This window comes from Myotis nattereri, assembly GCF_964212035.1.
Source record: "Myotis nattereri genome assembly, chromosome: 2".
NCBI classification, from domain to species: Eukaryota; Metazoa; Chordata; class Mammalia; order Chiroptera; family Vespertilionidae; genus Myotis; species Myotis nattereri.
The window spans coordinates 208,630,274-208,701,238 of NC_138076.1; the positions used below are offsets into that span (position 1 = coordinate 208,630,274).

Sequence of the window (70,965 nt, forward strand, 5' to 3'; positions counted from 1 at the left end):
CGTCTTGGCCTCCCCCCTCCCAGGGCCAGGTGAGAGGATGGGCAGCGTGAGGCCTGCCTGAGTGGTCGGGGGGGGGGGAGGTGGGGAGAAGGGGTCAGCAAGGAAGACGCAGCTCAGAGACCTCGGACGAGTTGCAGGCCCTCTCCAAACCTCAGCTTCTCCCCCATCTCCCAGGGCTCCCGCAGAACCCAGGACATGCGGAGACAGGTATCCGCTTATAGAGCAGGAGGCCCAGCAAATGCTCCGCCTCAGGCTCCTGCTCACAGGGCCACACTCCCGCGGGGACATCGGAGGGTCCAGGGACCGAGTGGGGGAGGCAGTGTTCCAGCTCCCAGGAGCAGGACATGAGGCTCAGCCAGGGAAATCTCATTGGCAGCCTCTGATCAGCCCTGGCACAGGCTGGCCTGGGACAGGCTGGCCAAGGCTCCCTGAGGTGCCGCTGTCACCGTCCGTGTCACTGCCATGCCCAGGATTAGGAGGAGACAGCACTCCCAGGGCTGGCGGCCACCTCACCTCTCTGCTGGGAGCACAGCACCTGGCCAGGGTCCCAGAGATATACCACTGCCCTCGAGACAAAGCCCGCCGCCCCCGGGGCTGGACACTGGGTCTTGTCTCTGCCTCCACCTCACGAGGGTTCCTCATCAGTCCGCTCGGGGCCCTGGGTCCTCGTCTCTAAAACAGGGTAACCATGCCTTCACCACAGAAATGTTTAGATCTCAGGTGGAATGAGCCCACCTGCAGGGCAGAGAGACAAACGCATGGATGCTGGAGACAGAGGGTCCTCGGAATAAATGCTGAGCTGTGTGACATCGAGCACATGAACGCACCTCTCTGGGCTTCAGTCTCTACCCTTGTAAGACAGGCATGGCTATCCCTGACCCAATGGCTCGTTTGTGTCTGACATTTGTGTTCCTTAAATCTTCTATCGCCCTGCATGGCTGGCACTGTTAGGGAGCCTCATTTTACAGATGAGAAAGCTGAGGCTCTCTCCTTGCCCAACTTCCTCTAAATAGCTGGTCCCCCGGCAGGGTCTGGACATGCATAGGTGTCCAGTGGATTTCCCGCCCCTTGCAACAGCACTTGCCTCCCCCACCAGGAAGGCCTGCAGCGTGGACTGTGCATAAGGAGACTCCAATTTCTCCATCAAGCAGAAGTACTGATTCTAGGCCAGCTATGCTACTCAAACCCCCAGGCCCCTTCCACCTCAGGGCCTTTGCACACGCCATTTTCTCTGCCCCCCAGTATCTGAACAGCCCATCACCTCATTCAGGTCTCTGCTCAACTGCTCCCCCAAACCCACCCTTCCCTGACACCAGTAGGTCATCTCAACCATGCCTTTGGTCCATTCAGAGCACTCGGCACTGCCTAGCATCATTTAGCTCTTTATTAACACACCCTCTCCGCCCCCCGGCCCCCACCATGAAATCAAAGCAGGCCTCATCTTGTTCGCTGCTGTAACCTCCAAGCCTGGAACAGGTTCAGGCAGGTGGCAGGCGCCCAGGACATGATGTGTAGAATGGAGAGCTCAGGGCTAGGGACAGGGTGTTAAATAACAGAGGGAGGGGCCCCACTTCTTATGGGGTGCTCACATTGTGCCAGAAATGTGCTGAGCCTTCCTTTTAACCCCATGACACCCCCCCACCCCCTTATGTTTCCTATTTCACAGGTTGAGAAACCAGGCTCAGAGAGGTCCGGGGACCCACCCAAGACCACACAGCCGGGAACGTGGAACAGCCCGAGATCCTGTAACGGCCAGACTGTCCAGAATCCATGCAGAGGTGATTCCCCCCCAACTCACATGCCTCCAGTGACAGGGAGCTCAGCCCCCTCTGAGGCCACTTCCTTCCTTCCTGGAGGGATCTGATCGTTAGAAAGGTCTTCTCCGATCACAAAGCCCCGTCTGGCTCCGCACCTCTGTTCACCCGGCCCAGTGCTGTAGGGAGCCACTGAGAACACGGCCAGTAGTTGCCCTCAAAGGCCCTTCTGCTGTTTGCTAACCTGCTCTCTCGCGCCCCGGCTTATCCAAGATGCGCACCTCATGCCCTCCACTGCTCCTCCTGTGCCGTAGTGTCAAGTCCCCCACCCTGGGTCCAGCTGCCCAGGGTCACACTTGCTGTCAAGGTCCCTCCTGAAAATGGGTGGCCTGGAGCCAAGCATCAGGGCCAATGTGCTCTGAGCAGTGGTGGGCACCAGGGGCCTCTTGCTTGTCAGAGCAGTGAGAGTGTGCCAGCCTCGTGTCCTCACCTTGCTGTCCTAGATGGCAGCCAAACCCCCTTCACACACACCGCCAGGCAGCCCCGCTGCCCTCACAACGTCCTCTGTTTGGGTTTCACCCGAGGTGCCGGGTGTCCGTCCACCCCCATTCCATCAGGTCTTATTAGTCTCATGCCTTTGTGCCAGCTGCTCCACATCTCGGGGGAGCTGGGCCCTGCCCCTCGATACCGGCACCTGCTCCCGGCTCTGTGCCATCCTGCGCGGGGCGAGCAGGCCACGGCTGCATCCGCGTCTGTGTCATGAGGAACTGGGAACCAGGCCTGCAGCGCATGCCTGGGGCAGGCGGGGGCACGCTGTCCAACTAGCTACACTCTCACCCACGTTCCTTACACGTCCACAAGTGTTTTCTGCACACCTACTATGTGCCCGGCCCTGCACTGAGCTCCAACTTAGCCAGAAGAGCTCAGTAAGAAGAACCCTGCCTCAGCAGCAGCAACAGCTGGGTGTGCAAGGCCTTGCTGTGCTGGGCACTCTCTCTGAGCCCTGTCACCTTGGCCCAAGAAGAGGCCTGGGCTGGTTTGCAGTGTTGCAGGCAGTTAGGGCACATGGATGCTGGCTCACTGTGTGGCCTCGGCCGGTCAGTGCCTTACCCCCGGGCCTGTTTTCTCATCTGTTCAGGGGAGAAGAGCTGTGCGCATGGGTCCCTGGGCCCACCCCGAAGCCCTCTAGACACTGCGACTGGGTCACTCCCCATGCACTCACTGGTCCCTGGGCCTCCCCTGCTCCCAGGGCGTCACGTCTGTCCTGAGCGCCTGTGCTGTGTCTAGGCCTCGGGGGAAGCATGTAGGCAGGAGGACGGAGGGTCTTTACCAAAGGCCTGGCCTCGGGAAACCACCCGGCGGCCTGGCAGGGGAAGCCCGACACTAGCTCTGTGGCCGCTCTTCAGAGACAGATCACCCGGCCACTCCCCGGCACCCACTCCCCAGCCCCGAGCCGCCCAGCACCCACCCCACCCACCACCAGGCACTTGGTAGAGCATGTGATCCTCCTGCCCACAGCCAAGGATGACCGGTATCAAACCCATCTCCCACTCCCACCTCACGGGTCATATCTGGCTTTCCCAGAATCCTCTAGGTTATTCAGATGACTGCCTACCCACCTGACCCCTCCCTCCCCAAGCTGACTCCTATCCCCCTACCTGACCCCGGTCCCCCCACCTAGCCCCTGCCTTCCCCACCTGGCCCCTGCCTTCCCACCTGGTCCCTGCCTCCCCCACCTGGTCCCTGCCTCCCCCACCTGGTCCCTGCCTCCCCGACCTGGTCCCTGCCTCCCCCTCCTTGCCCCTGCCTCCCCCACCTGGTCCCTGCCTCCCCCACCTGGTCCCTTCTGGCCTCTTGGCTCCAGCAAACCCCAGGCCCCCACTCAGCTGCAGCCCCGGGCACTACTCACCAGGCTCCACTGGACCCGCTCTTTCACCAGTGCCTGCGCACGCGCGGCTGCCTCTGCCTGCATGGCCTCCATTCATTCATTCAATAAACATTTATGGAGCACCTACTATGTACTAGGCGCCAGCTAGGCCCGCCCTCCCGACTCTGCCTCTTCCACCTGCTCCTCCTCCGGGGCCTCAAGGGGTGAACATTTCCCTGCCTTCCAACATCCTCAGGGCTGACCCAAGGCAGAGTGGTGTATCAGGGACCCTCTGCCCCCACCCCACCCCCCGCCCCCCAGAAGTGGAGGCTCGGGTGGCAGGGAGTGTGGCCCACTCCGAGGCAGCCTGGCTGGAGAGGAATGCACGCCTGGGGCAAGATGGAAACAGAGTCCCGGGCTTACGGGGACTGGGCCTGAGCACATCTCGCACTGACTGGTTTAATCCTCAGCACAACCTTCTGACTATTCCCACTTTACAGAGGTGGAAACTGAGGGCTCACAGCTGCTACGCAGTGGCTTCGGCTCTCCATGACACCGGCTTTGAACCAAGAGATGCCGTGGATTCCTCTTTCATCTGGGCAGTCGTTTTAGATTGACTTTTTAATTAGTTGCCAAAGTTAAAAACTTGGGAGATTTTCTTTTTAAAGTCCCCATTTCTGGGGTCCACTGAAAACCCTGGGGGACGTGGCCACCCAGGGTCTGCATCCCATCAGCAGCAGAGCGAGTGTCACGGGCCCTGGGGCCCCTCCTCCCTGCCTCTCGGCTGAGGTCCCGCTGCCCCAGGCACTGGAGTGTTCAAGGCCAGCAATACAGGGAAGCCCAGAACCGACACAAATAGAATCCTGGCCTGTTTGGGGGATCCCATGAGCCTCCTGGTCTGGGGACCAAGGAACCACCATCCCTGCCTCCCTGGCTCTGCGTCTTTGGGGGCGGGGGGGCGGGGACTCTCTGATCATGCATCTGGGACTCAAGAGTTCATGTGTCTATGATTCCTTGGTCCTAAATGTCTTCTGAGTCCTGCCTCTGTGGTGACCAGTCCTACAGGACTTCAAGCTGCTCTGACCCGTTCACAACCCCCACCAGCTTGGCTCTAAGCAAGCCCACCGGGGTGGGAGCCCCAAACCAGGGGAGCACCCAGATGGCCCCCGAAACCTGCCTGTCACTCTGTGGGGCCCCTGGCTCCTCAGCAATGCTGCTTGGGTTGCTGGGTGGAGTTTCAGGCTCCTGGTGGGGTGAATGGGTTACTCACTCCCAAATACAATTCCCACCCCATCAGACACTGCCAAGCTGGCCAGGGCTGAGGTCCAGCCAAGGCTGGTGGACACCAGGAGGCCTAAGGCCTTGGCTGCTGAAGCTACACCCCGGAGCAGGGCCTGCTGCACCCGGCTCTGGGGGTTCTGGGATGGCCCCTTGCTCCCACGGCTCTCCCACAGCCTTTGGGTTCTCCTCGCTCTGCTCCCCTGGGACTCCTGCCTGAGCTTCCCACGGCTTCTCCAGGCCCCAGCACCCAGGGCCACCACCCCTCACAGCCCCAAACCAGGCTGTCACATGGGGTCGCTCTCCCAGCACTGAGGATACTTTCTTGGGAGCGGGTGGGGGGAGCCCGCAGAGGCCTGCAGCTGTGGCCTCGGAGAACAAGGAAGTTCTGTCCCTACAGAGGAGCCCCCAGAAATGCCCGGGGGAGGGCCACCCCATGACTGCTGGCTGCACAGAAACCATTGCTGGGGACACATGGCCACCAAGCCAGTGTGGCCAATCCATGGAGGCCAGCCCTCTCTACGGTTCCCCTGGAAGGGCGGGCCACATTCAGCTCACATCCAGCTCTGCCACTGAACCAGCAGCGTGGCCCCAGCAAGCTACTTCTTTCCTCTGAGTCTCAGTCGCCTCTTCTGTAAAATGGGACTAGAGGGCACTGCCTCGGGGGGGAGGGGGAGCAGTAGAGTGAAGAGCTACATGCAGGGTCTGGCACATAGTAAGTGCTCAATAAAGTTCACTGCTGCCGGTATGGTTATCATGGGTGGTCGTCACCCACTGATGCAACAATGGCAGCAGAAAAGGGATGAGGCCTGGCCCCTGACAGTGTCTTCCTTTCATTCTCGAGGGCAACACACCTCTCTTCGCCTGTGCCTGCCCCCTCTCCTAGGTCCCGCCCCACTAAGACCTGCTCCCCACACCCCCTACAGCCTGGTCCCCAGCCTCTGTCTCTCGCCCGTTGCCAAAGCACAATGGCTGTTATAATTAACGGATTATCTCAGTGCGACAGCTGTGGTCCTTTGAAAATTGGGTTGAATAACAAGATCCTGGCGTATGGTAATTTCTTTTCATCTCCTGCTCCCTCTTTCTCTCTCCCTCACTCCAGCCTTGTTATGCATGCAAATGTTTTTTCCCCCTTTTCCCTCCTTCTCCAACACCTTCCCCCTCCAGATGGCGAGGGGACAGACTGGGTTCTGCTTACCCTACCAGTCTGCTTTCCAGTGAAGAGGCAGGTGGGAACCAGCCTCCTGGGCCCTCCTGTGCACCTGGCACTGGGAGAGTGCCTGACACATGTGACTTCTGTCATCTCCCCTCCGACCTACGTCCTGACACCTTCCTCCTACCTCCCGGGCTGCCCCCCTCCAGCTCCGCTGCCTTCCTTGAGGTCCTATCCCAGCCACCTGCCCTCCTCCTCCAGCCCCCTCCCCATCTCATTCCCTCCCAAGGCTTCTTTTATCAACTTCCAAGTGCTGACCATGCCCAAACTGCTGGTCCCAGCTGCTTCCTTCCTGGCACCTGAAACTCCACTCATCCACGTCCTCTACTGGACTCACCTCCCGCACCTGCCCCCTCCCCACCGCTGCTTCTGCCCCCCATTCCCTGACCACCAAGAGGCACCCACGGCTGCCCAGCTCCCTGTACCTGGAAAGTCTATGTGCCTACCCACGACTCCTGCTCTGCTCCCACCTCCTTCCCTGCCCCAGTTAGCATCCTCACTGGTCTCTGCCCAGTCTTACCGCCCCTTCCACCCATCCACCCAGCAGAGGATGAGCAAATTCTAAAGCGTAAATCTGAGCGTGGCACTCTCCTGCTCAGAGGCCTTCGTTGGCTCCCTACTGCTCTGGGAAAGCTGGGGTCCTGTGGAGCTGGCTCCTGCTCTCCTCTCGGGCCCTCCTGCCTCCCCGCCCCCCACCCCCGCCAATTAAAATGGTCCGATTGGGGTCCTTCTGTGGGTTCCCACTGCCCCCTGGGCTTCCTCCATCATAACTGGAATCCTAACTGCTGCTTTTACACCTGGACTGAGTTCTGGATTAGAACCCAGCACCAGGCCCCAGGAGGTGCTCAATACAGATCTGTTAGTGACTGAGGAAAGAGGCCCGTTTCCCCCTTTATAGATAAGGACAGCGAGGCTCAGAGTAACGACTTGCTCAAGATCACACCGTCTGTGCAAGACAAAAGCAGGATCTGAACCGAGGTCTGTGATTCCAATGTTGGTCTTTTCCATGCCCTGGAAGAGGGGGGGGAGGTGGGGGGGGCAGTGCTGTGGGGTCAGCTTTTGCACAAATCTCCGGGGACTTGAACAGAGATAAGGATTAATAAGGAGATGGGGCTCCCTACCCAGGATGTCACTGCCACGACCTTGAACTAGCCACATGACTCCCAGGGCCTCAGTCTGCTCATCTGTAAAGTGGGAAGGAGCCGCACCTCACTGTCCATCTCAGATGGTCACTGTGGGGGCAGAAACTCAGGTCTTGGAGAAAGCCCATCCTGCTAACATCTAAGGGATCCCCCCTTCCCCTCCAAACCCAGCTGCGGTGCCCTTAGCAGACACTCCTCAGGGCTTGGGGACTTTCTAGGATGGGAGATGTCACACGCGACAGAGACACGCCCCTTACTGAGCACTAGTGGGAGAAGCATGGGGGGCGGGGGTTGGAGAGTCAGATAAAGACCTTGGAGAAGAAGCTTCCCTCTCAGCCTGGGCAGCCTCACCTGTGAAGTGGCCCATCAATGCTCGTTGGTCAGGGTTGCAATGGGGACTACGTGTAAAGGGCCTGGCACAGTGCGGGCACGGCCACGGCCACGACCACGGCCACACGCTCCTACGGGAATGTGACCCTGAAGGGTATCCCAGGGACAGGGGAGGAGAAGGGCGCAGGACAAAGCAGGACCATCTGTTCTCGACGTCCATCCTCAACAGCCCACAAAATAGACCTCTTGTCCCCCAGTATAGCCCTTGGGCCCCTCCCTCCCTCTCTAAGCTCAGACCCCATGACCTCTCACCACCTACCGAGTTGCAGGGCTGCCCATCTGTATGTCCTCTGGCCTCTGTCAAGCTGTTTCTGAGCCTGGGGTGCCATGCCCACACTTCCCCACCCTCTGCAGCCCGGAGAAACTGTCAGAGACTCCCTCTGCAGGGGGTGACAAGCCTCCCTGCTCTAACCCATCCCCTGACTCCATCCCCACGGAATCCTGGAAGGACCCTAGAGACTCTCACCCCTCCCCTTCCCCCTATTTTACAGATGGGCAAACTGAGGCACAGACAAGGGACGAAGCTCTCCAGGGATGAACTGGAACCCAGGTATCTCTGCTGCTTCCAGCCCTGCAGGCAGCGTCCCTCCTGGCTCCGAGCTGCTGTTCAGCCCTGGCCTGTCTTCTCCAAGCCCCCCAGCCCGGAGCTACCTGAGGACGGGGCCCCATCTTCCTCTCTGCTCCCCCACCCCAGTGCCTAGCCTAAGGCCTGGCGCATAGTAGGCACTCAGTAAATGTCTGTTGAATTGAATTGCGCTCAGGGCGGCCAGTCGTCTCTGCTCTGTAAGAGAAGCATAGAGTTAGTGGAGCTGTTCCCATGGCAACAGGGGTGGGAACCAAGCTGGTGGGTGAGGAGTCTGGCCTCCCAAGGACCACGAGGGCCCTGGGAAGGAGAGGGGGTCTGGGAAGCTGGAACATTCGGACTTAGATGAGTCCGAATTCTGTCCCCACAGGCAGCATGGCCCTGGCAAGTGATGGCGCCCCTGGGGCCTCGGCGGCCTCATCTCTGCAGTGGAGATGACACTCGAGTCCCCAGGGGCTCTGACACTGCTCGCGACGAGACCTAGGAGAGGCGTGGGGAGTGACTCCAGCTCCCGAGCATCGAGTGCTCAGAGGCTGGCCCACAACGTCGGGTGGGGATTACGCCCAATTCCACAGAGAGGGAAACAGGCTCGGAGAGGGGCGGCCTGCCCAAGGCCCCGCAGCCCATGCACTCGAAGCCATGCTGTGTACATGTCTCCCTGCAGAGCTGGAGGGAAGCGAGGCACGACAACAAACCGCAGACGGACGCCGAGCCCACCAAAGAGTGGCCGGGCCCGGGCCCAGGCCCAGGCAGGGGACATTCTCCAGGCAAAGGGCCCAGGATGCGCGCCAGGGCTGTGAAGGGAAAAGCGAGCTCTGATTCCACAGCCCCCAGAGGGTTCAAAGCCATCCTGTGATCCACAGGCTGCGACGGCCTGGGCCGGCCGGTGCTAATATAGATCAGGAGAGACTATAAATACGCAGCCGGCCAGCACGCCAGGGCCACGCCCGAGGAGCAGCCCGCGGGTGCTGTAACCCTAGCCCTGCCCCACAGCCCTGACCCTTGGGCCTCGGGTTCCTCGTCTGTCAACAGCAGGCCACACCATGACCATGATGGCTCAGGTTCCTCACCCAGCGACCTACAGCTCCCTGACCCAGCCAGGCCGACAGGAGAGAGGCCCTCGGGCCCCAGCCAGAGACCTGGGAGGAGAGGAGGCGGGTGCAAGCCTGGCTCAGCCTGGGTCCACTGGGACAGCCCGGGGAGGGGCTGGGCTCTGCCCCTGCTCGCTGGCCTGGAGCTGGGAAGAGTCAGGGAAAGGGGCCTAGACCCCAGCCATTCACTCATTCGCTCCCTCATTCACTCCAACAACCATCCTGTCAGCAGCTCCTGCTGGGAGCTGAGGCCTCACAGCCAAAGACACAGCCTCAGGTGGGAGCGCTAGTGGGGGAGACAGCGAGATCCACCAGCACCTCTCCCAGACCCCGCCCACGGCCAGGCAGGGCTGTCCTCTGACTCCATGGCCCACCCAGCTTGCATCAGGCGACCCTGGTTTCACACCTGCCTTCTGCCTGGACAGGGGCAGGGCGGGCGGCCTCACTCACCCCGTAAACCCAGGCCCAACGCTGCACCCGGGAGGTGCTCCATGAATGTCCATGGGCTGAAAGGACGAATAAGGCACCATGAAAGCATAAAAAAGGGCGCCCGTGCACAAGGCTGGGAGGTGTGCCCGGGCGGGGGGAGAGGTGGGGATCTCGTGTTCCACCCACTTGAAGGATGAAGAAGCTGAGGCCGAGAGAGACTAAGGGATGTGCCCAAGAACCCAAAGCTCCAGAGTGGCCCAGCACCACAGCTCCCCAGGAGCTAGTCAGGGCTGGTGCACACACACCCTCCCCCTCCCCCCCACTCCCCCCGACTGCAGGTGCCCTAAGTATCACAGGGATGACGTCTGCAGAGTCCGAGACTCCCAATGACCTGGCATAGGTGAGGGGTCAGTGTCCTATTTTCTCATCAAAGTCTCAAAGCAGGCAGGCAGACCCTCATTCGACAGGTAGAGAAACCGGGGCTCCCAGAGGTGATGCAGGACTAACCCCAGGCCCAACACGCTGAAGGCCCTTTTCCGATCAGTGCATGGAGGGACCCTCCTGCTGGCTGGTGGTTCCTCCTGCAGCCCCTCTGAGATTCACGGTGAGGGGTGTAGACGTGGGCCCAGGCCCGCCCCTGTCCCTGCTGGCTTGGTGGCCTGGGCCAGCCCTCTCTGCATGCCAGCTTCCCCAAGACCCGTCCCCTCTGCCCCAGGACAAGCAACTGCTGCCAGGAACTAAGGGAGAGTTTAATGAGACAAACACACACACACACACACCCTTACAAACTGCAAAGTGCTGTCCATATTTAAAGGAGTTTCTTCCTGTTATACTTTCCTTGGCCTTCCCCCAACCACTTCTCTGCCCTCCTTTCTAGAAAAGCTGTGACAGTTATCAGAGGCTCGGACTGCACCTGCCCTGTGCTAAGGATGGTCACACATTTCGTCCCCAAGATCCTTGGAACCAGGCACTATTTTTTATGCCCACTCTGCAGATGAGGAAACTGAGGCTCAGAGAGATTGGGTGACGTGTACAAGATCACACAGCAAGCAATGGTGGCCCTGGGTGCCCCTGGAGTCCTCTGGTTCGTGAATGCCCACCTGCTCCCCAGCTTATCCGACTTCCCAGACGTATGCAATATTCATATTTCCATCAGCAGCAGCTCACGCACTCCTTCCCAAGGCCTTCAGAAGCCCCATTAATCATTCAGACACACCTGCATATTCATTAACTTCCGAATTAATACAGAGTCCCTTATTACTTTGGGCCTGCTGCCTGCATTAAAGACATTCGACTTCATTCATTATTAAACTCCCCTGATAAATGATCGCATTCCTCCTTCACAGAGGGGGGCAGCGCCCAGGCCCCCAGGCCAGCAGGTCTGCTCCCAGCACCAGCTGCTGTGTGACCTTGAGCCAGGCCTGCACCCTCTCTGGGCCTCCTGTATGTTTTCCTGGTAAAATCAGGCAAAGGACAGTCTCTAAGCACAGCCCAGTCTCCTCAAAGTCACCCCCAGCCCATCCTTCCTCAGACTCCTGTGTCCCTTCCCTGCCCTGTCTTTCTTGGACTCACATAACCCTCCGTGGTCCACGAAACAGAAGCCCGTCTCTCTGTGGTTCGCCTGATCCTCCCCACCTGGGGCCTCCACTCACACCCGGGCCTGGCTTTGCAGCCTGTGGGCCTCGGGCCTGGCACTGGCCCATCATGTCGAGGACATCGTCTGTCCCCGAGCTAAGCTGGCGTGGCAGACCATGGCATGTCCCAAGTCAGAGAGGCCAGTGACCCCACAGCCAAGAAGGTCGGCTCCAGCTGCAATACAACAGCGACGACAGCAACCGCAATAATAGTAACACCCGCATTTCCTGAGCACGTACCGTGGCCCCGGCCTGCACCAAGTCCCAACTTCCTCATCCTGCTGGAGCAGCCTCTACGTTACAGATGGGAAACCAAGGTCAGCGACGTCCAGCATCTCCCCAGGAAGCTGGTGCCGGCTGCAAGCCGGGTCTCTCTCACAATCACACATGCCAGGTGCCGCCTCACCCTGGCTCCATCCTGCCCTGATGGCTCCTCTATGTGCCAGTCCCTGCTCAGTGGAGCGGTGGCCAACACAGAACGGATCCCCCATTCCCTGGCAGACACCCTGATCCAGCTCCATTATGCCTGGCGCTGAGCAGAGCCCGCGAATGAAGCATCAGATTGCCACGGCCAGCATCGCCCTGCCGGCTCGGACCGGCCTTCCGCCTCCACTGCGCGGAGCCCCTGTCAGACCGCTCACCAACAGGGCAGGCCACGCCACCGCCGCCTACAAATGCTGGGCCTGAGGCTTCGCTCCCAGAGCCGCTGGCTGTGTGACTGCGGGCTCTTTACCAAACCTCTCTGTGCCTGGGTCCCATCATCTGAGGCACACCTGACTCTGACCTCTGCCTTAACCCTCATCGCCCATCCATCCCCACACCTGTCCAGGCCACACACCTGTGTCCCAGCCACCGCTGGCTCTTCTCTGGGTGGCAACCACCACCTCCCAGCACCTCCAGCACCTGGGTTCCTCCCTCAGCTGCCAGACAGCCTCTCAAAATGCCACCCATCACAGATCCACAGAAAGCCATTCCAGAAGCTTCTGTAGCTCCCAGGTTAAAACCAGAAGTCTCTCTTGAAGATCAAAGCCCCACATGACCTGACCCAGCCGCCCACTTCAGACCCTGCCTCCTGCTTTCTCCCCCTCCCCCACAGTGAGTCTCCCCTTTCTTGCCCAACTGCATGATGGACACCCCACCATTGGGCCACCGGGCAAGCACAGGTGTCCCTGCTTAAGCTTCGGCCCGCAGCACAGTCGGCACAGTAAACGCCCGGGGCTGTGGTCAATGAAGACCTCGCCAAGCTTCATCTGCGTGCAGACACAGCCCCCCACGTAACAGGACGACAGGTCATCAGACCCATTTCTCAAATGAGAAAACCAAGACTCAGAAAGACAAAGTGGCCTCCAGTCACCCTGGTAAGGGCTGCGGCTGGGACGTGAGCCCTCCTATCTGCGCCTGCGCACGGAGCACTCATTAATTCCTTCGTTCACCCCGCTGCACAGCCTGTGAGGTGGGCACTATTATTATACCCATTTGAGAGATGAGGAAACTGAGGCCAGAGAGGGGAAGCCACTTGTCCAAGGGTACACAGCTAGAAGGGGAAAGAGCCTGAGACACACCCAATGTAGCCATGGAGCTGTTCGCCCCTCCACGGCACACAAGCTCCTTCCCAGGCCCTCCACTGCCGCGATGCTCAAGGTGAGAGGTGTTGCCTTCCAGCTCTGTGGCAGCAAGGACTTGAGTCAGTCCCTTCCCATTCAGGGCTCTGGCTTCCTCTGTAAGGGGGTGGGTGAGACACCCTGGGGGTCCCTTCAGCGATGGCCCATTATCCACATACCTGCGGGCCTACTACGCACCAGGTCCTGGGCTGGCAAACTGGTCTCGGGCCTGCAGGGGACCAGCAGGGGGTGGGAAACCCAGGGTGGGAAGGGGCAGGGAGCACATTCGGGATTCGGGTACAAGCCCCTGCCTGGTGTCACCAAGAGCAGCACCACGAAGCCCATAAAAGCCCAGAAGAGAGGCCACGGGTGCTGCTACTCCGCAGAGGGGTCCCCAGTGGGGCTACAGCCGGCCAACCAGACATTCCACATCTAGCAAGCACCTGCTGCGTGCCCGGCCCAGGATGCCTGGCACCACATGGAACAAAGATGAGCAAGGAACTCACGGGCCAGGAGGGGACTCGGGAAAACCTAGTGCACACCCCCTGGAGATTTCTGCTATTTAAGGAAACCCTCCTGCAAATTACTGTGTAAAATAAATAACCAGCCTCTAATATCTCTTATAAAATACCTAAAGAATCGCAGATTGGGGTTGCTTAAAGTCAGGTCCACTCCTGGCCTTCTGGGTGCTGTATCATCACATGCCCACACCGAGGGTGGGGACCATGGCCAAGTCCCCCTCTGTCCCTGCTCCACAGGTTGGGGACCGGCACGCAGCAGGTGCTCAGTAAATTCTGGCCAAGCAAACTCGATGAGCACACTCATTTCCCAGCCCCCGTGTCAAAGCTGCTGTATGTGGGACCCCCTCCGCTACCCCAGGGCACCTCGCTCTGTGCCCTGCAGACCCTCTGGGTACCTTAGGAAAGGTCAGAGCTGGCAGCTCCCTTAGCACATCCAGGCTGCAGTCACATTGACAGGTAAGGAAACTGAGACCCGAGAGGGCAAGAGCCTTGCCAAGGCCTCATGGACACCCCACCTGATTCCGGGGCGCCTGATTCCGGGGCGCCCCTTCCTGCCCTAGCCCCCTAAACCAGTGGTTCTCAACCTTCTGGCCCTTTAAATACAGTTCCTCATGTTGTGACCCAACCATAAAATTATTTTCGTTGCTACTTCATCACTGTCATGGTGCTACTGTGATGAATCGTCATATAAATATCTGATATGCAGGATGGTCTTAGGCGACCCCTGTGAAAGGGTCGTTCGACCGCCAAAGGGGTCACGACCCACAGGTTGAGAACCGCTGCCCTAAACACTGCTGCTCCTACCTCCATGTGGGTGGCCTCATGCCCCTGGTCACCCAGAGCCCAGCCTTTGCCTGCTGGACACCTCTCCACAGGTGCCCTCAGATACCCAGGCTCAGCCAGTCCAGGTCCTTATCTCGCCCAAGCCCACTCCAGCTCACAGGTCTCCTCTTGGTCAAGGTCACCAACACCCCACCTGCTTGCTCAGGCCACAGATCCCGGCTTGTTCCTCAACTCCTCCCCTTCTCACCAGAGATCATTAGACCAGACACCGAGCCTGCCACTTCTGTCCTCAGCATGGCTCCCACATTTGTCCTTTGCTCCCCACCTCACCAGGACGGGCCACCATCAGCACTCACCCAGCTGCTACTGCGGCCTCCTCCTCCTTCAGCCCCTGATACTGGGGCCAGAAGGAATGTTCTAGAGGGCCGCTCTGATGCTGCTTATCCTGCTCAAGATCTTTCCAGGGCTCCCCGCATCCCAGGGACAGAGGCCAAGATCCTTACTGGCATTTGAAAGGTCCGTGAGGTGGGCCTGCACCTTCCCAGCTCCCGCCCTGGCACACAGCTCTCCTCACGTTCCCTGCCTGCCCTGCACTGACACACACCCTTCCCTCTCCCTGCCACTAGCCACCAACCCTGTCAACCCTACCAGCTTCAGCTCAGGCATCACCTCCCCCAGGAAGCCCGCCCTGAACCCTAGGCCTGGCTTCATGGCTCCACAGCACCTTCACCTTCACCAGCAAAACAGCATCCCCCCCAACCCGGACAGCCACCATTTCCCTTCCTGAGGGCGAAGAAGGCACATGTGCCCTCTGTGCCCAGTGCCAGCAGGAGACCTGCAGCGTGGGAAATGGAGAAAGCCCCCAGGCATGCAATTCCCAGAGGGCCTCTGTCCCCACCCACCCAGCCCCTATGCCAGGCGTGGGCAAACTTTTTGACTCGAGGGCCACAATGGGTTCTTAAACTGGACCGGAGGGCCGGAACAAAAGCATGGATGGAGTGTTTGTGTGAACTAATATAAACTCAAAGTAAACATCATTACATAAAAGGGTACGGTCTTTTTTTTTTTAGTTTTATTCATTTCAAACGGGCCGGATCCGGCCCACAGGCCGTAGTTTGCCCACGGCTGCCCTATGCACTGAGTGGGCTCCTTATTAATACTGGTGACAGCAGGGCTCCCAGCTCGTTGGTGTTACCATCATCACCATCAGATCAGGGACCAGGCGGGGGCTCCTGCGCCCGCACGGCCTTGGTGGCTCGGGGCAGTGTGGTCAGGCAGGGGCAGGGAAGGCAAGCCAATGTGAACGGAACCCCTACCAGGAGCCTGGCCTGGGCCAGCGGCCCTGAACTCGCACATGGCCCCTTACAGCTGGGACAGGCTCCAAGGCCAAGCCGCTGAGCTGGGGTCCCACGGGCGGTGGGGGCTGACCTAGGGGCCAGAACTGGACTCCTGCCCACTCTCAGGGCATGTAGGCGAGCAGGCCCTGGGGAGAGAGCACCACGTCTGGGGGCCCAACAACTTGGATTCAGACCCTTGCTGGGTACCCCTCCCAGCTGTGTGGCCGCAGGCAGGCTGAACAGCTCCTCCCAGCAGGTTTCTCATCCGTCCCTGGGGCCCGCCGTCACTGCCATGGCCACACACAGCCGGTAACGACGAAGCATCTCCCAGGCCAGGCTGCGGGTGGATTATCTCATCCAACCCTCACAACAACCCCGCAACAGGCCGGTTCTAAAAGTAGCCCCATTTTACAGACAACAAAGTGAGGGCACAGGGTCAGAGGACCTACCCAGAGCCATGCCGCTGTCGGCGTGGGGCTGGGTGCACAGGGCTGGGTAGAGAATGCAGAGCCGCTGGGTCCTCACTAATGATATTCCTTCCTGGCTCAGACTTTCCCTTTAATCCTTCAAAGGCACCCTGAATAGGCTGCCCTCCCCCACTGCCTTCCAGCCACCTGCTGTGTCCTCCCCCCACAGAGCCACAGAGCCCCACGCCCTCACCTCTGCTGCCCGGATCAAACACTACCTCTTCCGCGCCTTCCCTGCGCTCGACGCCCTTCCTCCTCTCCGTGGCGTTGCCACCCCTCATTAATGCTCCCCACAGGTGCAGCAGAACCCCCCACGGCCCGGCTTGCACCCTTCCTCCGCACAGTGGCTGAGGGAACGTCCCACAGCACAAGTGGGTCACCGTCCTGTCCCGCTCAGCAGCTCCCAGTGCCTCCCTGTCCTCATCCCAACAGCCAAGACCCTCATGCTCAGGCTCGGCCCTGCCTCTGCAAATCTGCCCTCCAACACCCTCCCGTAAGGAGGGCACTAAACATACACACACATACACAAACCATGCATGCACACGTATGCACATACATGACCCCCACCCATCCGGCACTGGGGCCCCCTGCTTCCTCCCATACTTGGGCCCCTCCCTTGACCCTGTCTCTACCACCACCAGCCTCCCACCCCTCCAGCCTCACCTAAGCACAGCAGCTCCGAGAACTCCCTCCCCAGTTCCTGGGCTCTTCCCACTCTGTGCATGTCTGAAACACGCCATCCACGCCCGATTCTGAATACCCAGGGTGGCCCCTGCTGCTGGGAGCCAAACAGTCCAGATCCCTCTCCTGGCCTGGAGGGCTCTCTTGAGCTCTCCCTCCTCCCCAGAATCCCAGGTCCTAGCACTGTGACCTTCTCACCCTTCTCTGAACTCACACCTTCTGACCTTTACCCTCGAAATGCCCAGGACTGGCATGCCCTCCTGCCCCATCTCCACCTTGTGAATGCCACTCCTTAAGCAGGACTCCAAGCTGCCTCCTAGGAAGCCCTCTCGCCCAACCAGGCATCTACCCTCCCCCTTGGCTGTGGGATCCCCGACAGCAGGACTGTTCTCATTCACCCCGGCCCCGCGTCTTGCACAATGCTTGGCCCGCACCAGATGCTGTAGAACAATCTGCTGAATAAACGCACTTCTTTCCTCCCGGAGGCAGAGGGAACAAGTGCCTGAGCCAACAGCCAGCACGGATCCGGCCCTCCTCCCCTCCTCCCCTCCGCCCCAGCCTCCAGCCGCTCACCTGACCCACTACCATCCTTTCACCTTCCTCCCTGCCTCTGCCCGCGCCGGTCTGACTCCCATGGGGTCGGAATGAAATCCTCAGCCTTTCCTGACTTCATTTCTTCACCCCGCAGCTTCCGACCCTCGCTGCACCTGCTTATTGAATGCAGCCTGGTGGGCAGGACGCCCGTCTCACGCCTCCCAAGATCCCCACTACCTACCACGGAGCAGGAGCCCCAGAGTCTCCTGGAACACACGAAAGAGTGAGTGAGTGAGCGCTGGGTTCAAGTCCCACGCTTCTGCCTGGGCCTCTGTTTCCCCATCTGCGCCCCACAGTCCTGGCCTGGCCTCCTCTGCAGGGGGAGCTGAGGCAGAAACCACCACAGATGGCATCGGCCTGGGAGCGCTTTCAGCACCATGAGTCACTCCACACCTGGAAGAGACTTGCAATTCCAAAGGATGAAAGACGGAGGCTGAGGCTCTTTCACACACTCATTCATTTAATACCATTGCTCAAGCCCTGGGGCAGGGGCAGGGGCAGGCATCCGGTGATCAGGACAGCTGTGTCTGAGGAAGCTCACAGCGCCAAGGGATCTCGCAGGAGGCCCCAGAGACCAGCCACTGCAGGAGGAGCGCGGGGAGCTGCAGGGCAAGGTGGCCCAGGTCGGGGCGGGGGGGGGGGGGGGGGGGGGTACGGTCAGACCTCCTAGAGCAGGGGTTCTCAACCTTGGCTGCACATTAGAATCACCTGGGAATCTTTTTAAAATCCTGATTTCCGGGCCTCATCCTCCGGAAATTCTGTTTCTTTGTTATGGGGTGGGGCGACAACGGCGGCAGCAGGCAAGCAAGCTACCAAGGACAGGGGTGTAAGGGTGAGCACCTCCTGCCAACCCAGAACCTCTTGGGTGGGGCCACAACATTAGTAACAAAGAAACAGAATTTCCGGAGGACGAGGCCCAGAAATCAGGATTTTAAAAAGATTCCCAGGTGATTCTAATGTGCAGCCAAGGTTGAGAAGAACTGTCCTCGAGGAAGAGCATCCCTCTCTCTGGCCCATGGGAAACAATGAGTCCCCAAAGAGCCAGGTCAACTAGCAAAGGGAGCACCCGCCCCCGCGCTAATGTCATCTTAGATAAGTGGCATCATGGGGAGGACTCAACCTATGAGGTTTTGTCCCCATTTTACAGATGAATAAAGTGAGGCCCAGAGAGCTAAAGCAACTTGCCCACAGCTCTTGGGCAGCAAAGATGTTGGGCCTCCTGCTCCTTCTGAGGCCCCTGGAGAGGCTGGGAAAGAGTTTCTGGAACATTCGGCCTCTGAACTAAGGGCCCAGCTGCTCCCAGAGGCAGTAAGGAAAGCCACAGCCACAGGAAACAGGGGCCGCAGCTGGATCTGAAAATCGCCAAACACAGCCCAAGCAAACCCTCCAGAGTGGGAGCTGCCTAATGTGAGCCAGGGGGGCGGAGGGGGGGGTGGGGGGCTGCCCTGGGAGGCGCTGAGATTTCCTGTAACCACACTGGGCCCAGGCAGCCTTCCCTTTAATGCATGCAAATGAAGGGCATAAATTTCTGCTTACTTAACTTCACAAATGTTAACAAGCTCATAAAAAATAAGTTATTCTTCCTGAGCTCACAGCACCCTTCGTTTGTTTAATTTTGTTTCTCCTCCCTCCCAGCCTCCTCTGCGAGAGAGAAAGGCCAAGTGGGTCTGTCTGCCTTCCCGCTCTCCACCAACCAGCCAGAGGGAAAACCCCAGGTGAGGAACCAGGAGGCCCAGGGCGCCCTGCTCCCTCCCCCTGGCTGTGTGACCTTGGGCTCTGACTGAACCTCTCTGGTTTAATTGCCTCATCCACAGAAAAGGAATTGCACTTGCATGCTGCCAGCCTCGGGGTTAGTGCGAGGATCAAACAAGATAATCCCAGTAAAGTGCTTAGCTCCTTCCCGGCACAGTTCAAGCCCTCAATAAACTGTTGGCCCTTGTTATCATGTAAAGGAGAGTTAAATACCCCCCCCCCCCCCCCGCAATTAATCCATTTGTAGAGTTTTCCTCTGGGGCAGCTGACAGCTCCAAATACAGCCTGGGGATCAGTTCTGTTGGCCAGCTCAGTGTTGGATACCAACCCCAGTGCCATGCTGTTGGGCAGACCCTGAGCTTGGCTTTTACTACAGGCCCCACCACACCCTATTGCCTTACTGGGACCAGATGCACACCTTCAAGGGACCTGGCCTCTGTGGGGACGTGCGTCTGCAGGCCCTAGTTTAATCCCTCAAAGTTGGTCTAACTGACACATCATTAGGCCCAGCTGACAGATAAGGAAACTGAGGCTCGCAGGAGGGCAGCCCACAGTAAGAGTCCAGTCACCAGTCCTCGCCCATCTTCTCTCCTGAGCCTCTGCCCCACCATGCCAGCTAGAGAGATGCCTCCTTGGCACATGAAAAAGCAAATGGCCCATTAACCATCAGCCAAGTAGTTGGAGAGACAGCGCTTGGCCTCCAGGGGCTCAGCGTGTTCTGGGACCAGGTGGGGAGCTGGGCAGGAGCCAGGACCTGTCCTGGGCCTCGTCCCAGCCCAGTGACGGACATGCCAAGCCAGGGTGGCACTCCTGTGTGCCAAGCCCAGCAGAGCCCAGTGCAGGGGACTCCAAAAGATGGGAGACAGGGGTGAGGGCTGGCACGTTCCCCTCAGGTCCCCTCTATATCCTCCACCTTGCAGGCACCTCCAGGAATGAACCTAGCCCAGGGGTGGGCAAACTTTTTGACTCGAGGGCCACAATGGGTTCTTAAACTGGACCGGAGGGCCGGAACAAAAGCATGGATGGAGTGTTTGTGTGAACTAATATAAATTCAAAGTAAACATCATTACATAAAAGGGTACGGTCTTTTTTTTTTTTTTAGTTTTATTCATTTCAAACGGACCGGATCCGGCCCGCGGGCCGTAGTTTGCCCACGGCTGCCCTAGCCAGAAGCTGTACCTCGTTTGCAGTGGCACAAGGAGCCATGGAGTGCTTACCACAGACTAGGACTTCCATGGCTCACCGGGTGGGTGTGGGTGTGCCCATTTTCAGACAAGGAATTGGAAACACAGAGAAGCTAAGCAATTTGCCCAGGACCACACAGAAGAAACAGAGCAAGTGCAGAGACCAAGGGGCAGGAGACAGAACACACTCCTGCCTACTGGTGTCCAGGGGAGACCTCGGGGGGACGCGGGCTCAGAGGATAAGAGGAACAAGACTGGGATGGAGGAGGGGGGCCCGGGCAGCCCCATCATCGCTGTCCACTGCAGAGGCCGGTCCCTCTAAAGCTCCCATCACTGCACGCCGGCCTCTGCACGCCCCTCGCTAGCCTCCTGCTTTCTCGGGCTCAGGCCACTCCGTTCTTCCTCTCGCCAGTCTCAAATCGCGCCCCCGTACCTCTCCCCAGGCAGGTGCTGAACAAAGTCTCCCAGCGGCCCAGGGCCTTGCCCACGGGGCCGAGTTGGGGACTCAAACCTAGCTCCCGGACATCCTCATCCTCTCCTTCCAGAAACTACCAGCTGCAGCAGGGGGAAGGGGAGGGGCCAGGGCCGTGATGGGCGGGGCCACGAGAGGCAGGGGTGGAGCCTGGTTGTGGGGGCGGGCTGAGCGAAAAGGCTGGATCGCGGTCCGGTCCTGGTTGCCCTGGCAACAGGACTAATTAATTCCAACTCGGGCTCCATCTGCGCCTCGGCTGGATGGGCGGTTTGGGCTCGCGGGTGTTTGTTTTGAAGGAAGGGGAGAGAAGGGGGAGGAGCTGGGAGGCTGTGGGGGGAGGGGGTGGCGGGCTGGCGAGGGGCCGAGGTAGCATCCACACCCCCAACAGGAAGAGGCAGGCTGGGCCCCCAGAGACCATCACGGACCTCCTCGCCGGCGGAGGCGGCTCATCGAAGCCCCAAATGCGCCTGGCACAGTCAGCGGGCAGCAGTGCCCGTGGTGTGTACACACGTGCGCACACATATGCACGCACCGAGGAGAACACGGGCTCCACAGGGAGAGAGACTTGGGTCCAGATGCCAGCTCAGCTTTCTGAGTCTCAGCTTCCCCATCTGCAAAATGGGCAGCACCGCTGGCCTCAAAGGGCTCTTAGGAATATCAGAGGGAGGTCCCCAGTGCAGGGGCACCTGAGGGGTCTCCTCTGTCCTCTATTTGCTGAGGGTGATCTTGGTCAAGGACACAGAACCAGAGGGTAGCACTTTTGAGGAGCTGATGGTGGTGTGGGAGAGGGAGATGGAGACCCCAGGCTCCGCCAAGTCCCAGTGGGTCTCAGAAGCCAGTGTAAGGATTCCGGATCTTAGCCCAAGGGCGGTGGGGAGCCAGTGACATGCTGGGGAGTTCATGCCAGTGACAGCAGGGGACAGAATAAACTGGAGGGGCCAGGGCGATGGCCCAGGCCCGTGGAAGTGATTGGATGAGGTAGGCAGGCAATGGAGGATTTGCGAGCAGGGCTTATTGATCTACCAGGATGAGGACAGGAGACCCGGGGTGGAGTTCAGAAATGACTCCAGGGTCCAGGTGGGTGTCAGAGATGGTAGTGCCCACCCTGGGACAGGAGCCGCAGAGGAGGAGCAGATGGGCCCTGGGGGAGGAGGAGAGAGGGAGAGTCAGCATGGGTGGGACAAGCTGAGTTGTAGGAGCCAGAGGGACACCCAAAGGTCTTGTTTAGTGAGCAGGTGGCCACGGCAGATGCCCAACAGCCAGAGGCCGGGCGCAGCGGGAGACGGAGCCTGGCCATCCCATGCACACGGCTGCTAAGAGGAGGCGGGGGAGTGGAAGCATCGCCCCAGGGCAGGGGCTGAGGACCAGGCCGGGAGGAAGGGTCACCCCTCAGACGGGTGTGGCTGGGAGTGGCTGCCCCACATGGCAGCACTTGGAACCAGACCACCTGAGCTCAAATCCCAGCTACCCCAACTGTGAGGTCCTGAGCAAGTAACTTCCTCTCTGAACCTCACTTCCCATCTGTAAAGTGGAAGCAAAAGCAATACCTACCCCAGAGGTTTTTATGAAGAGGGCTGTCCCCCTGGAACCTCCAGGGTGTATCCTGGAGACGTAGGCTCTCCAGGGACCTGCTCTTTCAGGGCCGGGGGTCAGGCCACCTACTATGCACCAGGTATTTCACCTGTGTTATAGACCACACAGAGTGGTGATCAAGGAGGGAGGGCCTGGAGTCAGATGGCCCCAGGCTGAATCCTGGGTCCCCTACTTATTGCCTGGGACTGGGGGAGGGCCCTCGCCTCCCTCAACCTTGGTTTCTGTGCATGTGAAATGGGGATCATGCGGGCACCCACCCATGGCTCTCAGGATTGCTGTGGGCATGAAATATGAAAACATGTGAAGCATTTGAAACCTACCTAGCACACAGCAAGCACTACATAAATCATCATGTCACTACCACCGCTGTCGTCACGGCTCCTCCAATAACCCAAGCAGGTAGAGGTAGCCATTGCCGTGTGACCAATGAAAAGGACAAAGGCGCCTCCAGCCCTCGCGTCCAGGGCCTGGATTGGCTACATCACAGGCTTCCCCCCTCCCTCCAGGACAGGGCATGGGTCTGAGCCCTGCCCCGGCCACTCCAAGCTGTGTGACCTTGGGCAGGTCACCTCAGCTCTCTCCTGAGCCTTAGGTTCTTCCCCTAAAAAAAATGAGGAGTCCCCTCCCTTCACCATTGTCTGAGGGCAGAACAAGGCAATGCACAAAAGGTATCCAGCCTAGGGGCTGCCCATAGTAGGTGCTCATAATAGTTATTAGGATCAGTGATTGGATGTGAAGACCTGAAGGGACAAATGAATGCAGATAAGCTCCCACAGTGGGGTCTTGGGTGAGATGCCCTCCCTGAGCCACACAAGCACACCCCAGAGGGCTGCAGCCTGGGGTCCCTGTCCCCCTACTCACTCCCCCACACTCCTCCACCCAGGCCCCAGACTGTGCCACATCTATGCTCACCTCCCACCCTGCCAGCTCCTGCAGCAAACACACAGACACGTGTGCCCCCTCCCAACCCTGTGACCAACTGGGCAGCCCCTCCCCTTCCCCCTGCTCTGCATCTGCTCAATTAGGGAAACTAGGGAGCCAGGGAAACAAAGACTTAATTTCTGAGCTAATCAGCCTGCCTCATGCTAATTACCATCCTCCCAGGCAGTATGGCAGACTTCCTGGGGGAGGCAGAGGGGGAGGCCGGTCCCTGGGAATGATACCCCCTTCCCCCAAAGCCTGAGCCATTTGCCAACAATGAAAAAGCAGGATGAGACGGTGGGGGGACCAGGAGGCTTGGGCAGGTAGGATTTCTGGGTGGCACTGGGTGCACGTGGCCAGAAGCAGGGGACACAAAAGGAAATGTGCCTGAGGGGTGTCCCCTGCACTAGCCCCACCCTCCCAGGGTTCCCTTCCAAGACTCCTGCCCTATTGCCGGGCAGACTCAGGCTGGGGGGAGGCCCCAGAACAGGTGCCCAGTAGGTGTCCAGCCTACGGCTTTGGCAGACAGAGGGACAGATGGACATTTTTAGGCTAGAAAGTTGAGCAATGATCAGAGCGAAGCTTTTGGATCACAGCATAGCGTGTGTGTGTGTGTGTGTGTGTGTGTGTGTGTGTGTGTGTTGTGTATGAGTGCACAAACAAGAGGGCTCAGGACTGGGAGCCAGGAGGCCTGGGTTCAATTCCCTGCTCAGACCTGGGGAGGTCCCTGCCCCCCTGAAATTCAGACTGACCTCACTAAGGTCACCTCTCCTTCAACAAATGCTTGCTGAGCTCCTACTATGCACACACCAGGCTCTGTGCTCACAGGCTCAGCTGTGAACAGACAGGCAAGGTGCCTGTCCTGATGGCTTCCTGGTGGTGGACGAGCCAGGGAATCAACCCACAACCCAGGCGGCGGAGCAGAGGATGGAGAAAGGCCGCGCAGACCATTGGCCCTGCAGGATATGGGCCCATGTGGCTGGGACGAAGCTACTGTAGGCAGGGCTTGTCACTGCACGTTCTAGAAAAGGTCCCGCCCAGCAATGAAACTTCAGATCATCAGAATTCTCTGTGGGCCCCAGTGCAAATCTCTCCCCCTCTCTGGGCCTCAGTTTCCCCATTTGCAACCATGCAAAAGCAGGATGAGATGGTCTCCCAGGTTCATCTCAGCCCCCACAAGCAAGGATTCTCAGTTGTTTCTCCATCATGGGGGTATGTGACACCAGGATGCTGAGGTACAAGAAAGCATGTGTGTACACACACACACACACACACACACACACACACACACAGCTGATCATGTCCCAATCCTGGGCCCCGCTGCACAACAGACACACCAGATGGACAGGTGTGCACAGTGAGGGGCTGGCAGCCCATCCCTTCAGCCCGTCCTCTCCTGATCCCAGGTTCCTAGGGTGCATGCTCACCTCCACTGGCAGAGGGCACCCCCCCTTAAACTACCTCCCTCTCACCCTGTCATGGAATCGTCACAGCTACCCCCCACATGGAGTGCCTACTGTGTGCTCAGTGCCCCCATGCCTCATTGCACCAAATTCTCACAACAGCTCTGACAGGTGAGTACTGTTACCCTGTTGTACATATGGGGAAACTGAGGCTCAGATAGGTCAGGTGTCTTTCTCAGTAGATGATAAGCTAGGGACTTCAATCCAACCTGATCCCAAGCTGCCACACCTACCATGTACCAGGACCACCTTCCTGGACCAGGGGGCCTGGCCGGCCCAGGCCCTGCCCAAGCCGCTCTCCATGTATTACCAAGGGCACTCAACACAGCAAGGTGGTTAGGAAGGTGCCTGTGAACCAACGACACAGGTTCAAATCCTGGTCTCACCACTGACTCGCTGTGTGACCAAGGGCAGGATCCTTAGCCTCTCTTTGCCTCAGTTTCCCCATCTGTAAAATGGAGGTAATGCTATTTTGTTGGGTTGTTGTGAGGATTTAATTTTTGTAAAGTTCTTAGAATAGTGTCAAGCCCAGGGTGGGTGTTGCTTAGGTGCCGTTAAAGTCGTTAAATAAAAGGAATAAACGATTCCCTTTGATTATATGGGCAGTCTGAGAATTGGGGTCCATGGAGGGTAAGGGGCAGAGATGGATTCAAACCCTGGACCCAGGACACAACAGGGAACATGCCAAGGAGGGGACCCCTCCCCAAGGTGGATCAGGATAGCCCCCCTGTGCCCGAGGGGAGACGTTTGGGTTGTGGAGTCAGGGGCGCCCCGCAAAGGGCCGAGGTGAATCCCACCGGGGTAAACACAGGTGGCGTACGCATGCTTCCAGGGCCCGCCTGTGACGGGAGGGGCAGCAGCTCATCCTCTACTTTATATAAAGAGAGCACGTGGCAAGCCGCAGTCAGAAGAGAGGTGTATACATTCCTTTACATGTACTCTTTCCAACACACAGCAAACGCACATGAGTCACCCAGGGGACACACACACACACACACACACACACACACACACACGCAGCTTTCATCCATCCAACCCCTCATGGGGCCGAGGAAGGGGCACCCAGGCTGCTGGGAACAGACGGGGCAGGCCAGAGAGATGCAGGGAGAGGGAGACGGAGAGGGAGCCACGGACAGGGTGAGAGACACCCGCAGGGTAAGAAAGCTGCCTCAGGCCCCAGGGGAGGCGGGGGCTACTCAGAAACAGCCGCTTCATGGCCCAGGCAACGTGGAAGGTGAAAGTGCCCCAGCCAACAGCGCTGGACCCGGGTTCTACCCTCAGCCTGGCCACTCACTGCTGTGTGACCCTGGGTCAGCGCCTCTCTGGGCATCGCCTGCCAGGGAACGGAGACCCTACGGCTCTGGCCCTTCAGCTCGAGGTCCTGGCTCCCCATAGAGGCCTGACTCCAACCTCTCCCCACGTCCCCCAGTGTCTACAGCAGCCCTGCAGACCCAGATGGTCCCTAAGGACAGTCCCCCCACCCGTCACCCTGAGCTTCCCCTGAAGCCAGGACAGAATGTCCGGATCGGCCGCCATCTCAGCCAGGCCAGCCACCCACTCCCCAAAGCCCCTCCCCTGCCATCAACCCCGCACTGAGGCAGACAGGGGAGAGCAGGGCAGGGACAGGAGTCAGCAGGCACCCAGCACGTGCCTGTGAAGAGGATGGATGCTGCCTCCTGCATCGTCTCACTGCATCCTCATAACGGCCCTGGATCCCATTGCCCAGATGAGACACTGAGGTTCACACAGTGATCTGCTCAGAGCCACGCAGCCTTCGAGGGGATGAATGAGCTGGGATGTAGCCCACACTGCCTACTCCAAAACTTACCAGCTCATTGCAAATCTTGTTCAGCAGGCACTGGGGAGAGTGGGAGGAACCAGAGAGGCAGACACAGCCACATTTTCTGGGCCAGTATCCCAGGCCTCGGGACTCCATAGGCCACAGCCTGTCCCCAGCAGCCTGAGAAGTGGTGGCTAGGAGGGCCGTTAAAGCCCTGCCTAGCTGCTCCCACCACAGCAAACCCAACAGGTAGCTAGCATTTATTGGGCACTCGCTGTACGTCAGGCACCGCGCCAAGCGCTTTCTAGTGTCAACCTTAGGAGGTAGGTACTATTGTTATCCCCATTTTACAGATGAGGATACTGAGGCACACAGTGTCTGTTATGGGTAGAATCAGGAGTTAAACCCAGGCCTGGGCCCAAGTGCTTGACTACTGCGTCATCCACTCGCAGCCCCAGGAGTCTCTCCACTCTGACTCACCACCCCCAAGCCAGCACCCCAGTGTCTGGCACACGCAGGAAAGACCTCACTCCTTAAGCCTCTGTTTAGCTCCTGAGCCACCATCACTGGGGCACCCACTCTCCTCTGCCCACCCCTCTGTGTGGCCCATCTCCTCCCAGGATGCTTGCGGGCCTTGGTGAACCCCCGCATCGGCCCTTGAGGCCCAGCCCTGGGTGCCAGGGGTAAGCTCTGACTTCCCATAGACCTCAGACTGTGTCCTCAAGGACAGAGGCTGGGTCTCAGCCTGAGGCCCAGAGACGGCTGGAACTAGCCAGGGCCACAGCAAGTTGGAGGAAGGCAGGAGCCTATGGCCCTTATCTCCACCTCACAGCTCCCTCTTGCACCTGGGAAGATTGCAGCTGGGCTGGAGCTGTGGCCCAGGGTGGAGGAAGGGCGGGGGAATGGTTTTGGGCAGCTTCTAGAACTCCTGCATGGTCTTACCAATCATGCAGTCCCTGGCAGCCCTGTGGGCCTACTGTGTACAGGTACTTCTCTCTCCAACCCTCCCTCCAGGAGCCGGGCAGTGCCCAGGCAATGTCCCCATTTCACAGATGAGCAAATTGAGGTTCAGGTGCATGTAACTACTCAGCATTGGGATCTAACCCACCATGCCTTACTTCCAACCACAGAACAGTCCCTTCTGTAGTCCCTGCCCTGAATCCAACCCCTTCCCAGGCCTCAGGGACTGCCTCTTCCAGGAAGTCTTCCCAGAACTCAGGGAGCCTTCACTCAGTGGGACTCTCCTCTCCTACATTCAGAGGGCAGATTGAGCACCTAAAACCCACAAGTGCCTCCACCCTCAGACTAGGGCTCCTGGGAGTGGAGGCTCCATCCCCCCTCAGATGGGGACTCCCTGAAGTCAGGGCTGTGTCCCCCTCAGACAAGCATCCTGATGGCATGGTTAGGCCCCCCACTCCCCTAAGACTAGGGCTCCCTGAGGACAGGGTCATCATGCTCTCCTTCCTTCAGACTAGAAAGTCATGGGGGCAAGATTCTTACCCCCTCCTCCTGCCCCTCCACCCACACAGCCCCCCAACCTGGGGTACAAGACTCTGCCCCCAGACCACAAAAACAGGACCCCAGACCATGCCCAGCCCCCTCCTCTCCTCCTGGAGGTCCTCCAGGCCTAGTCCGTACCAGGCAGGCTACCCTGCCCCCCAGGCCTGGCCATGAATCCCACCTCTGTTGGGCACCACAGACCCCCCTTTCTCCTCCCCAAACAAATGGGGTCTTGAGCGAGACACTGGAACAACCACGCACAACGCCAGATCTATTCCCTGGCCTCGCGTGGCTGCCAGCAGTGGGGGGGCAGGGGGGTGGGGAGGCATCCAGGCTGGGGAAAGCAATCTATTCATCCCACAGCCCCTCGAGGTCCAGCCTCTAAAATTGGGGCCACTCTGAACTCCATCCTGGGACCCACAGCCCGCTCTCTGGGTAACCCCAGGGCACACCCATCCCAGGAGCCTTACTGTTCCCTCCTCTCTCCGGTCACACGCAGGCAGAGCCTCTGAGCCTAGGTCCAATCCCTGCTCTGTTCTCTACACAGGATTTCCCCAAACCTGAGTATGGCATTTGCCAAAAGGCTTTAATAACCCCTACTCTGCAGGGGCCGCTGTGACTGTGAAGGGGTTAAGGCCGGGAATGTCCCTAGCACATAGTGGATACTGTTACAATCAGTTTCCTTCTCCTCTTTGATCTCTCTTTCTCTCTTTGGGGGGGATGGAGGGGGCTAGCAGGGCAGAAAATGGCTTGTCCCAAGCACTTAAAATGTCCCCTATTCAGAAGTCAAAATCTCAGATCCCTCAGGCGTGGGCAGTGGGGCCTTCCAGGACTGGGGTGATTCAGCAAAGGCTGTTTTTCCACCTTGGGGAGGCGGGGGAGGGTGGGGAGGGACTTGGAGCCAAGCCTGCAAATCAAAGCTCAAAGTCCACTGCCTCCCAGAAGCCCGCCAAGATTATTAAGCCAGCCAAGACATTACCCCCACTTTGCAGACAAGTACACTGAGACACAGAGTGGTTAAGTAATTTACCTAAGGTCACACAGCTAGTGAACTGATTTGACAGTTCAGGCTGCTACCAGAAGCTCTTCCTTATGGCAGGAACCTTTCCTACTGAAGAGGTGTTCTGTGGTTTTGTCTGTGTTCAAAAGACAGTCCAAACTCCAGCCTGAAAGGCCAGGCTTCCAGCTGGGTGGTGTCGTGCAGCAGAATACAACGGTTGACCTGGAGCCAGGCCAACCTGGGATCAAATGCTAGCCCTGCCACCTACTTCCAGCTGTGTGTCCGCAGGCAATTTGCAAGCCTCCCGTGCCCCGCATTCCTCATGTATAGAACAGGATGCATTCGCTAAATGCATATTTATTGAACATCTACTATGTGCCGGGCCCCATCCAAGGCACTTGGGATCGAGTAGGGAGCAAGACAGAAAAAACTGCTTCCTTCATGGAGCTGAAAACCTACCACGGTGGGTGGGTGCGTAACAAGCAAATAAACAAAATAGCATCTGGTTGTGTCAGGGACTAAAAGAAAACAGAAGAAGGCCCAGATCAGGCAGAGTGGTCAGGGAGGACCTCCTGGAGGAGGCGATAATGAACCGAAACAGGAGACAGCCAGGCAACGGCGCCCAGGAAGCAGCAATGAGCAAAGAAGGAACGGCAACTCCTGCAAAAGGAACAGCAAGTGTAAAGGCTGGAAAATTAGAGGAGACCCAGAGCACGTAGGAAAACGCCTGGCACACAGCAGATGCCCCATAAAGAGCAGCTATTGGTATGATTGCTCTAAGACCTCAAGCTCCTTGCGCCTTGCTTTCTTCTTCTGGAAAATTGGATACTGTGCAGGTTCAAGGGACGCCTGGGTCCCTTCCGCAAATATGAATGCATTTAAAGTCACGCTCGCTCCATTGCTTTTCCTCCCATTTTGCAGGTGGGGAAACTGACCCTCCCAACACCCCACAGACTGTAAATGACAACATCAGGATGTGAACCTGAGTCTTATAATCCCAAACCCTATGCCCCTGCTGGCCTTCTGTGGTCTCACTGTACACAGAGCACTCGCTACGTCTCCCCATCCCACCCCAAGACAGCGCTCACTGCTAAACGTCTCTTCTTGGGATGAACTGAGGTCTGTGCCTGGTTGGTCCACCTCTGCCCTTTGGGGCCACTCAGGATAGCCCTCTCCCCTCTTCGCTAGCTCAGCCTGAAATGTGAAGCAGTCTGGTGGGTTAGAAAGAACAGCCATGGCCCAGGAAGCACCTCCTAGGCCCCAGGCCCTGTGCACTAACTTTATTCCCTGCCTGAGGTGAAGTAGGCATTCTTATCATCCCCATTGTACAGATGAAGACACTGGGGCCTAGAATGTGCCCATGGCTACCCACCTAGAAAGTAGCAGAGTCAGGATCTGAACCAGATCTTTGTCACTCAAAAGACAGCCATCCATCACTCCCCAAGGCCCTCAAATGCCCCTCCTTGGGCATCCTTTCAGTCCTTGCCTGGCCTGGCCCCTGGTGGTGTCAAGGAGGTTGAAGGGACTGACTTTCCCTGAATCTGTTACTCCCAAGGCACCACCACGCTGTGTGCTGTGAAGAAAGCCAGAGGGAGTGGGCTCAGGCATGAGCGAGGGGACAAGGCCCACTGGGTTAAAGCGCACACACAGGGCCCCGGAGCAAGCAGGGGGGAACATGGGACAGGATCCAGGCACACCTGGGCCCATCCTGGCTCCGCCACCAGGGTGCTGCGTGGCCATCACAGGCCCCCCTCTCCTGCCCTGCTTCCTGCTACCACGAGGTCAGCCCAACACCTCACCACTCGAGGGTCAGGGGGAAAGGGCACACACATGAAGGCAGGTCTCTGATGAGAAGGCATTGCTATCCCCACCCCCCAGGGCATGTCAGAAAATCATTTCAAATTCCGTTTCAAAAGGAATGTTGATAGTGGCAATCACTTACTGAGAGTCTGTTAAGTTCGAGGAACCACACCAGGGGCATCACATACTTTATCCCAAGTGACAGCAACCTCGAGAGGCATGTACATCTCCATTTCACATATGGGGAAACTGAGGCACGGGGTTTTACAGCTGTACGTGCTAGAGCCAGATGACTCTGCATGGGAGGGTAGCGGAGGTTCCCGGGGGGAGATGAGGCCTGGTGAGCTGGACATTTGGGGAGGCAGGTGCCCCAGGGTCAAATCCCAGCCCCAGCGTGTGCCCACTGCGTGACCTCGGGCAAGTCGCCTCCCCTGTGATACCTCAAAGGCAGGCACAACAAGTGTGAAGGATGGGAAGGCAGTCCTCTGGGGGCAGGACGGAGGATGCATCCAGGTGGGGACTTGTACGTTCAAAGGCCCGGAGGAGGGAGGGCTCCAGGAGGCAGAGGGAGGAGAAGTTGGCCACAGAAGTGAGAGGAAAGGACAGACAGAGGGGACCTTGGGAGGAGGGACACTGGCGGTGCAACAGGGTCCAGTCTGGCCACAGGACAGGCAGGATGAGCACTGGATGTGGGGACACAACTCAGATCACCCACTGTGCCCCACTTCAGCCCACGTCAGCCTGTGTCCACCACACCAAGGCACGGCAGCAGCCCCTCCCCTGTCACACCCCCACTGTCCTCCTGGAGCCCCCATCACCCCTCCCATCCCCGCACAAGCCCCTCCAGAGCCCCAGCCCCAGCCCTTCCCTGAGGACCTCAACACCTCAGCAGCCACAGCCCCCCACGTGGGGACCATCACAGCTTAGAGACGCATCTCCCTCTCCTTAGCAACCGCCAACACCCAGGCCAGCCTGCAAGCCTCCTTGCCAGTCTCCTCCTCTCTCCATGGAGACCACACTGCCACAGAGGCGGGTCCCTCTCCACGTCACTCAGCAACCGACAGGACAACAGCTCCCTCCACGTGGCCACCACCAACACAGCCTCAGTGACAACGACAGCCTCAGCCTCTCCTCTCGGGGCAGCCGCCAGCCCCAGCCAGGACAGAAGGGCTCCTGCAGGCCTGCCCGCCGGCCCTGGCCCATTAGTGGAAGCCTGCTCTCCCTGCCGCCTCAACACACAAGCCACTGGATCAGGCCAGGTACTGCTTCCGCCCAGCGTTTCCCCTGCTCCCAACTCACTCCCAGCCCCTCAGGCTGCCCTTCTCTATAACAGAAAGGCCCCACCTGAGGGAGAAGAGGCCATGTTCTCCCAGGCCGGCCCAGGAAGCCAGCCCCTCACCCCCTCCAGGTGTACAGATGCCCCAGCCGGCTGGGCTGCAGGCAGGCCTGCTCAGCATCTCAGCTGGGAGAAGAGGCAGGAGTGGGGGGGTGTCTGAGCCAGCAGCCAGCAGCGGCTTCCTCCCCAGCCTCCCAGTGGACCAGTCCCAGCCCCCAGAAGGCCTGCCACTCTACCAGCTGCCTCATGGGCCCTGTGGAAGGGAAGCTGAGGAGGGGCGGGTTGGGGTGCCCGCAGCTGGGGGCAGGGCTGGGCAAGGCAGGAAGGGACACACAGTGGGCAGAGGCTGGCCCACATCACGGGTTGGCAAGGCCAGGTCATGTGAGCCGGGCTCACCTCCATCCACACGCACACGCTCGGGAAGGACCTTGCCCTTACCAGCCGTCTGCGGGCAGAGGGGGCCCCTGTGGCCAGCGAGGCTCTGTTCCTGGCCTGGTCTCAGGGCGGTCCCCGCAGCAGCAGCGGTGGCAGCAGCGGTGGCAGCGGGTCTCAGGTCCTGGCCCAGCTCAGGCAGCAGCAGCTCCTCACCCAAGTCCTCTCCTGTGGAGGCGAAGGGAGAGGGAGGGGGAGGGAGAGGAGAGGCGGGGAGAAGGAGAGGGAGGGGACAGCAGGAGGGAGGGAGGGAGGAGGGAAAAATGCTGAAGTCTTGAAGGGTACACTCACTTCTTTCTTAGGTTTCCCATGGCAACCGAATATACCACAAATGAATATCAGTGTGAGAGAGAGGGAGGAGAAAGAGGGAGGGAATGGAGGGAGATGGAGGCAGAGATGGAGAGAGATCGAGGCAGGAGATGAGGAGATGGGGGCAGGGAGATGGAGAAGAAGGATGGGGCAAGAGAGATGGAAGGGAAGGGCCTCCAGGCCCAGATGGAGAGCTGGGGGCTCCCCACCAACCCCATTGGATTCAGAGGCACGGGAGGGGCCAGAGGCCACAGGACTTCTTTCAATCCCGCCATGGCCTCTTGGGCAGGAGGAGCAAGCAACAGATGGATAGAGGTTCTGAGAGCCACAGGGCCCTCACACACACACACATACACACCACCCTCTCCACCCCATGTCCTTCACTGCCTGCTGGGCCCCAAGTCATAGTCCCAGCCCCAACCTCACTCAGTCATGGACACACACCCAGGTGGGGATGGCCACCCACACTGCCCTGACGCCCACACATAGCCTTCCCCTTCTCATGCCCAACCACGCCACCCTTCTGCTGGTCACCCCAACAGCAACACGGCCTACTCCCCGCTGCTACAGGGAACAGGCACCCTCTCCCAGCGCACATCTCTGATTCAGAACTCTGCAAGGCCCTGCACCCCCTCCCCGCGTGCCCACAGCCTGTGCCCCACTTCCCACCATATGTGCTCACACACCCTAAGAGCAACATACCTGCTCGACCTCCACCTGCACAGGCTCACTCGCAGACAGACGTGCCTGGCGGGACCGTCCCTCCATCTGTGCATGCACGTGCACACCACACACTCACCCCTTCCCCTTGGAGGCCCCCCTCTCGGCCTGGCCCTGCACCCCCACCAGCCCAGATGGTCCTCCTGGTCCTCCCCATCAGGCAGACGCTCACACCTGGGCCCCTTGACATAGCCATTCCCAAACAAATGGAGGCCCACCGGAGCTGGCAGCCAGCAGCACAGCACAGAAACACAGGCCCCCTGCGCCGTCTCAACTCCCTTACAACTACCCAGAGGCAGGAAAAAAAAAAAAAAAAGGCAGCAGGTTTGCTCCGGGAAAGGGCTCCCGGGCCCAGGAGGGTCACTGCTCCCCCTTCCGCACCAGCTGCAAGGCTCACACTTGACCCTGAGCCCAGTGGCCAGCAGGGACAGGACAGCACCCCAAGTCGCACACATACCCTCACACACAACCTGCACCCACAGGACACCAGACTTTCACACTCCCTCAGACACACGTGGGCACACAGCCCCCGATTCACTGTACACAGCTGCCCGCAGAGGGGGCCCACCTCAACACACAGGCCCACACAGGTGCACCTACATGCCTGGAACATGCACAGACACACGGTAACACACTCACGGAAACACAGTGGACCACCCCACACACAGCTTTCACCATAGACACCCACACAAGCCTGCCCGTGGGCACAGGGGTCCCCTACACAGCTCAGGGGTCAACACATCCAGGCCCCAGACATGCCCCCTCACATGGTGGCCTACTCCCCGCCCTCCAGCACGCACGTGGGCACACCTGCACACCCGCACAGTCCTCCCCCCCCCCCCATCCCGTCCACACCCACCTGACACACACATCCTCGCCAGCAGCTCCGCGGGCCCTCGCCGCGATCGCCCCCTGTCCGCGGGCAGGCCAGGACCCGCCAGTCCCCCGCCCCGCGCCCGCGGGTTTACGATCCCGCACACCGCGCCGAGCCCAGAGGCCGTGAAATTGGCTGCGAGCGTCAGGGGATGCGGCTGCAAATTCTAAGCACAGGGAAGGCAGGCGGAAACCCGCCGGCTGGCCGCGCGCGGGCGGGGGCCCCCGCAGAGCCGCGGGCAGCTGGGACTGTGAGCCCGCGCGGGCGGGGGGCGGGGGGCGGGCGCCCCCGGAAGGGGCTCTGTGCGCGCTCCGGCCCCCGCTCCCGCCGCGCCCCTGCCCGCCCCCGCAGCTCCCGCCCAGCCGGCCCGCCTGCCCTCCTCCGGCCCAGCCGCCGTGCCCAAGCCCGGCCCGGGACTGCGCCTAGGTGCCCCGCTGGCCCAGCCCGGTGCGCCTACCGGAGACGAGCACAGCACATCCTGCTGCCCTCCAGACCCGGACAGGCCTCGGCCAGAGCTAGGCGACTCTGCGTCGCCTCCTCCAGGACGCCTTCCCGGCTTTCCGGCCTCCTCCCCACCACTTCCCTCCTCTGGCCTCTGCTCACACGCACAGCCGCAGGCTCAGCAACACCCGCGGCCTCGCACCAAAGAAAGGGAGCGGGAGGGCATCGCTCTGTCCAAAGATGCAAGACGCTGGGTTCCCTCATCCCCACCGCACTTCATGCCTTTACCGGCTGCGCGGCCTTGAACCCGTGACCACAGACTCTGCCCTGGTTTCTGATCGATGCAACAGGAATGATGTAGAGGATGGTTCTGAGAATTGCATGAGGGGCTCTAGACCAGCAGCCAGTGAACCGGGAAGATTATTAGTCAGTATACGTCAGTATCAGCCTCCTTCTTGCTGCTGTGTCACCCCAGGCAAGGCGCCTCACTTCTCTGAGCTCAGGCTCCTCTGGAAAATGAGGAGGTGTGTGGGAGGAGTCCAGGAGATGGCTGGGAATACATAGCAGCCTCTTCAGCTGCCAACATGGGCGCATTAATCTGGAAACGCATTTAAAATGCAGGTTCTCGGGCCCTGCGTTGACCCTACTGAATCAAAGTCTCAGCAGGCAGGGCCCAAGAACCTGCATTTAACAAACACCCAGAGACTCAGCGCTCCCTGACGAAAAGGATAATGCTTCATTTCTTAGTTCCGAGTGTATGGTCTTCTATGCTTGATCCCCAAACTACATTCCAGTCTCGTCTTCCCAAAAGCCACGTCAGGCTTCCGGACCTCCAGACCTCAGCTCCCGGGTTCTCTGCCCCTGGCCTGCCCCCGCCATTGGCCCCCGGCCTCTCTCACAGCCCTCCAGCCAAAATTAAACCAGATAATAGAGTGTTTCGCTGTGTGCCTGGCAAATAGCAGGTGTGTGATCACGGGAGACCTGCAAAGCCCTGAGCAGAAGTGGTTCCAACCAAACAAGGCTGGCTCAGCACGCGGCCTCCAGCCTGCAGCACCTGCCCCACCTCAGTGGGGTCACAGACAACAGAGAACCGCCGTCAAGCGAGCCTCACTGTGTACAGGCCCCACGCTGGGCGCGTGGCAAGAGTCCCACATGTCTCATCTCTCCTCCAGGACAGGCGCTCATCCCTGCAAGTCCTGCCTGAGCCTCCAGCACAGAAGCTATCCCTGGGGGAGACGTGCTCCTAAGGGTGTGAACGTCAGCCTGTAGGTAAAAGGAAGTTGTTCAACAAATGCTGTTTGAGTCTCTACCTGTATGGAGCCGAGAGAGACAGACAGGAAATGGCTCAACAAGCAGAGCCAGCCCCTCCCCCTTTGCCATGAGAAGGTCAAGGAAAGGAGGGGGGAGGGCATGCCAACCCCACAGCCTCTATAGTCCCAAGATCCAGGGAGAATTGTGGGAGGAAAGAGATGATAGAAATAAGCCAAAGAGGGAAACAGTCAGGCCTGAGTCTTGGGGTTGGGCCCAGAGCAGCCCTTGGAAATTGCTCCCCACGCCCCCACTGAGAGAAGTGACACACACAGAGTCACACATACAACGACGTACCCTGTCTCCCCCTCCAAACCCCTTCTGCACATTCAGCTGGGGGGTAGGCGGCTCCTAGGCCCTCCCTCCTCAAGCCTCCTCAGGCCCCCAGCCCTGCTCCAGGAAACAGGTCCTATGCATTTCGGGGGGGGGGGGGGGTGGGAGGGGGATTGAAGGCTGAAAATAAGGGAAGGAAACATCGCGCATGCACACACACACACACACACACACACAGCCCAAGACCCACTCCAGGGAACCAGGAATGAATCTAGGAGACAGATGGGAAGGGGGCGGCAACTCATCTACTTGACACCTACTATGTGCCAGACACAATGCTACACACTTGGTATTCTCTTACATAAGCGGCATACAGGCGTTAGGGATTCGGTACCGTGATCCCCACTTTACGTTGAGGAAGCAGACCCTGTGGAAGTGGAAGTGAACTTACTTGCCCAGGACATACCTCCAGGAGGAAATAAGGCAGAACTTGGACCCTGAGCCCCTGCCCTTTCCAGGAGGGAGACAGGGAGAGTGTGGCGGAGAGGTCCCACGGCCACTGCTGAGACCGCAAGAGACTCAGGGCCTGGAGAAGCTGGTGATCCTGAAGCAGCGTCCCCGCCACCCCCTAGGGGAGCCCCACAGAGCGCCCACTGTGCGCCCCAGCTGTGCAGGTGCTGTGGGACAAGGGAGCAGGCTGCCGGACTGTCGCAGGTCACTGTGGCGGGAGGGGCGAGGAAGGAACAGGGAGAGGGCCGAGACCGTGGACGCACGCATGCCTCGTCTGGAACCCCTCTGTTTCTGGTCTGCGCAATGAGGACTAAGATGAGCCGCTCAGAAAGCTTGGGGGATCCCCTGCCACTTACAGAGGGCTTCACACCGGGCCTGGCTCGCAGACTCAATGAATATTAGCTAATATCTTCATTGTTATCATCACTGTAATTATTGCCATCAGCAGCATCGAGCAGCCAGCCTGCTGCCTCTGCACCCCAGGTGTCAGCTTGCCCAGGTGGCTCTCCGGAGCCTCCCTGGGGACGGTCTGCAGAGCTGAGGGGGAAGGGAGGCGGAGGAAGATCTATTATTCCAACCCCCCAAAGACACATCCCCAGTAATAGTGGTGGTGCCTCCGCCCCAGGTGCTAATTGAGCGGGAAGAAGGTTAATTTAATAGGGGATGGGCTGGGCAGCAGGAGGCAGAGGATTGGGTTAACCTTCTGGACTATTAAGGCTGCCCCTTGCTAAGGAGGCTGGGCTTCGAGGCAATCCTGCTTCCTGGCTGCCTGCTCTGTGCAGCACTCCATCGCAGCACATTGGGGAGAGGGGGGAGGGGGCGGAGGGAGGGCCTGGGCCCAGGGCCACTGTAGCTGCAGTGGGTGAGGGTAACCACGAAGGGTGTCACCCTGGCCCTGCACGTGGTGCCACATTCTCACACTCACTCATCCAACCCGCAAGGCAAGCAGCGTGGTCCTGCACAGTCAGGAGAGGTGGCCCCCTTGTCACACACGGGACAAAGCAGAGGTGTCACTGGAACCAGTTCTGCAGACCTCGGAACTGGTAGCCCCTCCCACTGCTGTCCAGTGGCCCCCAATGGCCACCTCAGGCCGACTCCACGACAGAAGGCTTGGGAGCTGGGTGCACCCACTTCTGTCGCCCTGACTCTCCGAGTGCTGTGACGCGGGAGAACACGCAAGCGCTGCACTGGGAGTCAAGCGCAGCCTCTCCCCTGGGCCCCTCACCCGGGCACCTCTCGCCCCCACCCCTACTTCACATAGTTCCCTCCAGAAAGTGAGAGTGCCCTGCTGGCAATGACCTGCCAACCAAATGGGTCTCCCTGCACCCACAGAGTGAAGCAGGGGTGGGGGGATCTCCCTAAGGAATGAATGGGCGACAGCTTGCTTCAACCTCCAGACCTGTTTGCTCATCTGTCAAATGTCCGCATCACAGCAGCCAGCCCGCCAGCCTCGCTACTGTGAGGACCCAGGAGAGAAAAGAACGCTCTTTACGAAGTTGGACTCAAAACTGGGGAGTGGGGGCGAGAGGAGAGGGCAGCTGTTCTGGACTGGGGATGGGATGCAGGGGTGGAACTCACACAGACAGAACCCCATACGTGCCAGGTGCCCGGCCCAGAGGCCCACTGCCTCCTGGAGTCCCCCCAGGTAACAGGGGAGGAGCTGAGGCTCAGAGAGGGGGCAGGAATGCCTAACACACAGAACACAGAGTGAAGACATGGGATCAGAACCGAAAGTCTCTGCTGTGGCCACTTTCTGCTGTCACATGCGCTTACACACACACACCACACACACACACACACACCCACACACACACACACAAACACTCACTCGTACACATGCGCCCAAGGGTCTGTGCAACCTGGCTGACGAGGCCCAGAACAGGCCCTGGTGGGGGTGCAGACATGGGAACGGAAGGGGAGACACCCTATAAGGGCAGAGGCGATGCACTATTAGGGGACAGGAAAGGAAAGGGGTCCCACAAGCACTCAGGAAATGAGGCCTCTTGGGGGGGACCACTCACTCTAAAGCTCCCCTCCACCCCCTCACAACACAGGGGACAGGCCCACACTCAGCCACTCACACAGTGACACCTCCCACTGACATCACATACTCCGGCTGGTAGGGGTGACCCCTCACACTGCTGTCCCAGTGACGTCACTGGCAACCTGGAGCTGATGTCGCAACCAGAGGTTCTCACTGACGTCACACACACACACACACTTCTCCCTGGTGCCCCCCTTCGATTCCTCCTCTTTCTTCCTGCCCAGGTCCAATGCCCCGAGGTCCCCACCCACATACACAGCTCCAGGGCACACAGCTCACTCAGCACACAGGACAGGCATTTACAGACAACACCTGTGTGCGTGTGTGCTTGTGTGTTTGTTCCTCTCACAGGACACACATTCACACACATGTGCAAGCCCTCCTGCCCTGCTGATGGCCAGGACACATGTCCCACAGGTGCCCACAGGCACAGGCCACGGGAACAGGTGTGGGAGCCGGGCACACACACATTATACATGATTCAGCTCCCAGGTGAAAACGTCCCTCGGTCGCTAAGGCAGGCGGCCTGGAGCCTGCGGCCTCCATGACATTCCTCCAGGTGCTGCCAGCACCCTCTCCTCCCCCAGCTTTGCTCCCACAGCCCGGCCTGCTGTCGGCAGGCGACAGCGACAGCCCAGACACACACACACTCCAGCCCAACACCTGTGTCTCTAGGCAAGGGGACTCAGGCAGTGCCCTCCAGAGGCAGCCCCGGGGCAGGGTGGGAGGAGGCCAAGGGGAGGGGACAGAGCAGGGAGCCCAGAGCTGCAGAAAGTGCCCTCAAGTACCATGTCCCCCGTCCTCCCCAGCTGAGAAGGAGCAGGGACACCACCCTCTTCTCCTCTCCTTGGGCCCGATGCAGGCTGGCCTGGCTGCCTCCATCCCAGACACAAACTCCCTGGTGCCCCCCACGCGCACACCAGCGCTCTTCCCTCCCCACATTCCAAGGAAACCCTGCTGGGCCACAGACTCTGTGTGTGTGTGTGTGTGTGTGTGTGTGTGTGTGTGTGTGTCCGCGCAGAGAGAGCGGGGTCCACCCTGCACACACATCCCTCCCCACGTGCACAGAGCTCACCACCAGCCAACACGCCCACCCACTGCCCCCTCCTCTGCCAGCTGCTGGAGTCCACACTGCACACACACACACACACACACACAGCCTGGCGGTGGCCTTGGCCCTGGCCCTGCCAGAGCTGCAGCCTCTGCCGATTGCTGCCTCCCCGGGGGCGGCCTGCCCGCTGGCCCCACACGGGCGCCACGGAGAAAGGGTGAAGCCTTTGCAAGGGTCCCCACCCCCTGGTCGCCCCCACTCCCCAACTCCAGTCCTTTTCCAAACCCATCGCCCTCCTGGGGGGCGGGGTAAGTCCCACCCCTCCCACTGGAGCTGTCACCCAGACCGCATCAAAGCCCCCTTACCAGCTAGGAAGACGAATTCCTTGACCCCGGCAGCACTCGGTGAAAGAGGGGGGAGAGGGCCCCCGATTCGAAAAGATGGGGGCAGAAGTGCGGTGTGGTGCGGGCTGGCACCGCCGTCCCCATCCAGCCTCTGCACCACCCGCAGAAACCCTCGCCTCGCCTCCCGTCCGCCTCGTCTGCCTCGTCCTCCCGCCTCCACCCACCGCCCCCTCCACTCCGCGCCTCGCGCAGGGTGGTCCCCGAGGTTGCACGGGATCCCCAGACCCAGGCGGCCGTGGGGGCGGCTTCCCCGTCTCGCTCCCTCCCCTGCGCGTCCCCTCCAAGCCTCACCCCCACTGGCGGAGGGGGTGCCCTTCGGTGCCAGCCCCACTCCGCTGTCTCCCCGGCCCCGGCCGCGGGCGCAGGGATCCGGAGGAATTCACTCACCTCCAGCCCAGCCGGGTCCCAGCCGAGCACAGCCTCGGGCAGCGGCTGCGGGGCCTGCGCGTGAGTGTGAGTGCGCGCGGGTGCGGGTGTGCGCGGCGCCCGGCGGGCTCGGCGCGTGGCGTGTGTCTGTGGCGTGGCCCGTGTGTGTGTGTGTGTGTGTGTGTGTGTGTGTGTGTGTGTGTGTGTGTGTGAGCGAGCGTGTGCGCGCAGACACCGCGGCCCCCGCCGCCCGCCGCCGCGCCTCTGCTCCGCGGGGCCGCCGCCCGGAGGGGCCGAGCGCCGGGCGTCAGGGCCCAGGCTGCCGTCTGTCTGTCTGTCCGTCCGCCCACGCCGCCAGGCGCCTTTCCCTTCGCAGGCCTTTCCGCAGCCAGACCCCCGCCCCCTCTCCCGACTGGATCCTTCCACGGACACGCACACTCGCAGACACACGCCCGCCGCCGGGGCCGCGCCTGGCTCCGCGCTGCAGCTGCAGGGCCGGAGAGGCGGCGGGGGCCCCGCGGACCGCAGAGCACGGGGCGCTGGCCGGGCGTGTCCCCCCCACTCCCCGCCCCTCCCTGCCCCTCCCTGGTCCCCAGCCGCTCACCCCCGCCGGCCGGCCACCGGGTCGGGTCCAGCCACCGCCGTCGTGAGCGCATTCAACAGCTGGAGGCAAACTTGCTGCGGGGCGGGCCGCCCGAGGTGCACAGCGCCCCCCAGCGCCCTCCCGGGAACGCCCGCACCCCCTGGCTCCGTCTCCCCGGGCGGACCCGCGCACACACCTGCTGACCCCGGCCCCAGCCGCCTGCGTCCTGTGCTCAACCGCGGGCCAGCCAAGAGGAGTGGCTGCTGCGCTCCCATTTTTAGAGGCGAGACAACTGAGGCTCCGCGAGAGGGGGGACACCTCCAAGGTCACACGGGGAGCCTGATAGCACAGTCCGCGCTGGACTCCAGCTCTCTCTCCCCGAGGCAGGGCTCTGGGCTGCTGCTCACTACCTTTCCCGGTTTATGGGGGAGTAGCCCAGGGGCATGCTGGGCTCGGTGGCAGCCCAGAGATGGTTCCTCCGGCCCTCGCCCCTTAGCGCCTCCCTGGCCAACGCACCCGCGCGCGTGCACCCCCTGCAAAGGGGTAAGAGGTAGGAGATGCAGAGAGAAGTTCTGGCACCTGGAGCCCGTACCCCTGCACTTGGGCACTTGGGGGCACACCGCACCTCCTCCCTCCTGCCGGGGAGACGGGGCCTGTATCACAGGTGCAGGAGGAAACAGGCCCGCCTTCTCTCCATCCCCGGGACCAGTAACCAACACGCTGAAGCCCGGCCTAGAGCAGGCCCTGTGCGTCTCAGTCACGTTGAGGGGGCCCACGCACCGGCGCCTGTCAGGGGGTTAAGCCAGGGCTGCAGAAACTCCCCCAGGAGCTTCCCACCCAGGCCAGGGACCGAGGAGAGCCCCTGGAAGGAGCCACTGCCTGAGCTGAGTCTTGGCTGGTGAGTAGGAGCTGGACAGATGAAGAAGGATGTCCCAGGCTGCGGACACCGCGTCTGCAAAGGCACGGAGGCGTGAGACAGCGTGGTGTGTGTGCACAGGGGACTCCGTGAAGGTGGTATTATTAGAGCAGAAAGAACATCTGTTCAGAAGGCCCTCCCTCCTGTCGTCTGAAAACAGGTGAGCGAGTCTAGGGTGGGGTTAGGAGGTCAGACAATCCCCGGGACCCAGGAGTCGGAGACAGACTGAGGCGCTGCACCGCAGCCCTCCACAGTTGCACTCCAGGCTGCTTGCACACTCCTACCCACCCTTCAAGGCCCCTCGCTGCAGACCCAGACAAGTCAGTGTGCTGTCTCTTCCCTCTACACTGAGCCCTCCTAGAGGCGAAGGGCCTTATGGAACATAGTGGCTGTCCCCTTCGCAGGCCTGGAGGTGAAGCCGGGTCTCTCAGCCCAAAGTCCTGGCTGGAAGAACCGTCCCCCACCGCCCCGCCCACCTCAGGCGCTGACACAACGGCCCCTGCGCCCCCTGGCGGATCCAGCGCAACTGCAGCGAGCTCCCCAATTCACCCCGTGCCTGCGGCTCTCCCCTGTGCCAACCCTTCAGAGGTGGGCACTGGCGGAGGCCCTGGCTTCCGCCCAAGAAACTGAGCCACGTTCCCAAGAAATACCAGGCGGCAGGCGGCAAAACGTTCTCTTCTGGTTCGGTTTGCATGACTTTCCCAGTCAGCTGCCCAAGGGCAAGTCACGCCCCTCCCTGAGCCTCCGCGTTCCCTTTTGTGAAGAGCAGCCCTGTTGCCAGCACCGTGCTGGGCTCACCCCATGGGCCTGCTTGCCCCTGGGGACCTCCAGGTCGAGCTGAATTAGCTCTGAGCTGCTTTGAGCTCCAAAACTTTCTAAGATTCTCCCTTCGGAGACTTTTTCCTCACCAGCTGGACACACTGGCGAGGCTTTTGAACTCTTAGCTTAGCCCGCGCCACCAGGTAGAAGATGGGGTTGGCCTGGCTCACCGAGGGTCATGGTGGGCCACACTATCTGGACACCCAACTGGGCTTTCTCTAGGCCAGCCGTGGGCAAACTACGGCCCGCGGGCCGGATCCGGCCCGTTTGAAATGAATAAAACTAAAAAAAAAAAAAAAAAAAAAAAGACCGTACCCTTTTATGTAATGATGTTTACTTTGAATTTATATTAGTTCACACAAACACTCCATCCATGCTTTTGTTCGGGCCCTCCGGTCCAGTTTAAGAACCCATTGTGGTCCTCGAGTCAAAAAGTTTGCCCATCCCTGCTCTAGACTCCATGGTCAGCAAACCGTGGCTCGAGAGCCACATGCAGCTCTTTGGCCCCTTGAGTGTGGCTCTTCCACAAAATACCACGTGTGGGCGCGCACGTACAGTGCGATTGAAACTTCGTGGCCCATGCACAGAAGTCGGTATTTTGTGGAAGAGCCGGTATTTTGTGGAAGAGCCACACTCCAGGGGCCAAAGAGCCACGTGTGGCTCGCGAGCCGCAGTTTGCCGACCACTGCTCTAGACCAGCGCTGTCTAGCAGAACTTCCTCCGACGGTGGAAATCTTACCTATCCGCCCGGTCCAATACAAGAGACGATAACCATATGAGCAATGGAGCACTTGAAATTGTGACTCTTGGGATTGAGGAACTAAATTTTTTATTTTATTAATTTTGATTTAAATAGCCATATGTGGCTGGTGGCAGCCATGTTGTATAGTGCAGGCCCAGAAAGACAGCAGCCTCCTCAAAATAAAACCCAGAACGCACGCGCACGCGCGCGCACACACACACTCACACACACACACACACCATGAGACCCTGAGCACCCTGACAGGCCTGGGTGGGGGCGTGGGGAGGCTGCTCGGAATCTCTAGGAGGACAGGTAAGTTGAGACAAACGTGGGCAGCAACGTCTCCATCCCCCTAGTCACCGTCCGAGGTTAGGCCTTGCTGTCTTTCACCTGGACACCTGCAAAACCCCCTTAATCACCCCCCTATTAAAAGCCTCCATTAACCCTGACCGATGTGGCTCAGTTGGTTGGAGCATCGTTCTGTGCACGGAAGTGTCCCAGGTTCGATTCCCGGTCAGGACACATACCCAGGTTGCACATTCAGTGCCCCATCAGGTTCAATCCCTGATCAATGTGAGTACCAGAAGCAACCGGTCAATGTTTCTCTCTCTAAAATCAATGTTTGTAAAGCCTCCATTAGCTCCCCAGGGCCGGGGCCAGAGCCCAGGGATGCGGCGTGTTTCATGATGTCAAATGTTGCACAGCAGCTGCCTAGCTGCTCCCTCTGCAGACAGTCATGATCCATTAGTGATGCCTGCCTCGGGTGCAGGCAGAGGGATGGTGTACCCTCTCTGCTGGGACTAAAATCCAAAGTCCTTCACTTGCCCAGACAAGGCCCTTTATAGCCAAGCCCTTGCTTACATCACCTGCCCTTTCCAGATCATGCCATGAGTCTCTCATCCCATCATCTCAACACCTATGTGTATCCTCAGCCTGGAAGCCTTTCCTCCTTCCCCAACTATCTACTTCCAGTCCATTATCAGGTACTGCTCAAAGGCCACCTCCTCCGTGAAGCCTCCACTGACCACCCCTAAGCTAAGCTGGCCCAGTTGCTTCATCCACTGGCTCCCAGACCACTCTGTGCAGGCCTTCATGACAGCATGCATCACATCGTATTATTATTCATGCATCACGTCGTATTATTATTCATACATCACATCGTATTATTATTCATGCATCACATCATATTATTATTCATGAATCACATCATATTATTATTCATGCATCACATCGTATTCATTCTCACTCTCCACCCCTCCCTCATTCCTCACTCTATCACTGCCATGACAGTAGCCACCGTGACTCAGGGGCACACGGGGCCAGGCACTGTGCAGGGCCCTTTCATACTTTATTCTCATTAATATGTCACCAAAGTGGACCTCAGGGACAGGGGGTTGTTCTGGACACCCAGCATCTTCCCCCTTTCCACCAATACCCCAATTTCCTCCCTCCACCCCTGCCATGGACAGCCTTGGGGAATGGGAACTCCCCCTGCCTCCAGCTGGGCTAGTTGAGTCACAGGGGGAGGGTTGATACATGGACAGGAAAAACAGCTGAAGCAGAACCATCCCAGAAGCCTCAGTGCCAAGACAGGCCGGTGTTTCCAGCTGCCTGCACCCCTGTCCTGAACCCCAGGCCCCCACCTGTGCTGGGACCTCCCTGCTCCGGACCTGCCTCTAATACCCCTCCCAGAAGTGACCTTTTTACCCGAGGTGATCAGACGGGGCCACGCCCAGATGACCCCACTGCCCCGGCCGCATCGCCACGAGAACTTTTTCCAGATCTTCCTTTCTGCGGAGCGTGGAGAACAGAGCGGCCAGAGTGAGAGAAACACGTAAACGCTTCATGCTTCATGCACTGTTTAAAGTGAATAACGAGACCTACCCTTTGTACTTCGGTGAATTATTTGCCACTGGGTCTGCATGGCGCTTGGCATTGATGCTAAAAAAAATTAGGTTAAGCGACACACACAGGAGCGGGCATGGGTGTCACATTCCTGTTTTGGATCCAGACCAAAAAGGAGGTTTTGTGCTGCGTCCAAAGCTGGGGCTGGCGCCCAGACCACTCTGCGTAGGCCTTAATGACAGCATGCATCACATCGAGGACTACAATCACTGGGGACAGGAACCAGTGGGGAGACACAGAACCCAGACCGGGGGGGGGGGGGGGAAAGCAGACTCCCCCCTAACTCCTCTGCCTCTTGCCTGCCCTATACCAGCGGTCGCCAACCGGTGGTCCGCGGACCCCTGGCGGTCCATGAGGTCCGAAAGGTTGGCGACCACTGCCATGTACCATCCCGAATGGAATATGAAGACCCGGAGACGGAGCTGCCTTCTCAGGCAGGTGGTCCTTTATCTAGGGGAGTTTTGTCTTGCCGGGCACTGGGGCAGGTCAGGGATGCAAGGTCAAAGGTACAACTAACTCCCAGGCCTCCTAAGGATGAGAGGATTTGGAGCTGGGGGTTGAGAATGAGAGGCGGGAAAGGAGGCCACAGGCCAGGTGGAAGGGGAGAGGGAGGGAAGCCCCCAGAGGCCTGGTTGTACAGGGATTTCTAAGTTGTCTTTCTGTGGAGTGTGCAATATAAGCCCCTCCCCTACACCTCCCTCCCATCTCCCTTCAGAAAAGTCGACATGTTTATCTTATTGGTCATCTGTTGCAGAACAACAAATTACCTCAAAACTCCGTGGCTTACATTTCTGGAATATAATGAACAACATAAACGGTGATGAATGAAAATAGATCCAGAGACATAGAAGCATCGAACAGACCATCCAACCTCAGAAGGAAGGCAGGGGAAGGTGGGAGGTGGGGACGGGGGAAAGAGAGCAACCAAAGGACTTGTATGTATGCATATAAGCATAACCAATGGGCACAGACAGTAGGGGGGTGAGGGCCTGTGTTGGGGGGACGAAGGGGGGAGGTCAATGAGGGGAAAAGGAGACATGTGTAATACTTTCAACAATAAAGAATTTAATAAAATAAATAAAATAAAGAAATATTAATTTTAAAAATTCAGTGGCTTAGCCCTGGTGCTCAGTGGTTAGAGCATCTGCCTGAGACCCAAAGGGTCTCAGGTTCTATTCCCGGTAAGGACACATACCTGGGTTGCAGGTTTGATCCCTGGCTCTTGTCATGGCATGTGTAAGAGGCAACCAATCGATGTGTCTCTCTCACATTTGATGTTTCTCTCTCTCTCTCTCTCTCTCTCTCTCTCTCTCTCTCTCTTTTTCCCCCTTCCCCCTCCCTCCTTCCCTTACACGCTCTCTAAAAATCAATGGAAAAAATATCCTCGGGTGAGGATTAACAACAACAAAAATACCTCAGTGGTTTATATCAGCAAAAAAGTATCATTCTTTCACAGTTCCTGTTGTCAGGAATTTAGCAGTGGTTGATTCTGACTCAAAATCTCCCATAAGATTGAGTCAAGGTGTTTGCCCGAGGCTCCACTCATCTGAAGGCTCGACTGGGGCTGGAGGATCTGCTTCCACGATGGTTCGTGCATGTGGCTGGCAAGGTGGTGCTGGCTGTTGGCAGGAGGCCTCAGTTCCCTGTCCATGGACCTCTCAACACGAGTGTCCTCACACATGGCAGCTGCTGGCCCCAAAGCGGGCACAAGGCGGAAGCCACAGTGGTGGTTGCTTGTTTAACCTTCACCCGAGGATGTGTTTTTATTGATTTCAGAGGGAGAGGAAGGGAAAGAGAGAGAAACATTAATGGGAGAGAGAAGCATTGATTGTTGAGAGGTGAGGTTGGCCAGCCCGTCTCCCCACCAGACCCAGCAGAGCAGGCCTGAGAACTCCCTGTGCAGGGAAGGAATGGGAGTCCCCGGTGATACTCCTAGTGCCTCCACTAGAATATGAGCAATTCTCACGTCTGACCCAGTCTGTGCCTAGGTGCCCAGCCCCTCGCCAGTCTCTGGGGGAGGCGGGGGTGGTACTTGGAGAGGGCTCTCATGAGCTGCCTCACCCAGGGGTGCAAGGGTCCGATTGAGACCCTGAGAGGCCTGCCCACACGGTGGGGTCTGCAGGTGTGTGCAGCTCTGTGACAGACCACCTTCCCCAGCCTTCCCAGCCAGGAGTTTCCAGGATGATCTGGAGGGGGTGGGGGAGTGAGGCTCTCTGTATCTGCCTGACTTATGCTGCCCACTAGCCAGAGCCCACTGAGCCCTGAGCCCTGCACTTGGGGGGGTCGGGGTCGCGGGGGGGGGGCCATTTGGGTTTAAGCACCTAATGTGGGCCAGTCCGGGGATCCTGCTGGAGCCTCAGGCATGAGCCCTGCGCCACAGCAGGGGGTGGCGAGAGTCTCAGCTAGCTCAGCGGCCATGAGGTCAACCAGCAGCCCGTGTTATTAAACCATCTATCTGGCTCTGGCCGAGGGAGGCTGGGGGCGGGGGCAGGCTCACTCTGCTGCCTGGGTCCGGAACTGGGGCAGCTGGAGGCCCGGGGGAGCGGGAGGTCGCTGGCCTGGTGGCCGGGCTTGTCACCGCTGACCTGCTGCTGGCTCCACGGGTCCGGATGCTGCGGGGACTGAGGGGCGCTGGCCGGCCGCTGCCTTGTGTGCTTGCTCTGCGCAGGGCTCCCCGGCTCCCACTCCAGGGGTTCCGCCGCCAGCTCCTACAGCGACATCTGGAGCTCGCCACCCGGCCTCGTTCCACCCAGATCATAACAGTAGCCCGAAATGGGGACGTTGACTCCCTCGGCTCAATGGCAGGTGTTCCCTTGAGTTCAATCCTCGGTGAACAGTGACAATCTTACTAGGGACTTTGTGGTATTATTCCCATTTTACTGCTGAGGCTCAGAGATGCTAAGCAATTCGACCAAGAGGAAAAGGCGAGGCCACAATTCACCAGGTTTTCCCGCGGACGGAGATGCTATGGCTGCAGGATTCCTGGGGATTTTAGGTTGGCCGTCCCAGGCTCAGCCCTCAAATAGCTTGTCATTCAGAACCTTCCCTTTATACCTCGTGTTCGCTCAGTCTAGAAACCGAGTGTCCGAAGGTCCCCGGGGGCGGGTGAGTAGCCGTGGTTCCCAAGGCTCTGTGGGGAATGACAGGCGTGTGGCTGCTCCCAAGTTACTTGGGGCCAAAACCCAGGTGCCACCTTGATGCCACCCAGGCTCCCTGCGAATGTGATCCATCAACTCCTATCAGCTCTGGTCCAAAGTGTACCCTAGCCCAGCCCCCTGCCCTCGCCGTCACTGCCACCGCGAGGGCAGGGTCTGTCGAGTCTCTGCTCAGAAACTGGCATGCGGTGGGCACTCCAAAAATATTTGTGGAATAAAATGATCAAGTTCGTGCCTGAGTAAAGGGAGGGAGGGAGGGGGGAGGGGGGAGGGAAGAAGGGGAAAGGAGGGAGGGTTACCAGGTGAGGAAAGAAAATGTATGGGAGAACAAAAAGGCAAATTCTGCCCTGGAGGCCAGGGCGCTGGGCAAAAGGAACCTCACACAGAAGGGATGTTCTAGCCGCCTGCCAGGCTGACAGGTAGGGAGCGGCAGGCAGGCAGGCAGGGCGCCTGGAAGGGACAGGCACAAAAGGGCCAGGACAGCAGGGGCAACTGAGACCCAGGAAGGCAGCCCGGCCCTTGCCCTGGCCCTCCTCTGGCTCAGCAAGGCCCTTCCCCGCTGGATTCAGGTGCCCCTTCACACCCGCTGGGGGGGGGGGGGGGGTGGCTGCACGCCCGCAGCCCAGGCCCCGCACCTCCTCCCCGCCGCCAGCGGTGCCTCTTGCTTCCTGGCCCACAGCCCAGACCTGAGATAAAAGAGCAACTTCTGCCCTTTCCCACTCAAATCCTTCTGATCTGCCTGTGGTTTCTCTGAACCGCCCCTTACATCTCCTGCTCCCCCACTCGCCTCACGCCTGGAGCCCTCCAGTCTCACAGCCCCATCATTTCATTCCCCAATCAAGCACTAGCAAACCTGGGCATCCCAGACACCCAGCTACACCTTGATTTCGCTGGTTCTGGCCAGATCAGCATTGGGGTCCCCCCCCCGCCCCCGCGCGCGCGCATACACACAAACACACACACACACTTCTGAGAAGGGAATTTTCTGCCAGAGGCCAAGTTCCACAAGTTCCATTTCTTCCTCCCTGATGCCTTCCCCAGAGCAGAGCAGAGCAGAGCAGAGCAGAGCTGAGCCACAGCTGCAAACTCAGCTCCCAGCACCAAGAGGAGCCAGAACATGGGGGGGGGGGGGGGGGGGTTGGGGGCGGTGGCGGTGGCGGGGAGAACAAGGCAGGCACCGCAGCCCCGAAGGCTGCAGTTCAGGCAGGGCCCACACTCCCTGGAGAACATAGCAGCATCCCTCACCATTCACAGGTGGCTGCCCTGGGCCAGGTTATACTGTACAAACGCCAGGGAATCCTCACAACAACTTGAGAAGAAGTTACCAGTCAGCACTTGTGGTTGCAAGTGACAGATACCCAACTGGAGCCCAGTGTGACCTGGCTCAAACTCAAAACAGGATATTTTGGCTCCCATGCAGGGCGGGAGGGGGAGGGCCTGCCTGAGGAAGATGGGAAGGAGGGGGAGGCCGTCCTCCAGCGTTATCCGCCCCCCCTCCCCCGCCCCCAGGGGCACCCACAGAGCCAGGCCTACAGCCTTGCAGATTCATGCCTGGGAAGTGCTTAGGGCAGATGAACGCCCAGGGGCTCACTACCCCACCTTGTTGCTGGAAGACAGCCTGGGAGCTGCGGACGGGGCGACCCTGGCAGACAAAAGCCATCGCAGCAGTGCGGGTTGCGTTCTTTCGGTTCCTGTATTTCGTTAATAAACATCTTCCTTTGGAGTAATTTTAGATTTATTTTTAAAAACGCCAAGTTAGCACGGAGAGTTGTGTCTACCCTGTACCCAGCTTCCCCTGACATTAACACCTTATGTAATCATGGAACACCCATCAGAACTAAGAAATTAGCTCTGGTCCGTTCCCATTAACAGCGCCGGGCTCTCTCCGCACCCACCGGTGTTTCTGAAGCTCATGTTCTGTACCCGGCCCCTCCGAGGACACCACCTCGCGTTCAGGCATGTGTCTCCTCATCTCCTCTGGCCTGTCACAGCTTCTCAGTCTTGCTTTGCTTTTCGTGCCCTTAACAGTTTTGACGGCCAACGATCAGGTATTTTGCAACATGTCCCTCGTTGGGGCTTTATCTGATGTTTTCCCAGGATTGGTCCGGGTCACGGGTAGGAAGAAGAGCTCGGAGGTGTGGCGCCCTTGTCATTGCTGCATATCAGGGGGTACAGGACATCCACGTGACCCGTGATGTTAATCTTCATCACTTGGTTAAGATCGGGTCTTTCCCCGCTTAACAGATTAGGAAACTGAGGCTTGGGGAGGCTACGCTGCTTGTGGTAGAGTGATTTGTGGCCCAGAATATGAACCAGGCCTTTCTGACTCCCCATTACCCCACAGTTCTTTGGAGTTTTAGGCAGGGAAACTGAGGCAGGAGCCCACTCTAGGAATGGGAAAGTGAGAAAGACTGCACCATGGAACCTGCATGAGCCCAAGACTTCTACTGGGAGGGTAAGGCCCTGTCAGGATTAGCCTGGGGGCTCGGAAGCCACCGTAGACTAACCAGGAAGGGGAGGGAAAGAAGACAGGCTGGCACAAGGAACCGGCAGGGTAGGAAGGATGAAGGAAGGAGGGAATGACAAGCATGAGTGGGCCAGAACAATCCAGGAAGGCTCCCTGGAAGAGAAGGCTACCATTGTAGAAATAGTCAGGAGGGCAGGGCAGGGGTAAGTTCCATCCAGGAGACAGAAGAGCAAAGTGTTTAAGACCATGAGCCTTGGAGCTGGACAAGACTGGGCTCAGTTCCTAACGAGGGGGTCTTCAGCAAGTGTCTGCTTCCTAAGCTAATTTGGGGCTCCCTAGCCCCCAGGCTCTGCCTGCCCTGCTTGCCTGCCTGGTATCCTCATTCCTGTGCCATCTCTCAAACCTCCCCAGCCTGCCCCAGCTCCGGACTTGGTAGGAACCAGAGCAAACTGATCATGGGAGACCCCCTCGTTCAAAAATTATTAAGAATTCCAAAACAGCGATGCAGAGCATTAAACCCAGTGCGGGGTTTTCAAGGCGGGGCCCTGAGTGACGGCGCAGGCCCGGCGCCCATGAAGCCGACCCAGCCCCAGCCTCAGCAACCACCCTCGCCCTGTGCCCTGCGCTCTGACTGCCATGTTTCCTTGACAATCCCCAGCCATTAATCACGGCCGCCTGCTGCCGCTGCTCGGGGCGCTGTATCGAGCGACTGCTTGCTCTCACGTGGCTTTTCCTTGTCTTGCCCTGGGTGAAGGGTGGATGAGACAAACTCCAAGGCGCTTCCAACAGTGATACTAATGTCCTTTAATTTTGTGACTCTCATATTTTTTTGGCCGGGAAGCTTCTGGAGCCCCCCCGCCCCTCCCCCCGCCCCACCCCACCCCACCACCCCGTGCCTCGGATGCTGAGCTAGGACCAGGGCTTTCGTGTGGGCTCAAACCCGGCCATCCCAGGCGGTGCGAAGGTTTTAGGTGAAATGAGAAGGATGGGGAGGACTTCACGCACTGATGATCTGCCGGTCTGAAGTGTGAAATTAATTGTGATTCTTACAGTAATTGCTCCATCCTTAAGGTGCTGTGAGCGCCAGAGGCCATCGATCCGTCTCCAAAGGAAGGGCCAGAGGCCCTCCCCTCCCCTAGGCGGGGGCTGTCAGCCAGGCAGCACCTCCCCATCCTGCGCTCTACTGCCTGTTCGTTCGTTAACTTTGCTTTCCCCCGTTTATTGTCCAGAGGCAGAATATTAGAATCCGCCCGCCTGCGCGCGCCTCTTATCGCTGCTGTGAGGGCGTGTGTGAGTTGCTCATCTCTCTGGGGCTCAATTTCTTCCTCTGAAAACCCGAGACTGAACGAGTTCTATGTCTTCTGATTGCTGCTGCTGCTTGAAAATGCGAGGGGTGCGGAAAACAAAAGCAAGCACACGTCACCGTTTTATTCTGCGCACAGCTCCGGGGGCCGGGAGTTCTGGCAGCGCTCGGTGGGCAGTTCTCGCTGGGGGCTCTCGTGCAGGTGGGGCCTGGTGCCATCGGGGGCTGCCATCGTCTGAGCACTTGGCTGGGCTGCGCTGGACATCAAGACGGCTCATGCCCACGGCGAGCACCGGTGCCCACTGGAGGTTGGCGGCTCTGTGGGAGCTGGGGAGTAAAGCGCCTGCCTCCCGCGTGGCAGAAGCGGGGGAGTTGGGCCATTTCATGGCGGCTGGCTTCCCCCAGAATGTGTGTCTCAGGAGAAACGGGCAGAAATGACCCGGCCTGGAAATCCCACAACATCACTCTGTTCCTTCCCTCGGTGACCAGTGAGCCACTAATCCAGCCCGGATTAAAGGTGAAGGGATATAGATGCCGCCTCTTAACAGGAGCTGGAAACGTTGGGAGCCTGTTTTTCAGCTACCACAACACAGAGCAAGCACTTAGAATAGCGTCCGGCACAGCATGAGCCCTCAAACGTGTTTGCTGTTGTGTTTTAGCCCCCGATACAAGAAATGGCTCGACAACACAAAGTGATTAGTGAAAACGTTAAAGCAGTGGTTCTCCACCTTCCTAAGGCTGCGACCCTTTAATACAGTTCCTCGTGTTGTGGGGACCCCCAACCATAAAATTATTTTCGTTGCTACTTCATCACTGTAATGTTGCTACTGTTATGAATCGTCATGTAAATATCTGATAGTCAGGATGTATTTTCATTGTTACAAATTGAACATAATGAAAGCATAGTGATGAATCACAAAAACAATATGTAAGTATGTATGTGTTTTCTGATGGTCTTAGGCGACCCCTGTGAAAGGGTCGTTCGACCCCCAAAGGGGTTGCGACCCACAGGTTGAGAACCGCTGCGTTAAAGTAAGGATGACAATGTGAACAAAAATTCTATAATTCAGAAGAAGGCACGACCATAAATAGTGTCCAGGGCCGGAGATGCCTGTGGGAGGGGCTGGTTTGGACAGGTAGGGTTTTGCAGAAGCAAAGAAGAAAAGCAAAAATAGACGGTCCCACCCGAAATGCCCGGGAGCGGAGCGGCGTCACCGCTGCGGCCAGCGAGGGGTCTCTCATGTCAGGTCACCCGGGGCTGGCGGGGAGCCTTTGAAGCCTCCACTTCTATTCCCCCACGAAACAATCAAGGCGTCGCTCTGGGGAACCAATGGGGTGTTTCTAGAACAAGCACAGAATGAAGCTTTCCAACACAAAATTGATGACTTCCATCACCAAACGCAGAGAAGAGACCAAAGCCACAGAGGTGTTGTTCAAGGTGGCCGGCCTCAGAGAAGAACCAGGCGCAGACCCCTCTATGGCCAGGACACGTAGGCAGCCAGCCACAGAGTGAGTGACGAGTCAGAGAAAACGAAACCGGTTAAGCTCTTGGCAAAGTTACTTTTCATCCAGTAACACCACTGGGGGAGGGGGGCCTGTGAAATTAACGCCAGTGATGCAGAAGAGCAGTCATGACCCTACGTGCACGCTGGCTGCTATAACCCATCACAGATGCACAAAACTGCTGGTGGGGAGGGCATCTCAGCCGCGGGCACGTGTACGAGAGGGTATGGCAGGCAAGCCCCCACCTTTCTCTCAGCTGAGCCCTGGCTGCACTCAATGAGGCCATGTGTCCTGCTCTCAGCCAATCTTGAGAAACCTGTTCCTGATTTCCCAGCCTCCCTTGCAGCTGGGAGCAGCCATGTAGCCCAATTCTGACCAATGGGATCCAAGCAGAAAGCGGCTGGTGGGTTTCTAAGAAAGCTTTTGTTTTGTTTCTTCTTTTAAACGTCAGACATGACTGGTGGGGCCTCACCTTCCCCCTCCTCCCCCGCCCCCAGGAATGCTGGCACCAATGGCGGCCGCCCTCTTGTCCCCCCTCAAGGCTTCATGGCACACCCCGGTGGCAGGCACATCCCTGCTCCTCTGCTCCCAAACCGCCAGGCTCTCCCGGCCATGTTCACCCCAGCCATCGACGACCTTGCTTCCCGAGTCGCTGAGGAAACAGAAGTAACGAGAAAAGGTTCCACCGATGCCCACGTTCCTCTAAGGCCAGGCTCCAGGTGCCCTGGATTCCGCCCCCTCTCCTCCTCCAGCTGCTCCTCCAGCATCTCCCCTCTTTCTCCCGCATCCTCATTTTCATCTTTCGCTCTCCAGGATCGCTCACAGCACCCCACCCATACTGCTCTCTCCCGCTCTTTAAAAATCTATGCACTTCACAGCCCCTTTCTCTCCTTTCCTTCCTAGAAAGAAAGATACCCAAAGGCCCAGCTCTATTTGTTCACCCCAATTCCTCCCCAGCGGGTTCCTCTAGGCCAGTGGGTCTCAACCTTGGCTGCACATTAGAATCACCTGGGAATCTTTTTAAAATCCTGATGTCTGGGCCTCATCCTCCGGAAATTCTGTTTCTTTGTTAAGGGGTGGGGCCACAACATTAGTAAATGCATCGCTTCTCCCAAAGCCCTCTCCTCCCACCTTACTGTAAGCTCTGCAAGAAACCCGGTGTTTGTTTTCTTATTCACTGTTGCGGGGTGGGGGGGTAGTCAACACTATTCACTGAATTCATGAAGAGACCCCTGGTTGTCCCCCAATAGCCACTCTCCCCTCTACAGATATAGAAGTTTTACTTAATACATAGATGCCCAAATAAAGACTACATTTCCCAACTTACCATGCAGGTAGTGTGGTCATGTGACTGGGCCCTGGCCAATGAAATGGGAGCAGAGACAAGTCGTGCAATTTCCTATTCTTGCCCTCAAAAGGAACAGTGTGTACCTCTCCTTTGTGTTTCCTCCCTTTCCACAGACTTGAATGGAAATGCAATGGCAGGAGCTGGAGCAGCCATCTTAACCCAGACGGTAGAGCCACCTGTGGGCTAAGGTAATAAAATAAAAAGCTGTAGCCGATCAGCCCTGATCACATTATACTCAGGAGAACGAGAGCCCACGTGAGAGGAGTAAACTTCTATCTTATATATAGTAAATTGCTGTTATTTTGGCCCGGCCGGCGTGGCTCAGTGGTTAAGCATCGAACCAGGAGGTCATGGTTCAATTCCCGGTCAGGGCTGAGTTGTGGGCTGGATCCCCAGTGTGGGGCGTGCAGGAGGGAGCTGATGGATGATTCTCTCTCATCATTGATGTTTCTCTCTCTCCCTCTCCCTTCCTCTCTGAAAGCAATAAAAATATTTTTTTAAAAATCAATCACTGTTATTTTGTCTTGTAGCAGACAGACCTATACACGCAGGAACGCACCTTTATTAGAGCATTTGTAGCTGGACTTTTTTCCTTTTTTTCTGTTACTACAATGTATTTGGGTCCTGTTCATCCCACAGCGTGGCTGCTGCAGGGAGGACACTTGTGTTAAGTTGATGACGACTTGGGGAGCCAGGATGTAGACAGGAAAGGGACAGTGAGGTCAGGCCTGACTCTCAGTCACCGCGTGGACGCGAGGCAGGGGGCCGCGCCTGCTCTGAGGACGAAGCCACTTCCTCGGATGCCAGCACTCAGCGCTATTCACAGAGCAGCTGGTGGGCAACAATGTGCCTCCCCATCTCCATTCAGTCCCGAGAGAAACTGAGAAAATTAGTGCAATCACCAAGGCCACTGAGTGGGCATCTTTGGAGCCAGCTGTCGGGAGAGATGGGCCGAACAAATACTACTACCTGCTTTCCCAACCTGAGCAACCCTCGCTATCCGATGAAGGTGCACATCCAATGTTTTAAATGAGGGACAAGATTAAAAGCGCCCCCCCAAGCCGGCGTGGCTCGGTGGTTGAGCATTGACCTATGAGCCAGGGGTCACAGTTGGATTCCTGTTCAGGGCACGTGCTGGGGTTGCAGGCTCGGTCCCCCAGTTGGGGGATGTGCAGGAGGGAGCCAATCAGTGATTCTCTCTCATCATTGATGTTTCTACCTCTCTCTTCCTCTCCCTTCCTCTCTGAAGTCAATAAACATATATTGTTTTTAACAGTCTCCATAACACAAGAACACCAGCGAAAGCCATTTCTTTGGTTTTAGGAAACATGACTCGGCTGTGCAGGCAGTACATGGCATGATCTGATTCTGTCGCCTTGGAGTTAAATTACAATTTTCACAGTTGATGAAAAAATACCGGGGTTTCCTAGGACCAAACTGTGGGCCAAATTTCTTGATCCCCAAGAGCCTGACTCTGCCCCAGCCCTTGATGATTTTCTCCGCGACTCAGGGTGGGAAATCGATGACACAGCAACGAGCATATGAAAGCCACAGCCACCAGCCGCGGCCGCCAAGAAGGAACCCTAATCCTCTCCACTGTGAAATGCGACCACATGAATGAATTTCAGGCGGCGCGTGGGCCGTGTGTCCCGGTGACTCCTGCTCTCCAGCGCGCTGTGCACGGCGCCCTCTCTTCTGATGGGCGCTAGAAAGAGGCTTCCGGGAGAAATCACTTCCCTGTCACCTCGGACCATGTCCAATCCTCACAGCCCAGAACCAGGCACTTGTCCCCGTCTCCATCTCCGACAACCTGTGGCTGAGTGATGGGTCGTCTGGTTTGGTGAAATCACGAGTAAAAGAAAAGCAGCTGCTACGTGGGAACCGTGAGCGCTGGTCAAGCTGGCTTGTCACCCGGCCAGATGGGGGGCCCGGCCCATTCATCCACTCGGACAGCAATGGTCACAGGCCTGCTGTGGCCAGGAACACAGAAGCCTGGGGGGTCGATGCCGAACACTAGAAAATGAAAATAAGCCCTAGCCGGTTTGGCTCAGTGGATAGAGCATCAGCCTGTGGACTGAAAGGTCCCGGGTTTGATTCCCGTCAACGGCACATGCCCTGGGCTCGGTCCCCAGTAGGGGGCGTGCAGGAGGCCGCCGATCAATGATTGATATTTCTATCTCTCTCTCCCTCTCCCTTCCTCTCTGAAATCAATACTAATAATTTTTTAAAAAGAAAATGAAAGGGAGAGGATTACAAAAAAAAAATAACAATCTCTCACTCAAATGAAGCCTTTTTATTGATGTAAAATATACATAACAAAATTTACCATTTTTAAGTGTACAGCTCATTGGCTTAGGCACATTCACACTGTTGTGTCACCATCACCATCATCCACCTCCAGAACTTTTCCATCTTCCTGAACTGAAACTCTGTCCCCATTAACCACTAACGCCCCATCCCACCTCTCCCAACCCCTGGGAGCCTCTACTCTACTTTCCTGTCTCTATAAATCTGACTGTTCTAGGCACCTCAGGTAAGTGGGATCATACGGGGTTTGTCATTTTGTGTCTGGCTTCTTTCACTTAGCATGATGTCTTCAAGATTCATTCATGCGGTAACATGAATCAGGATGTGTTCCTTTTCGAAGGCTGTTTAATGATCCCTTGTTTGCATCTGTTCTGTGTGTTTCGTATTTTGTTTGTCCAGTCACCTGCTGATGGACATTTGTGTTGTTGCCCCCTGTTGGCTATTATGAGTAATGCTGCTTCCTGGGTACAGATGCTTGATTCTCCGCTTTCAGGGTACTTTGCAACTCCTTCGGGCCTGTGCCTGCGAGTGGAATTGCTGGATCATATGGACACTCTACATCTAACCTTCTGAGGGACTGCCATACTGTTTTTCACAGCGGCTGCACCATCTTACATGCTATCATTAATTTTAAACGTATTTTATTTAGATGTTTTAAATCATGACACATCTTTTCTTAATTTACCTAAGATTAGTGGTTCGCCTGGACACCTTGTGCCATTACATAATCCAAGAGGTCACAGGTCAGGGCGGGGTTGCTCTGGGGGTTTCCGTCCCGAGGTTCCTGGATCAGAGGACTGAGGTCCTAGGCTAGGGCGCGTGGCACCATGGGACCGGGCCTGTGAGTGCACTTCCCCGCCACCACCAGGCAGCGGGGTGCCACCACCCGCCACTCGCGCTCAGGCAGCTCCGGCTTCCCAGGCCGCCCCTGAGGAAGGCTGGCTGCAGGGAAGGCCACTGGGAGGGGCCGGGACTCCTGCTGAGCACAGGAATCAGGCTGTGGGAATGGAGAGGGAGAGGCAGAGATGGGACAGGTGAAGAGAGCAAGGCCTGGGGACCCGGGTGTCCCGGGCACCTCCCTAAACTGCAGGCCGCTCCGTGTTTTAGAAAGGCTGAGAAAACATCCATTCATTCATTCATTCATTCATTCAACAAACATCCTCTGAGCACCGAGCGGCTGGGAACTGCTCTACCTTGGAGATACGCAGGCCCAGCCCTCCTGTGTGTCGCTGTTCTCCCCGACTCTAACCAGCCTGCTGACGATCTCCCCCAAAAGCCCACTCCCACACAATAATAGCCACCGTTCATTCGGGCTCTAGCAGGGGCTGCCTGCATTCTAAGGACTTTGCTGACTAACATTTAATCCTCACAACCACCCCCATTGTAGTGGGGAGGTAACTACAGCTCAGAGAGGCTGAGCAGCCTCCCCAGGACCACACAGCTGGCAAGTGGAGAAGCGCAGACACGGCCCCCAAACCCCCGTCTGCGTGCCGGAGCCTCTTCTGAAGACACTGCAGGTGGCCCAGGCAAGGGGTTAACACTGCACCCCACAGGATCCCATGTTTTCCGCAGCCCCTCCCGGTGGCTAGGACGCCATCACGGATTTCTCCTTCCCCTGCTGTCCCTGGCTGCTCCTTCCTTCTGCCCAGATCCCTGCAGTGCCCACCCCGGCCTCAGCCCTCTGCAGTGACAAATTCTTCCTCCCCTCCCCCCCTCCCTCCATAAAGCAGGGGACACACCCACCCTGCCATGGCCGCCTCCGCAGCAAGCCTGGCCCTCCAATGCGGGCCCACCTCCCAGAGAGCAGGCAGGACTGCTGAGAGCAAACATTTCTCCCCTTTGTCACATAGAGTAATAGACTGTTGAAAAATCACATACTCAGAGGATCACAGCTGAATCTTATAATCTGAGACTCTCCATCAAAGAACCTTCGAGCCATCGACTAATAGAACTCGGAGTCAGTGACTCGAGAATCCCAGAACGCTCCGAGCTCTCCATCAGCGGCCCAGGTGGGTGGGCCCGCACAGGGCAGGCCGGGGGATGAGGGGTCGGGGAAGCCAGAGGACGGGGTGGGGTGGAGGAGGGAGGCTCAGCCTGTTGTCACGCTGGAGGAAGCAGTTGGCGGGCGAGGCCAGGCTCTATTACTGATGGTTTTTAATTATGTAAATCAGCCCAGGGCCTGCGCCTGGCACGGGCTTGGCATTCATCAGCTGGCAGCAGCATTAATCAATAAATAACCAGCTGGATGGGGCCTGGGCATGAGCACTCAGCCACCCCCCACCCCCACCCCACCCAGAAGGGGGTCCTCCCAAGCAGGCAGGGGGGGAAGGATTACCGGAGAGTTGCAGCTCACAACTGGTGCACTTGCACACCCGTGCCCACACATGCACACACATGCACATGCACACATGCATATATGCACATGCATGCAGCTGCGGCTTTGGACTCGCTGTGCACATGCACAGGTGAGCGCCCCTGTGCATACAGACACTCCACCGCAGCAGCCAGTGCCCAGCACACGTCTCCCCAGCAAGAGACCAGCACGTGCCCAGAAGCACAGCAGGAGGCAACTCCCTCATTCCAGCCTCATGCTCCTCACCTCCCAGGTGGCACAGAGCTTTGCAGCTCTTCACTCGCTTCACCTCCACAACCGCCCTTAGGGCTGGAGCCCTCATTTCACAGATGAGGAAACTGAGGCTTCGGGAAGGGACTTGCCCAGGGCCGCACCCCACCCGCTCAGTGGTTCAAAGAGGCTGCAGGCCCAAGAGAAGTGAGGAAGAGACGTGGGGGTGCGGGACCAGGAGAGTGCTGGGGCCCTGAAGCTACCGGCATGCCCCCTGACCCTGACCCTGACCCTCACCCTGACCGCAGGGTCCGTGCTGACCTGGCAGAGAGCAGGGGCAGGCTGGGCAGCCCATGGGTAGTCAGGCCTCCGGCCCAGGCCGTGAAGCTGGGAGCTGGCCCTCTCGGCTCTCCCAGGAGCTGTGATGAATTGCTCTCTCCCACCGCCAGCGCACACACTCCCGCTCCCCAGCACTCCCCCCATAAATCAGCCTCCTCCTCTCAGCCTCGGCTCTTCCTTGATCGCTTCCCAGCTCTGGGGTTGGGGTTTCTCACCACCCCTGGTGCCAGGAGGGGGCTGGCAGGGAGATTTGTAAAGTTAACGGGCAGGCTTCCTGTCCCCTCTCTTCCTCCTCTCTGCCTCCAGCTCTTTGCCTGCCGCTCCTTCTCTCTGGTGGGATCACTACTTTCTGATGAGGAATGAACGGAGCCAGGAACGGATTCCCGCGACAGGGAGCGCACGGACTCTGTCTCAGGGTCTGGCTGGCGTGCAGCTGGGGTGAGCACTCAGCATCCTTCCCTCAGCCTCAGCCCTGTCCCCCGAGAGGCAGGAAGAGGCATTTTTAAGGTGCCCCCGTGGTCAGAGCTGACTCAGTGGGCCCTGGTGGAGGCCTGGAAAGGACCTTGAGAGTCAGGGGCCCCCAGAGCTGTCAGCCTTTTAGGGCCACTGCCCCTTGGAGCAGCTGCTGAAAACTGGGCTTCTGCCAAGGCCAGGGGCAGCCGGTGCTGGGATTCTGAAACAGTAGGAGCGGTGGTCAGTGCCTCGGCCTCCGGAGCCAGCCTCCCCACGTCCCAGTCCAGGCTCAGCCCCTCGCAGCTGTGTGGCCCTCGGCAAGCCGCCTCACCTCTCTGAGCCTGCTTCCTTCTGTGCTGAGTGGAGTGAGCGATCGCCCTGCAGCCTGAGTGAATGGGTACATACTCTTTAGAAGCCACTGGTGAGCACAGTTAAGTGCCCTAAAAATTAGCAATTGTTGCCGTCATTAAAGGCGCTGGTGTGCGAACCACACTGCATCAAATCCCCTGCAGGCCTTTAAAACCCAGATGGCTGCCCGCCTCGCCACCCACCCCCCTCCCCCCTCCAGTTCTCCTGCTTCCATAGGTCCGGGGAGGAGCCTAACGTTTGTGTTTCTAACCCAGTTACCTACTGACTGACACTGGGACTGCTTTTCTGGGGGCCACGCTGTAAGACCCCGGGGAAGCCCAGGTCGGTGCTCACGCTCCAGCTCAGCTCCCCCGCCCACTCAATAGCTTGGGAACTGAGGCCCAGAGAGATGAGCATGTGCCCAAGGCCACCCACAGGAGGGTGACCGGGCCTGGGCAGGAAGAGGAGGGCACCCTCGCCACCACGGCCCTCCCCACCCCAGGAGCAGAGAGGAGCAGAGGCGGAATTTGCCTTCCCAGCTGAAGGTAATCTTTTAATCTCTTTGGCTTTAATCTTGCAGCCCAGCATAAACCCAAATCCACTCGGGCGGCGAGGGGGTGAGAGACACAGATCTGGTGTCCTGGGAGGCCAGTAATCTAGGCGTTAACCCTGCACTTCACTGCAGATCTCCCATCTCATCTCTGCCTGCCTCACCCCTGCTCCTGGGTGGCACTTCTAATAGGAGATGAGGAGGCAGAGAGCAGCCGGGGAGGGGGGGGGGGGGCGGAGGCGAGGTCAGGTGTATTAAAAAGACTGCTTTTTGCCCTGGTCTGTGTGGCACAGTGTTAGAGCATCAGCCCACACACTGAGGGGTTTGGGGTTTGATTCCCGGTCAAGGACATATATCTGGATTATAAGCCCGATGCCCACTCCCTGCCCCAGTTGATCTCTCTCTCTCTTTCTCTCTCTCTCTTTCTCTCTCTCTCTCTCTTTCTCTCTGCCCCTCCCCCTCTTCCACTCTCTCTAAAAATCAATGAAAAATATATCCTCTTTTGAGGACAAACAAACAAAAGACTCTGCTTTGGGAGGCTAAGCTTTCTTAAACAAGACACAACAAAACAGTAACCACAGGAGGGGAAAATGATAAATTGGGTTTCATTAAAATTAAGAAATTGCATTCAACAAACAAAAGTCACCATGAAAAGAAAGAAAGAAACGCCAGTCCACAGATTGGTGGCAGGAAAGGTATTTCGGTGAGCATATCTGACAAGGACTGGTATCCTAGCATATGTAAAGAGCACCTAGGAATCAACAGGAAAATACAAGCAGCACAGTTCTCAAATAGGCAAAGGATATGAGCTTGCACTGTACGCAAGAGCGTGTCCCCATGGCCTTGTCACACGAAAGGACAGTCAGCATCAGCAGCTGTCAGAGTCGTGCAGACTGAAACCCCCGAAAGCACCATTCACCCCCACAGCACCGAACGCTAAGCCACTGATACTATCCAGTGACCGCAAGAGGAGGGTCCACTGTCCACAGCTAGTGTCGGTGGTTCACGCTGTTTGAAGAACAGTGTGCAGTTTCTCAGTTACACACGCACCTTTCCCGGGACCCGGCCATTCCACACCTTGGCTCTGCCCGAGAGAAGCGAAAGCATCTGTCTCCACGGAGACTGGCCGCGAGTGCTCACTGCGGCGTCACCCGTGACAGCTCTGGCCTGGAGACAACCCGAATGTCATCCACAGGCGAATGAGCAAACAATGGTGGCTTCTCCCCACGATGGGATTCCAAAAGAACCAGCTGCTGAGACACGGGCCACAACCTGGGTGCCTCTTGCAGGTGTTGGGCGAAGCCCACGGAGCCAACAGCGAGAGGCCATGCTGTGACCATCTACGTGGAGTGCAGGGACAGGCACAGCCGGGTCCAGTGACGAGGTCAGGAGAGTGGCTGCCTTTGTGGGGCAGAGTCAGTGGCTGGGAAGGGGTGTGGGCGAGCCCTCTCAGGGCCCCACAGATGTGGAAGGGGAGGGGCGTGGACTAGGTCCCTAGGCCTGGGTCACCTGGGGCTGGGCTTCCAGGGGAATCAGGAGGTTTTCCCAGACGGGCCACCATCTGCTGGTCACCCACATTCTCAAGACCCCAGCCCCCCCCCCCCATCCTGCCCCCCAGGTGGTCCACTCAGACCTCCCAACTCAGTGCCAACTGCACATCACTGATGTCACCACGGTTCCGCCTGGAGCACACCTGCAGGCACAGGGCCCATCTTCTCTCCCCCTGCCCCACGGCTGGAACTGCCACAGGACAGACACTGAGGGGAAATTAACCCCAAATAGCAAGGCCCTGAGGCCTGAGCCTGGTGCTCACTGCTGGGCTCCATCCCCTCACCCATGCACCAAAAGGTCACCAAGCTGATTCCTGGCCAATTAGTCTCTCTCTCTCTCTCTCTCTCTCTCTCTTTCTATCTCTCCTCCCCCTTCCCCTCTCTCTCTAAAAAAAAAATCCCAATAAAAGCATACTTTTTAAAAATATATCCTGTCTCCCATTTACCTTAGTAACGAACACTTGTGTGGCCATGTGTCCGGCCAAAAGATTTGATTTCCCAGCGTCCCTTGCAGCTAGGAGAGGCCAACAAGGGGTGAGCGTTAAGTTGTTAGGCGGGACGGGGGGATCTTCAGCTGGTCCGTGCTCACACCCTCCCGGGAAAACAGACGTGAGGATGGAGACCCAGCAGCCTTCTTGGAGCATGAGGGGACCTTGAGGATGGAAGGCCATACGCTCTCACAGAGAGGAGGAGCCTGGGTCCCTGATGACACCGCTGAGCCCCCTACCAGTCCTGGATGCCTACGTCCTGACATCGTGTGTGTGTGTGTGTGTGTGTGTGTGTGTGTGTGTGTGTGTGAGAGAGAGAGAGAGAGAGCGCTCAGTCTGTTTAATTCGCTGTTATCTCCAGCTTCTCATCAACGATGGAAATACTCCCTAAGTCAGTGGTTCTCAACCTGTGGGTCGCGACCCCTTTGGCGGTCGAACGACCCTTTCACAGGGGTCGCCTAAGACCATCCTGCGTATCAGATATTTACATTACGATTCATAACAGTAGCAACATTGCAGTGATGAAGTAGCAACAAAAATAATTTTATGGTTGGAGGTCACATCATGAGGAACTGTATTTAAAGGGCCGGAAGGTTGAGAACCACTGCGATACACAAAAGCCTTGAGAGATGGTATGACTGTGCAACCCCCACCTTTGCATCCCCATTTTCCAGATGCAGCCGCAGCCTCCCTGCCTCCCTGCCTTCCTCTCAGGTACCCAGATGCCCCACAGGCCAGCAGTCAGGCCCCAGCTCCCAGCCCCTGTGAGTCAGCCCAATGTCAATGGCCCTCCACGCGGATCTGCCGATTTTGGCTGGAGCTGTCGACACGGGGCTGTTGAGCCAGCAAAACGCAGTCCCGGAGAGCACGCCTGTTAGAGAGATAAAGGGGGAGCCGATAATAGCTACAAAGAGCAAACAAGCAAACAAAACACATGCTAGCCAGACAGCAGAAAGGTTTCCTTTAAACTTCTCATCTGCCTTTGCCACAGGAAGCTGAGTCGCTGGCAAGAAGCTCCCCGGTGGGACTAAGGTCTGTGGTTCCCCTGAAAGAGGGGCACCATTAAACCCACACCAGGACCACCCTACCTGGCTGTCCTATAATGCATGGCACCGTGGCTGGAGCTCAACAAAGGCACCGGACAGCCTGGGTTCAGGCGGCTGCTCCATGGGCTGTGTCATCTCAGGGCGAGCGCCTTACCCTTTTTGCACCTTAGTTTCTCCATCTGTAAAATGGGCACCCAAGGTGGCTATGAGGAGCTGACCTGGGCAGAGCTGGGAGCCGTGCCAGCCACACAGGACGGGTGATGAGGATCAGCTGCCATTATGTTCTCGGCGTGAATGTCATTTCTTTACCGTGCGTTTGTGAGAGGAAGCTGAGTTTACTCACCAGTTTCAGCACGTTTCATTCGCTGACTTCACACTCACTGCTCTTATTCTCATTAACCCCGCGTAGAGTTCCTGGCACCGGAAGGAGCTAGCCAGAGCCCTTCCTCTCACTTAGGTTGATGCAAGTCAACATAAGTGGTGATTATAAGCGATTCATTTGTCAAGCACAAGGTCACGAATCTCAATTCGTCCTTGTCATAAGTGCTGGGAAGCGCCCTGCATCCCAAATTCTCTCTCTGACACCTGCTGAGATTCCACCCTGAGAGCCCGAGAACCCAGGAGAAGATGCAATTCAGACACACAGCTCCTTGAAGTAAACGCAGGCATCCAGGTCAGCGGGGGGAGTGAGTCATGGCAAGGACGAGGAGGGCGGCCTCACAGGCAAATAAATGCTGGACCTTCTCGAGTGGTTGAGGAGCCTGCAGCTACTGAAGGTGTGAATTCAGTCTCATCCACCTACGCATGCACACACACTCACACACACGCTCACACTCACACACACACACACACACACACCCTAATCGCTTTATCCCAGCCGTGGGGGCCTTAAGCTGCTATCTAGGCTAGCCCCACCCCTCCCCCAGCTGCACCAGCCACCTCGGTCCCAGGAGGGGGGTTCCCAGAGGCTCTGAAAGGAAACCTGCAGAGCTGGGAGCTGCGTGTAACAGAGCTAGCAGCTACCCGAGCTCACACACTCGTGCACAGTGGGAGGCAACACACTAGACACAGACACACGCTGAGCTGTCCTCCCAAAGGCGTGACTAATCCAGAGAGGCCACACCAAACCGTCCCGCCCAGGACAAGGCCAAGGCTGTGCACTCCCAGAAACAAGGGAGGCACGCAGGCCAGTCTCCCTGGAAGGCTGTCTGCCCCTGCACCCCATTCCTGCCCCCCCCCCACACACACACACATTCCTGCCTGAGCTAGCGAGGCATCCCGCCCCACAGGCTCTCAGCTCCTCTCCTCCCTGGGAGCCCCAAGTCTTCTCTCCGGGAACCAAGCTCACCAGGGTACCCTTTCATCCTTCATCCCCTTCCCAGTCCTCAGCCCTCCGCCCCGCACCCTTCCCCCAGGAATCTTTTCACTCCCCCGTGCTTCCTCCATGACCACCCTCCTAGCCCTGGGAACTGTGAGAACCCGGGAACAAGGACCTCATGCCATTTTTCCGTGGTCTCCCCAGCCCCACCCCAGGGGCTGCAGACAGTGGGTGCTGGGCCCCCAACCTCCACCCCTTGCCTGGGGCTCACTCCTCTGAAGCTGCCGCTGCTCTCCTTTGCAGCAAGGGCCTGAACGCACAGATTAGAGCAATTAGAGAAGAGGCACTGGAGGGCAAGGCAGGAGCCACCACGGCACCTCATCACCGGCCGAGGAAGGCGCGCGAAGCACAGAGCCACTCTCGCAGATCACAGACCCGCACAGACCCGCAAGCAGGAAGGGGCGGGAGAAGGGTAGCCAGCTTCCATTCCAGATTCTCCTGTTTTTGTCTAAACCTGCTCCCTGCTGTTTGCAGTGGCTTTCACAGCCACACTCTCAAGAGAGACAGGCAGGGCAGGAATGCTTTCAGCCCCATTTTGGAGAAGGGGAAACTGAGGCTCAGAGCACTGGAGGAGGACAGCTGCAGAAGGCCCAGTCCACCTGGCCTGGCCTTCCTGGCTGAAGAGCAGCCCCGGTCCCCAGGGGAGGCCGCCACTGACCTTTGAACCTGTCCTCTGCCCCGCTCCTCTCCCTGGAAAGAATCAGCAAAGGGCTGAGGCACGGGGCAGGTCCGGGACCAGGCCACGGGCATGCTGTCTGGGGCTCGTGGTGGGCTCAGCACCTGCCAGTGGGCCACCTCGCCCTTCACCAGACCTCAGCATTGATTGATGGCTGCTGTCCCCAGCTGGTCCTGTTTTGTTAAACCTGATAAAGAGATGTCCTGTGTGCTTTAATTCCCCTGGCATCGAGGAGGGAGGTTTTGCTTAGAATCTGAATTCAGAGGGTTCATTTTCATGCCCCCTTATCCCATTCAGCCTTTCCCAGCCTCTTCTGGTCCCCCCAGCAGCACACTAACCTTCCAGCCAGACTTACCTGGCCCTGGCCCTGGCCTGAGCGAGAAGCCAGCGGTGAGGCCCGAGTGCCCCCTAGTGGTGATGGCCTGCACTGCCCACTGCGACTCCAACCTGGAGTCTAGGGAGCCACACCTTGACGTGCCTGGCGGCAAGGGAACCTGAAGCCCTGAGGAGGAGTTCATGGGCCCTGGAGAAAGGAGGCATGGCTCCACTCCTGTCCCAGCAGCAGGAGCAGAGGAGGCTGCTGGTGGCAGGTGGACGCCCAGCACGACCTCGCAAGTGGGCAGCGGAGGATGCCCAGCATCTAGCACGGCCCGTCCCAGGAGCTCAGGAAATGTGCGATGAATGAAGGAATGTTAATGAATGAAGAAGTGAATTCCGTTTCCTAAATGGTAATGTGAGTATCACTAGTAATATACAAGGAAGTATTCTTTTTATATATTTTTTTTATTGATTTCAGGGAGGAAAGGAGAGGGAGAGAGAGAGATAGAAACATCAATGGTGAGAGAATCATCGATCGGCTGCCTCCTGCCCACCCTCCACCGGGGTCAAGCCCGCCCCCTGGGCATGTGCCCTTGACTGGAATCGAACCCACGACCCTTCAGTCCACAGGCCGACACTCTATCCACTGAGCCAAACCAGCTAGGGCTACAAGGAAGTATTTAGATAATAATGATGAACTCATTTATTTTAGAAATTATACACTTATTTTTGATGTGTGTATGATATAAAATATCTGGCCCATCAAATCCATGATTTTAAAACAATGTCTGTAGGTTAAAAGGGTCAATGTAAAGAAAAACGGTAGGTAAATAACCCGGTATCTCGGGACCTGGCACGGAGGTGTCCCACAGATGCTGGCGAATGAGGGGGTGAAGAGATGGCCAGGCCGATGAAGGGTGACCTTTCCGGAGCAGTAGGCTCCAGACGTGGCTGCACATTGGAATCACCTGGAGAGGCTTCAGAAGGCTCTCCGGGCAGGTATGCCTCTGGGAATCTGGGCGGCTGAGGGACGCTGCTGTGTGGACAGCTCCGGAGGGGAAGCCACACACCCCTGGGTTCCTTGCAAGGAGCCGCCTGGCTTCGCTGCCATCTGAGACGGTGAAAGTGTCGTCACTGGAGGAAGCGAGCATTCTTGGGCGGCCTGGGCTCCCGATGCTGCGGGAGAGGTTGGACTGGGCGCGCTCGGAGGCACCATGCAAGGAAGGGAGGCGAGCCGGCATCTATGTGAACCAGCTTCGGGCACGACGCGTCGTGGGAAGCTGGTGTGTGTTTACTCCGGCTGTCTCATTTCTGCGCCCTGCACATCACGCTCCACTTGGCATATGTCTTTAGTATCAGTAACTGTAAACATGACATTACTTTCTGTGCAGGACACACAGCATTGGCTGCCTTGAGTTTATTTCCAAGTTAGTTCTTCATTTAAAAATATATCTATTTATTAGTATTGATTTCAGAGAGGAAGGGAGAGGAAAAGAGAGATAGAAACATCAATGATGAGAGAGAATCATTGATCGGCTGCCTCCTGCACACCCCCTACTGGGGACCGAGCCCGCAACCCAGGCATGTGCCCTTGACCAGAATCAAACCTGGGACCCTTCAGGCCAGCACTCTATCCACTGAGCCAAACTAGCTAGGGCAGTTCTTCATTTATGGGAATTTTTTTCTCCCCTACAAAAATTCCCCTTCTTAAAAACTGTGACCAGTTCATTAAGAACATATATTCGCCCTGGCCGGGTTGCTCAGTGGTTAGAGCATTGGCTCTAACCGAAGGGTCACAGGTTTGATTCCCGGTCAAGGGCACAGACCTTGGTTGCAGGGTGGCTTCCCAGCCCCATTCGGGAGGCAACTAGTTGATGTGTCTCTCCCACATCCATGTTTCTCTCTCTCCCCCCCCCCCCTCCCTTCCGCTCTCTTTCTAAAGATCAATTGAAAAAATATCCTCGGGTGAGGATTAAAAAAAAAAAAAGAACATCTATTAATATAACATTGGTAATGTGTCTACAATCTATTCATCTGTTTTCACTGGACTCTAATTCACTCAACAATTTCCAGTTACTTTTTTTACTGGAAGTTGAAGGAGTGAATGTTTGGTGCGGGCCTTGTAGAGGGTGCTGTCTGCTTCTGCAGCACATCGCCGTGAACATGCCGGTTGAGCTAATATCTGACGTGTACGTTGTCCCATTATCTTGTCAGATCCGCTGATAAGAGAAAGGAATTTTCAGTCATGAATTTTCATGGCTGTACCTCTGGGCAAGAATTGATAAAAAAAACAACAACAACAAAATAAAGTTTGTACTATTTGGAAGAAGGATTAACATACAAATCGAGATTGAGCCTGATTTTTAATATCAGTTTAATGGTATTCAAGTAGCAATTCTTTTAACATATGTTTAAAACATAAAACGTGAATGGATTTTTCATAGCACGGGGTCAAAATTAGTTCTGTTGATGGCTAGTTGTTCGGTATTAATTCCGTCTTATGAACAAATGCAATTAAGTTGCAAATCCCTTAGCAGAACACAGTGTTAGGCCGATGTCTTAATCCGTGTTGGGAAATGTCAGATTAGCCTCCCCGAGGAGGGAGAAATCTCCGGCGCGATGCTGGAGACACACGTGCTAGTTTTAAAGCTGGGCCTGGCTCTCTTGCGTGGCTGTGGGGAATATCAATCGGTCCATCCTCTCTCAGAGGCATTGGAGTATCTGCCTAAAGGATAAACACACCGTCTCTTTCACCCACCAATCCGACGGCTTCGAGTGAGCCCTCCAATATGCTCACAGTGCACAGGGTAACCTGTACGAGAAAACTTGTTGTGGAATTATTTGAACAGCACATGTTTGGAAGCAACCTTCATACCCAGCCATAGGGGACTGGTTAATAAATACCTGTATAACTATTCTTTGAAATACTACATGGCTGTACCAAAGAATCATTAGGGAAATGCAAATCAAAACCACAATGAGATACCGCCTCACACCGAGTTAGATGACTACTATTTTTAAAAAAAACCAAAAAACCAGAAAATAACAAGTGTTGGCGAGGATGTGGAGAAATTGGGGTTCTTGTGCGTGGCTGGTGTGGATGTAAAATGGTGCCGCTGCTGTGGAAAACGGTCTGCCAGTTCCTCAAAAACAAAACAAAAAACACACATTTAAACATGAAATTACCATATGATCCAGCAATTCTACTCCTGGGTACATTCGCAACAGAACTGAAAGCAGGGATGAGAACAGATATTTGTGCACCTGAGTTCATAGCAGCATTGTTCACAACAGCCAAGAGACAGAAGCG

The 70,965-nt window shown here is 57.8% G+C and overlaps 1 long non-coding RNA gene across 1 annotated transcript; it reads left to right on the plus strand.

Annotated features, from left to right (window-relative positions):
* The first annotated feature begins 31,941 nt into the window (after positions 1-31,941).
* Positions 31,942-36,234, plus strand: LOC308514739. The gene is made up of 2 exons (XR_013995611.1): positions 31,942-32,089; positions 36,115-36,234. It is a non-coding gene; the product is annotated as an uncharacterized lncRNA (long non-coding RNA).
* Positions 36,235-70,965: the final 34,731 nt, after the last annotated feature.